Source organism: Humulus lupulus, chromosome 5 (assembly GCF_963169125.1).
Source record: "Humulus lupulus chromosome 5, drHumLupu1.1, whole genome shotgun sequence".
Classification (NCBI taxonomy): domain Eukaryota; kingdom Viridiplantae; phylum Streptophyta; class Magnoliopsida; order Rosales; family Cannabaceae; genus Humulus; species Humulus lupulus.
In genome coordinates, this window is record NC_084797.1 from 220,186,223 (window position 1) to 220,258,311 (window position 72,089).

A 72,089-nucleotide genomic window follows, 5' to 3' on the forward strand; every position below is an offset into this window, starting at 1 on the left:
ATAAAATGTATAGATTTGTAAGACTCATCTTGTTTAACTAGTTTTGAAAATGAGTAGGAAATAAGGGATTTGTGAGTATATCAGCTAAGTTATTGTAACGACCCAAATTTCCTAATAAGGCTTAGGGCCTTGATTAGGAAGCTAGGATTTCAAATTTTGAAATTATTTGATATTTATATGTATCATTATGTGAATATGTGAGTTATATCATAATATGACTTGAAATGCATGTTTAGGTGTATTAAATATGCATGTGGGCCCATTTCTATTAAATTTGGCAATTTTCATATTTTTCCCATTTTGGGTATATTTGGCATATATGTGGTATATGCGTGGTGCTTCATTATTATTTGATTATGCTAGGGTTACTCAGCATGAGACGATCCTAGGTAGTGGGAAAGTCATAACATGATTTATACTTGGCTTGGAGTGAGTCAATGAGTATTTAGCACATCATTGAGATATTGGGTAATGGGAATAAATATTTGATGATAAATTGGGAGTTAGTGAGATCAGGGGGAAATTCTTGGAGTTTTGACTATTTTACCCCCGGGGGCATTTTTGGGACCCCGAGCATTAGGATTTGCTTGAGGTTACTTAAGCTTGAAGTAACCTGTCAGAGTTATAAAAGAACATTTAGAACGTTTTCTCTCCCTCCCGTTCCCTTTTCGTCACCTATTCGCATTTTCGAAGGAAACTTGAGTTTTAGGACTCGGATTCAGCGAAGGATTGAGGCATAGCGATTCTAGGGAAGATTAGAATCTTTTTAGCCGGAGGATTTAGTTGGGAAATAACTCAATCAGAGGTAATTCAAGTTTTAAGTTCTAATTTTTTTAAAGTTTTTAAGCTTGGATTGGATTTTGTGTCTTGGTGAGTTTTTGAATGAATTGAAGCTTGGGTTTTATTGGTATTGGATAATTAGGATGTTTGAGAACTTTGATTTTTGGATTTGGAGATGTTTGGATAGGTTTTTGGAAGGTTTTTAAATGGAGAAAACGGAGGTTTCAGCTGGGTTCGTGGTTGGGCCGCGACCTTATTCTTGGGTGCCGCGGCCCAGACTTGATGAAGAAGGTGAAGGTTGCTGATGGGCAGGCTGGCCGCGACACAGGGTTTGAGGGTCGCGGCGCTTAAGGGCAGTTTTGTCCAGATGTGGTTTTTAGTCGTGGGAACTTAACTCTAAGGGCTTGGGATCGATCCTACTACCTAGTTGAGTAGGATTCGATGTCCCAGGGACTTGGGTTGGGTTTGGAAGTATTTATTTCACTACAACAAAAAATGTCATTTGCGTCAGTTTCTAACTGCCACAATTGAGTTTTTGCGTCATTTTTATATGTGACGCGGAATCCCATGACGCAAACCAGGCTGGCATTTGCGTCAATGGGGCACTGCCACAAACTTGGCATTTGTGGCAGTGCCCCAAAAATGCCAGGTTTGTGGCAGTGCCCCATTGACGCAAATGCCAGCCTGGTTTGCGTCAGTGTGGCACTGCCACAAATGCTATATGAAAAAAATGCTATGAACCGTGACCCTGTGTACCCAACCACCTTATGCGACCCCAGCCCCCCTATACCCAGTCCCTAGCCAGCCACATCTCAATCCCCACGACCCCAGCCACCCCCCATGACCCCCGCGACCCCAACCACCCCCATGACCCCTGCGAACCGAGTCAGAGAAAAAAATCAAGACGAGAGTTTTTGGTTTTGGGTTTTGGTTTTTCAAACAATAATCTTCAAAATAAAAAATCTATACAAAAAATTTTAAAAAAACTATGTATAAGTTTCATAAACATATTATATTCATCAATTTAAAATTAAAATTAAAAAAAATGAAGAAAAAAACTCACCAAAATGGGTTGAGAAATTCGGAGGCGCCGCTGGTTGGGAGAAAACCTAAGTTTTCGAATTTGGGAGAATAGGGGGCTTGGGGACGATGGCTGGGATTTATAATTGGGCGCACCGTTTGCGTCAGTGGGGCACTGACGCAAACAATTAAGAAAAATGCGTGTTATGCTTAACCGTTTGCATTAGTGCCCCACTAACACAAACACGCCGTTAGCGTCAGTGGGCAACTGATGCAAACGGTGCGTTAACGGCGTCAGTTGGCCACTGACGCAAACTTCGCCAATTAATAGCGTCAGTATTATCATTGACGCAAATGCCCCTTCATTTGTGACAGTGCTCAATTGCCATAAATGCTGATTCTCGGTCAACTGCATCAGTCAACTGCGTTGACTGACGCGTTTGACTGACACAAAAGGGGTATTTTTGTGTAGTGTTTACTCATTTTGATGATGTTTTATATTATGGCTGTGACTAGGTTATCACTAGGGGCATGGAAGTAGGATCGTGCTTGTGGCTCATTTATTGGTAACTTGCGCTTGAACCAAAGGTAAGAAAACTGCACCCAGTTTGTGATGCATGTGATGCATAAGATACATGTGATTAGGGCATAACATAAATCCTGAATATAGAATTGATCAGAGCTTGAGTCTTTGTAATTGTGAATAATCATAATTATGCTAGTGATTGCTGAGTAAGCATGCCGAATGCCCTACATTTGGATATTTGACATATGATATATGTCTGGTTTCTTTGCTTACTTGTGAGTGGAACTGACCTATGAGTCAGGAATCGACAAGGGTGTTAGTAATGACTATGAAGTTGTGACTCATTAGTCAAGTTCGGTAGTAGTACTAAGCACTAGTTGTATGGAATTGACATATGAGTCAAGAGCGGCATAAGCGGAATGAACGCAAAGCCGAAAATATTAGATCTAATCGACATAATCATTATCAACATAAGCATGAAATGCTTGACCGACCTTAAGTTCGATGAAATCAATAAGCGCTTGTCTAGTCTAAGGGCTAGTTACTTAGAGCTAGAGCCAAAAGGCTAAGGTGACCTACATGTCACATGGCTTAGGGAGTGGATCCCCAGAGATAGACTCATTAGTCATCTACACAAAGTGTGACTCATTAGTCACCTATACAGTGTATGACTCATTAGTCACCCACACAGAGATAGACTCATTAGTCATCTATACAGAGTGTGACTCATTAGTCACCTATACAGGGTGTGACTCATTAGTCATCCACACAGAGATAGACTCATTAGTCATCTATTTAGGCACGGATCCCCAGATGGACTCATTAGCCATCTATTCAGGGAGCAGATCCCCATAGATGGACTCATTAGCCATCTATTCTCAATATGACTTGATAGTCATCTATACAAAGGGCAGGGCCCATAAGTCATCTATACAAAGGGTAGGGCCCATGAGCCATTATTTGGACTTGCTTGCATGCATGAGTAAGATTATTACTGCTAGACAGACCTATTATGATTCAGTGACATGTTATTACCTGTTCATGAGCATATTGAGTTTTCTTGCTGAGCTTCGGCTCATAGGTGCTATGTGGTGCAGGTAAAGGCAAAAGAAAGATGGACCATCCTTGAGTTGGAGAGCTTAGGTGATGATGTGTACATATGCGGTTGCTTGACCACCACGGTCGAGTGTTTAAAGAGGAACTAGGGTTAAACCCTATTTTTCTGCTTAGGTCGGCTGGTTGTAAATATTTTATTGTAATTAACCTTTAAATTATATTTTGGGATCCCAATGTATACAATAAACGTTTTAATGAAACGTTGTATCTTAACAAAAAACTTTAACCCTAAACCGTAATCATACTTAGTTACACGATTATGGCCAAATGTCTCGGTTAGTGAGTGTAGCACTGTTTAAAATGCACAACGTAACGGTCCCTCAGTAGTAGGGCGTTACAATTATCTTGTCCTGTGACATGAAGGAGCTTCAATTGGCCATTTTGAACGTGTTGTCAAAAAATGTGACAATCTATTTCAACATGCTTGGTGCGTTGATGAAAGACGAGGTTCTCTGAGATATGCAAGGCGACAGTTGTCACAGTACATGACGACTAGTTGTGTATGTTGAATCTCGATATCCTTTAACAAAGCAAGTAACCATAGTAGTTCACAAGTTGTGTTGGCCATAGCACGGTATTCAGCCTCCGCAGAAGACCTTGAAATTGTGGTTTGCTTGTTAGATTTCCAAGATACAAGAGATTTTCCCAAATAAATGCAGTAGCTGGTGATAGAACGTCTTGTATCCGAAAAATTGGCCCAATCGGCATCTGAAAAACTTTGAGCTGAAAGTTTGATGTTGAAAGATGTGGGGTAGCAACATTGTTGGATTGCGAACATGTAGATGAGTGAAAAAAATAAGCCTTGAGTAGGATTGTCTTTGAGGTATTGGAGGAGTTTTTTAGCAGCCTTATAATGAGGTTGTCTAGGCTCTTGTAAAAATTTGCTTAACCTGTTCACAGCAAAAGAAATATCTGGTCTTGTAATGGTTAGATAAATCAATTTACTAATCAAATTCCTGTATGAAGTAGAATCAGTTAACAACTCTCCATCATCTTTGCTCAATTAAAAAAATATTGGATTGTTGGCATCTTCTTGAGCAGGTTGATCACGCAGAGGTGGATCAGAAGTAGTTAGATTGGTCCTCTGTCCAGTAGTGGCTGGCGTCTGAGAAGGAGGCAGCGCATCGAAATCTATGGAGGAGGAAGGTTGCTCCCGTTGTAGTCTGTTTCTTATTCATGCCATGGAAGAATAAGCGAAGGAGAAGAATGGGTTTAGGGTTTCAAGAATCGTGTTCTGTCTGATACCATATTAGGAAAGCATGTACAGAGAAAACTAAAGACATTTATATTATTTTCTTTATGAAAAAACCAATGAGGTACACATGAAGATGGGTACAAATACACTCAGGAAGTAGAGTTAGTTAGATTAACTAACCATAGTTACAGACAAATTATGTTAACTATATACAAGACTAAACTAATATCCTAATAAAGAGTGAAAAGCAATAAATAATTCCTTAATTATTATTAAGATTAATATTTTGTAAGTTTTTGTAAGCACGTACGGACACATAGTTGATCCCACGTACGTAAATTTTATTATACGAGATATATACATATCGTGATATAGAAGGAATATATGTAATTGTATAACTAAATATTAATTTTATATATGACCCGTGCATAATTATTACTTTGTTTTATATATTTTATAGTAATTTTTTATCGCCTCAATTATTTATTATCTTATAAATTAGGAGTAGTACTTTGGTTTTTATACGACTATAATTGGTTGAAAGCCATCTTGTTTCTCTATTGGTTTTTATACGACTATAATTGGTTGAAGACCATCTTGAAAGCCATCTTATACGACAATATAGGAGTAGAACATGCTTATTTATTTATTTATTGCTTTGTCGTTTTGAGTTGGATTGTTGGTTTTTTATTGGCATCAGAACTAAATTAGCTGTAGCTAGCTTAGTTAATTATGAATATTACTATATACTTTTGATTTCATGAGAGTTCCTAATGAGTTTTTTCTTTTCTTTTTTCTTTTTTGAGAGGTCCTACTGAATTTAGTTTAGTGTAAAATCCTCGTCATTAATTCTATACAATTTTTTTTAAAGAATTTACTATATATAAAAATAGTTTAGATATTGTGTTCACAGGTCAGTGTGGGTCCATAGTCTAGCTATATAGCTACTAATTCATCGTATGTAAACCTAACTGCCAAAGATTTCTTTCAGTTTTATTCCAACTAATTACTCATTTTTTTCCTGGATAAATACTCATGTTTCTCATCATCTATTTGTAAACACATACCATATATTTATAATACTAATTATTTGGTACACTTTGTTTGTAATTCATACTTATTCAGTACCTTATGCAAAAATATGCTCAACATAAATTTAAAATATGACTTTATTACCCCCTCATTTTGATTTTAATGATTTATTTGATTTGATTTGATTTTTGTTATTTTAAAATGATTCAAAAATATTTTCTGAATTAATAAAACAAAAATAAAAAAAATGTTTTTATAAATTAATCAATTAAAAAATTAAATCTAACCCCTAAACTTAGCCAAAAAATTAAAATCAATACCCTAAACTTAAAAGCCAAAATTTAAATATAATTCAAACAAAATAATTTAATTGAAACTTAAAAAAAATAGGTTTTTAGTTTACTTTAATTAATTTTAAAATATTGCTTTAGTTTTCTTTTTTAAAAAAACTTACATTTGGAATTTAAAATATTTATGTTTATTTAACCAATTAAAATTGTTTTATCAAATACTTTTATTTTAAAATTAATTTATTTATTTTTATTTAAAATTTATTTTCAATTACTTTTTCATTGATAAATTTTTATTTTTTGTTTTGTTTTGATTTGTTAATTCTATTAATAATTTTAAATCATTTTAAAGGAAAAAAAACAAAAAAAATCAAATAAATCATTAAAAGGGGCCAATATGATCATATTTGAAATTTACTTTGACTAGATTTTAGCAAAATAAAAAGTACCGAATGATCATTATTATAAATATAAGGTATCAATTGTATATTTCGATCAAATATAAGATGCCAAATGAGTATTTACCCTTTATTCTTTTAATATATAACATTATTGATAACATCAATTAAAGACACATATCATCACAAAATACAACAGCATTAGAAAGCAACAAATGAATTCACATATATAGATTAAAAAATGAAATTGTGATAATCACTACAAGAAAGTTTGAAATTAGAGGTGGACATAGTCCGCCGGTAATGTACGGGTTATTAGCGGCGGACTACTGGGTCCGCCGCTAATAATGTGGAAATTAATAAAAAATAATTAATTTTTTATTAGCGGCGGGTAGTCCGCCGCTAATACAATGCTCGGGAAACGAAAGGGTGTTCAGTTTCAAAATTATTAGCGGCGGGTATTTTCCCTTAGTAGAGGTGGACTATCCGCCGCTAATACTATTAGCGGCGGGTAAATATCCACTAGTAATAAAACTATTATCGCTGGGATATATTAATAGCGGCGGGTCCCGCTGCTAATAGTTTATTACCGGCGGGACAATATTAATAGTGGCAGGTCCCCGCCTCTAATAATATTACATATTGAAAATTTTGCACATCGTTTCGTCCGTCCCTCTCATTTCTCTTCTCTCCCTCTCTCAGACGCACTCTTCTCTCAATATGCCCCTCTGTCCGAGCACCACCACCACCCATCTGTCCGAGCACCACCACCACCCCTCTGTCCGAGATCTCCATGTTCGAGCACCATCACCACCCCTCTATCCGAGCACCACCACCGCCCCCATGCTGGAGAGTATTAATTTTGTATGTATTAAAATTTTAATTTTAATGCTTTGTATGTAGTTTTTTTTAATTATAATTGTTTGTATTTATTTTCAGAACCCCCCACGCCACATCGGAGTTTCGGACCCCACGCCGGATTTTTGGACCACCACGAGTGTATGTATTTTTTTTAATGATATTTCATAATATTTATTAAAAAAATTGTTTTGGTCTTATTAAAAAAATAGATTTCTGTGTTGTATTATATTGTATTTAATTTATTGTTAAAAGAATGGGATTTGATTTTTTAAAAAAATTATAATTAAAAAACATATTAGTATGTTGCTTTATTTTTTTAGCAGAGCATCAAACTTTTGAAAGAAAAAAAAAATCAGATTATTAATATATGTTTTTATTGTTTTTTTTTTTGTATTAATCATATTATGGTTTATGTTGATTTGTGTTGTAATATTATTTTAATAAATATTTTGTTGTTCTAGTTATTCTAAGTTTGTTGTTTGGAGATTTTAAATTTTGGGATATGACAAATTTAAGTTGTTATGTTGTCAAAATTAAAAAAAAAACTATATATCTTATAATAAATGTTCTGGGATTTTCTGAATGCAGGATTTTAAATTTTTTTAAATGATCGTATTAAGCAGTTATGCTGTCAAATTTTTTGTGAAATTTTATTAAGTAAAGTAGTTTTAATTTTTTTTTGTTATATGTTATGTCAACATAATGAGAATTGTAATGAATATTATTTAATTTAGTTAATTAGTATTATTATAATTAATTGAAAATTATTAAAAAAATTAATTAGTATTTAATTAGAAGTTAATTTATTTTTTCTATTCCGGTATGCTTATGATTGATGGTTGTTGACTACAACCATCAATTATAGGGATATCGGCACAGAAATGATAAGTTTTAAATATTAATTATAAAATAATGAAAGAAAAAGATTATTAAAATTTATCCAATTATTTAAAAAAATAAATTAGTCTAAAAGTTAAATAATAATTAATTTGTAAAATTATTATTATTATTACAAATTAAAAAATTATGAATAAAGAATTAAATAAATAATAATTTATTTTTTAATTATTTACTTATTTTAATTTAATTAATTAAATAATAAAAGTTTGATATAACATTATCTAATTAAATAATTTAATTTAATTTTTTTATTAAATAATTTAATTTAATTTTTTTATTAAATAACATTATCAAATATTAAATAGCATTAAATTATTTGAATATAGTACTTGATAATTTTATTTAATAAAAGTTTTAATTATTTGGATAATCTTCGCAGCAGCAGCCTCCACAAGCTTATTACCCTTCACCACCAGCACCATACTTTGCTTCACCACCATTGTTGTGCCCTAACATTGGTGATCAAGATATTGACCTGAATGATAATAAATATTTCTCGCCTGGTTGGCCCGATCCAAACAATAATAATTAATTTACGTTTTTTTAATTAAATTAAGACAATTGATATTTTATTATGTTTATTTTATGATTAGTTTATATATAATTAAATTAAGACAATTGATATTTTTATTATGTTAATTTTATGATTAGTTTATAAGTAATTTTGTTTGATGAATATTAATTGTGTTATTAATAATTAATTTTAATTTATGTTAAATTTTATTATCTTTAAATAAGTATTATATGTATATTTATTATTAAATAAAATCAAACGAATTATTATATTTTAATATTATTAATTTATTACTGACGGATTAATAGGGGCAGGACCCGCTGGTATTAAATGAGTCAAACTAGGTTGACTATTTTTTTACACCGACGGAGTCTTGCCCCTATTAATCCGCCGGTATTAATAGAATATCGGCGGGGTGTCAGTCCATCGGTAATACCCCTAATCATCGACCGAGTATTACCAACGGACCCCCGCCCCTAATATGCATTACCGGTGGAATGCCTTATTATTACCGGCAGAAGCCTCCGCCTCTAATACTCTCTTTTGTTGTGGTGAATGGATTACTTTATTCTCATCACTATATAAGATAATAAAATAATAATAATAATGACCATCATTAGCTAGAAATTAAAAACAATTAAATAAAACAGAATCTCCCAGGCTCTTCGACTTGTTATCAATCTCCAAAGAAAAGTTTGGAAACGCTTGGCTCATTCAATTATGCTTTCAAGGTTCGATATGTATGCAATTATTATTGATATTACATATTGCATACTATTTTTAAAGCTCAATCTAACCAAAATGTTTGAATATTCATAGTACTAGCTAGCTAGGCAAGCTACTAGTATAGCACTGTCCATGCCAAACCATTTTATATAATATATCTAAGCTTCATCGATCTAACTTTTAGTTTGGCAACACTAAAAACGAAACCCAAGATTGTGTTGTAGAAATAACTGATTCATTTTTAAGCTTTTGTGATTAGTCTATTAATTTTCTCATCAGCTCTATGAGCCTTCATGAGTTTGTATAGGTAAAAGATTGAGACTAGCTAGCTATATCTATTATATTTATAAATATGATGAAATGTTGACCAAAAAGTATTGCATTATTGTCCTTAAGAATGATTTGGTGCCACTGTTATTTCATCGCCAGATCAGCTCTAATTGTTGTAAATTTACGCAGAGTGGTTTAATAATTTTGATTAGATTTGGATTTTAAAAAAACAACAACAACAACAAAAAAGCACCATTGATTGGGTTTTATTGTATATATTTTTGGGTGGATCTGAATCAGATCAAGCACTACTGCTGCCTCAGTTAGTCCTAGTTGGATTGTAAATAAATTATATTTTTTGAAATAATTATTAGTGATAATAAAGTGACGAAATTGATTGTGTATGGAGGGAGGATCATGACCATTAAGCTAGCTGTTACAGGAATAATTGTTAAAAACTATTGATTGCATCTTTGCCCTGGTACAGTGAACCAGGCAACATTGGATTTTGGTTCACAAGTAAATTCACTCATTTGTGGACAAAATTAAAACATAAAATGAAAAAAAAAAAAAAAAAATCTACACTTAATGGGTCCGTTTGGTAAAAGTTTTGTTTTTGAATTTTTTAAACACAAAAATAGAAATCTTATTTTTTTTATTTTTTTATTTTTAAAAAATAAAAATATGTTTGGTAAATATTTTTGTTTTTTGTTTTTAAAAACAAAAAATAATAAACGTGTTTGATAACTTTTATTTTTATTTTTTGTTTAACAACATGAGGTGTTGATTTGAAGAAGATAAAAAAAAAATGAAAATTGTTTAAAAAAATTTTGAAAGTGAAAATTTTTTATTTTGAAAATTTAAAAAAAATTAATTAAAATTAAAAAAAATAATAAATAAAAATAGAGTTATCAAATACATTTTATATTTAATTTTCAAATTTCTAATTAATTAAATAAAAAACTATTTTTTTAAATGTTACCAAACAGCCCAAATATGTAGGTTTGTAATTATTTTTTTTTAAGTTCGAGTTTGAGAATTTAGAATTAGACAATAACATTTTCATCTATTTTATTTTGTTATTTTAGTTTTGCTTGTGAATTGATCTCATTTATAAATTAAATAATAAAAAGACTTCACGGCTAACTTAGTGAGAGAGAGAGAGAGTATTCGTGATAATGTGCAAAATGGTTTGGTTAAGAGAAGAGCAAAATGTATATTATTAATCTATTAGTTTAGCAACTTGTTACACTTACATTATGTTCCACTAGTGACTACTGTAGAAGTCAAGAGTATTTTCTAAAGAAACGAACTACGACAGATCAATATGTCTCTCACCCCATTGAAGAATCTAGTTTCATCACTACCCAGTATATTTTCTTACCTGCGAAATGAAATGTGTACTAATCTCTATGTTCATACAAAAAGAAAGCAATCCTAGAAGAAAGAAACGATTTTAAAAGCACAATAGATATTCTATATATTTTAATTAAAGACAAAAACTGGACAAACGACAAGAATCAATAAACACGACAATTATCGAGAGAAATGACAACAATATAAGAACCGACAATCTTTTGGGATAACGATAATATACGACAATAATTGATAGAGCGACAACAATCAAGATAAACGATGATATTTAATATAAACGACAATAATTGACATAACGACAACAATCAAGATAAACGACGATATTTTATATAAACGACAATAATCGAGAAAACTGACAATATTCGATATAGAGGACAATAATCGATAAAAACGACAATAATCAATACAAAGGACAAGAACCGAGAAAAACGACAATATTTGATATGAACAACAATAATCTACATAACGATGATCATTTTGTCTAAGCGACAATAATGTAAATAAACGATAAAATTCGACGGAAAACTACAATAGTATCTATTGCAAAACGACGATAACCTAGTAAAACGACAATAATTTGAAATGATTACTAAAATGACAATAATAAAATTAGTTGTCATTGGCAGTTGTTCTAAGACACGACAACATGATAGATACTAAAACATCCTTTCCTACCCATGAAATAAAACGACGACATTCCAGAATTTGGTGCTGTAATATAATACATGACTTCTCAAATGAGGGTACAACCTGCACGCCCTCGTTGTCAGATCTGTCTCAAGCCTGGGCATACTGCCAATAGGTGCTATCACCGTGCTAATCTTCAGTATCAGCCCTCTTCCTCTGCCCCTCGTAATTTCAACACCTACATGCCCTTTTCTATCCTCTGATTTCTTCACCTCCAACTACTGCAGCTTTGGTGTTGATCCTTCTTGGTATATGGATAGTGGTGTCTCTCACCATTTTACTCCCAATCTTAATATGCTGGACTCTGCTATTCCATACACTGGTCATGAGCAAGTTACAGTCGGCAATGGCAAACAGGCACCTATTACTCATGTTGGTAAGTCCTCCCTTCTCACTCCTTATTCCATTCTTCAATTGTGTCATGTCTATCACTCTCCTTCTCTCACTAAAAATCTTCTGAGTGTTTCTCGTTTATGTGCTGATAATCGTGCCTTTATTGAGTTTAATCCCCATTTTTCTTGGTCAAGAACCAGGTAACCCACCAGGTTCTTCTGCGGGGACAACTTGATAATGGTCTATATCGTGTCTCTCCTTCCTTCTCTAGCCGCTATGTGTCTCCTCCTCAGCTTCATGTTGCCTCTAGCTCTCCCTTTCTTCTTTGGCACTTTCATTTGGGGCACCCCAGCAAAGGCATCGTCACTTCTGTTTTATCTTTATGTAATTTGTCTTCTATTTCAGCTTCTACTTATGAATTTTGTAATGCTTGTCAGTTGGCAAAATCACATAGATTGCCGTTTCCTTTGTCGAATCCTCGTGCTTCTTCCATGTTTGAGTTGGTTCATACGGATTTGTGGGGACCTTCCCCTCTAAACTCTATTACTGGTGCTAAATATTTTGTTATGTTTGTCGATGATTACTTTCGGTTTTGTTCGTTTTATCTTTTACATTCTAAGGATCAAACTTTCAATGCTTTTGTCACTTTTCGTACCATGGTTAAAAGTCAATTTAATTGTTCTATTACATTTTATATTACAAATACAAGCATATCACCCACAATTCACAAACAAAAATAACTTAAAACTGACAGCATTACTTGGAAAGTAATAATTAATTAATAACTTCATAAACATGAACAGATCTCTTTCAAGTCATCAATTTTCATGATTGGTGGCAAAGATTTTGATATTGGTTGAGATAAACAAAGTTTTATAAGTTCTGAAAGAGAAAAGGTGCAGAACAAAAGAAAAATAGAAAAGACTGCTCTCTTATTTGAACAAAAGGCAACAGACTAAATACCAGTCTACACGTTTGGTGGTGGCCAAATCTTCCCAAATAATTCCTCAACTCGCCTCGCCTGATTAACATAACCATCCAGCCCCCTTGCTAGAAGCTCCACAGCTGCAGGCCCCATAGCTGAAGCAAGGCTCAACTGGTCCCACTTTGTGAGCTGAATTAATATTTATTTAAAGGAAATAAAGTCCATTAACTAAAAAAAAAAATTAGAGCCTAACTTAAAGGAGACATACACATTTGAGAATTTCGGAAGAAAACAGACCTCTTCTTTACTAAAACTGTAGAGGGCAGCATTCTCTGGAGATAGCCTCCTCACGAAGGAGTACTTGTCACCAGGAGTAGTGGCGGATTCTTTTAGAGATTGCAATACCTTCAGTGGTGCAATGATATAGTCAACCCTGGGAAACAAGTACAAATTAACATGAGTAGTCAAGAATTTCTAGTTACAGATGATATGAGGTCAGGTGTATGTATTTACCCTACGAGACTAAATAAATCCTGCTTATTTCGAACTGCTGCAGCCATCAACTTTGATTTATGCCCATATTTGTGGATGTAATTATAAGCCTTTGTCACCTGAAAGACAGAATAATAAGAATAATAATAATTAAAAAATGTCCACTAGCTCAATTGATCAAACAAGAAATATCATGTTTGCTGCTGACAAAACTTCTTTCATCACTCATGAGAAACTAATGATAATATGAGCTGAGATCTGGAATTTTACTGCAACAGTCTCTTAAAAGTTTTTTATTACCAAGAAGCACTTGGCATCGATAATGAATAATATCTAAGTCAAATGTACTCAAACAACAAGACCAAAGTGAAAGGCTGTATATAGCCTGGTTTAGATATTGTTAAACCATGATTATCCTCAGTAATTACAATTAGTTAATAGTAATGTTTTTCATGTTTCACTGTACACGTGTTAGGTCATATATCTCTAATGTAAATGACCCACTATATATACCTCTGTATTACCTTGTGCCCCCTTCTGAGGAATACAAACATTTATCAATTTCCTTCAACAATTTACTTTCTCTGTCATGGTATCAGAGTATTAAAAGTACTCATGGAGTCTGCCACTAGCATCAACAGCACGCCTGAGCCCACGTCGGGTCCACCTGCTTCTCAGTCCTCCCCTCCTTCTGCTCCGCCTGTCCCGATGGTCTCCCATAACCCCAACATCAACCCATTACCGTCTCTTACTTCTGTCTCAGCTTCTCTCCCCACGTTACCTTCAGCAACCCACTCCATTGCAGTCAAGCTAGATGAAAACAATTTCATTATCTGGCACACTCAAATGTTGAATATCATCATTGCAAATGGGCTAGAAGGCTTCATCAATGGGTCTCGTTCTTGCCCTGTTCTCCCCACAGCCAGCCCGTCTGAGCAACACACTCTTGAGTTCCAAGCTTGGCATCGCTACAACCGCCTCGTCATGAGTTGGCTCTACGCATCTATTAACGAGTCCTTACTGGGCCAAATCGTTGGGTATCAAACTGCCTTTGAGATCTGGGAAGCTCTTACCCAGATATATTCTGCTGCCTCCCTCTCCTGCCTCTCTGAAATCCGCACTCAGCTTCAGACCTTGCGGAAAGATGGACTCTCGGCCTTCGCCTATATCCAGAAATTTCGTGGTCTATGCAACTCTTTAGCTTCCGCTGGGGATCCTGTCTCTCTGAAAGATCAGCTCATCTACTTTCTCAACGGTCTTGGATGAGACTACAATGCCTATGTCACTCCTCTTCAGGCTCGTTCTGTTCAGCCAAATATGGAAGAAGTCTACAGTCTCTTGCTCTCCTATGACGCTCGTCTTCAACGCCAGACTTCTGTAGATACCATTAGCTCCCTTCAAGCCAACCTCGCCAATTTGACTCTCCATAAACCGAAACCCACACAACCTCCTACTTCCTCATATCCTCGTGCTTCTCCAACTAAATCTCCATATCGCCCACACACCTTCTCATCTTCTTTTCGCCCTCCACCACCACGCCCTGCTTCCTCTACCAGGCCTCGTTGCCAAATTTGCTTAAAGGTTGGCCACACTGCCAATGTTTGTTACCATCGCCAGAACTTGCAATACCATCCTCCACCTCCTTCTTCTAGACCCTTCAATGCCTTCATTACCCAGCACTCCCCTGGCCTTCTTCCCTCTCCTCCTGTCCATAACTCCACTTCCTATTCTGACCAAGGTTGGTACATGGACTCCGGTGCTTCCCATCATTTTACTCCGGATCTAAACATGCTTGAGGGTGCCCACCAATTCACTGGTACTGAACAGGTCACTGTTGGTAATGGTAAGGGTGTCTCTATCTCTCACACTGGAACTGCTCACTTACCCGGTTACCATTCCATTCTAAAGCTTTCCAAAGTTTATCATTCTCCTTCCATCTCTAAAAATCTACTCAGTGTCTCCCAATTGTGTACTGATAATAATGCATTTGTTGAATTTCACCCCCATTGTTTCTTTGTGAAGCATCAGGTCACCAAACAGCTTCTCCTCACTGGTCTTCTGCATAATGGCCTTTACAAAGTGACCTGCCCGCCTTCATCTTGTCCTCCTACTTCTTTTCAGCTGTGTCTCTCTTCTGCATCTGATCCCAACTTATGGCACACACGTCTTGGTCACCCTGCTCGTGATGTTCTTAGTTGTGTTCTGTCTCGTTGTAATGTTTCAGTGTCTAAGAAAAGTCAGTTTCATTTCTGTACCGCCTGTCAATTAGCAAAGTCTCATAGACTTCCTTTTGATGTATCTGTATCTCGGGCTGCACAGCCTTTTGAATTAATACATACTGACTTATGGGGTCCTTCTCCTGTCTCTTCAATTACTGGTGTCAAGTTTTTTATACTGTTTATCGATGATTTTTCCAGATTCACTTGGTTATATTTACTTCGATCAAAAGATGAGGTCTATAATGCCTTCCTCACTTTTCACACTATGATCAAAACTCAATTTGCTGCCAACATAAAGAAAGTTCGATCTGATTGGGGTGGTGAATTTCGTACCCTTCCCTCTTTCTTTGCCAAGTATGGCATTCTACATGAACTCTCCTGTCCATACACTCCCCAACAAAATGGGCGGGTGGAACGTAAAAATCGTCATGTCGTAGAAATGGGGCTTGCCATGCTTGCCCATGCCTCCGTTCCTCATGCGTATTGGCCCTATGCTTTTTCTACAGCGACTTACCTTATCAATCGTCTACCTACTCGTGTCCTCCAGTTGGCTAGTCCCTATTCCGTTCTTTATGGCAAGAACCCTCCTATAGTCATCTTAAGGTGTTTGGTTCTGAATGCTTTCCCTTCTTGCGCCCTTACAATGCGCACAAACTTGAATTTTGGTCACTGTCCTGTATTTTTCTTAGCTATAGCAGTCATCACAAGGGATATCTTTGTTTACACCCCATCACTGGTCGCATATATGTTACACGCCATGTGATATTTAATGAAACCCGGTTCCCTTTTGCTCACACATCTGCTTCACCACCTCCTAGTACCCCTTCTGTTGTCATTAATTCATTACCTTTCATACCACCACCTTCTTCTCCCACCACTACAGCCCATGTCTCTCCCTCTACTCCTTCTTCCTCTCACTCTTCTCCTTCCACTATCTCTCCACCATCTCCTACCCCTTCCCCATCCGCCAGCCCCTCTATCCCTTCTTCCAGTGAACAGCCCAGTGCACCTAAAAACATTCACCCCATGCTTACTAGAGCCAAACTGGGTATATTTAAACCAAAGCTCTTTGCTAGCACCCTCACTGAGATACCCATTGAACCTTCTTCCTTCACTGAGGCCTCCAAACTTCAAGTGTGGCGTGATGCTATGCAAACAGAATTTTCTGCCTTAACCTCTCAAGGCACATGGCAACTGGTTCCCAAACCACCTGGTGCTACAATAGTGGGCTGTAAATGGGTTTTTAGAGTGAAATTACATGCTGATGGCACTGTCGAGCGGTATAAGGCTCGCCTTGTAGCGAAAGGATTTCACCAAACACCGGGCTTAGATTTCCACGAAACTTTTAGCCCTGTTATCAAGCCGTCAACAATCATATTAGTGCTCAGTATTGCTGCTTCTTGCCACTGGGAGATAAAGCAACTTGATGTTCATAATGCATTTTTGCATGGGGACCTCCTTGAAACTGTTTATATGAGTCAACCACAGGGGTTTATCGACTCTGTCCATCCTGATCATGTGTGTTTACTTTCAAAGTCCTTGTACGGGTTGCGCCAATCGCCTAGGGCCTGGTTTACAAAGTTAAGTTCTGTATTAACTCAGTGGGGTTTTTGGGCTTCTCAAGCCGACACATCTATGTTTCTGTACAACACTAATGGTGTATCCATCATTGCTCTCATCTACGTTGACGATATCTTAATAACTGGCTCTTGCTCGAAGTCTATTGCCGCTCTCACTGCCTACCTCAATTCTCAGTTCGCTGTGAAAGATCTTGGCCCCTTACACTTCTTCCTTGGCATTGAGGTCCATCGTTCTACCGCGGGATTACATCTCAGCCAAACAAAGTACTTCCGTGACTTGCTTTCCAAAACTGGTATGCTGGATTCCAAACCGTTGCCTAACCCCATCGCTTTGGGCACCATTTCCATCCATGATGGTATTCCACTCCCCTCGGCTACTGATTATAGAAGTCTGGTTGGTGCATTACAGTACTGCACTATTACCCGCCCTGATCTAGCTTTCTCAGTCAACAAGCTCTGCCAGTTTATGCATGCTCCTACCGATGTGCACATGAAGGCAGCCAAATGTGTCCTTCGCTATATTAAGGGAACTGGTCACCTCGGACTTCTTATTCAACCAAACTCCGATCACACACTTCATGCTTACACAGATGCGGACTGGGCCTCTTGCCCCGATGATCGCCGAAGCACAAGCGCTTACTGCATTTTTCTAGGCCACAATCTCATCTCTTGGTCTTCCTCAAAACAGAAAGTAGTCTCTCGCTCCAGCACCGAATCCGAGTACCGTGCTATGGAAAATGGCGCTGCTGAAGCATCCTGGCTTGAATCATTACTCTCTGAACTTGGGCTTCCATTGCATCAACCTCCAACACTTTACTGTGACAACCTGAGCTCGCTGCACCTTGCTTCTAACCCTGTTCTTCATGCCCGTTCAAAACATGTTGAACTTGACTATCATTTTTGTTCGCGAACGTGTCACAAGGAAACCTTTACGCCTCTGTTTTACACCCTCTGCTGATCAAATTGCTGATTGTCTCACCAAACCTTTGGTCACAACTCGATTTCAAGAATTGCGAAACAAACTCACTGTGCTTCCTCGTCCCATGAGTTTGCGGGGGATGTTAAACCATGATTATCCTCAGTAATTACAATTAGTTAATAGTAATGTTTTTCATGTTTCACTGTACACGTGTTAGGTCATATATCTCTAATGTAAATGACCCACTATATATACCTCTGTATTACCTTGTGCCCCCTTTTGAGGAATACAAACATTTATCAATTTCCTTCAACAATTTACTTTCTCTGTCAGATATTAGGAAGAAGAATTAAAAGGGTTTTGAAAAAAATTTCCAGGACAGGTGTCCTTCCTCATGCAATGCAAGCTGTACAAAGAATAATAAGAGAGGAATATACATTAACTAATTACAATAGAAAAGAATTAATTACAACAGAAAGTATTAATGTGTATTAGCGTGCTTAACACAAAGAAAGGCATAGAACAGTAGGTATTTAGAAGAGTTGTTAATTTGCCTATCATAGATTTTTTTTTTAAAAAAAAAAACTGCATTAGTAAATAAATACCCATTATTAAAATATATCGAGATAAGACTATGCCATAATCAAGCTTACTAAGAATTTAAACAGAATTCCATGCAACTATGGAATTAAGATATTAAAACTGTTATAACTAACCAAAGCTATCCCAGGGTCTTCTCCTCTTTTGAGTGCAGCTTCTACCTCAGGGTCGCCAGAATGATTTCGTGCCCAATCCTGAATAATAAATAGGAACATCAATGACATGAAACTGAGAAGAACAAGATCATTATGGAACCAAAGGTAGAAGATTACCCTGATTCGACCAACAAATATCTGAATAACAGATGCACCAGCTTGAGCTGCAGCTGCAGCTTGAGCGAAGCTAAGGAAACAAAAGGAAACTATCACCATAAATAAGAAGGTAATAAAATGGAACTAATAAGAAGTAATGGCAGAAGACAAGCAAAGATAATTTATTCAAAATGATGAGTACCCACGACAAAGCTATGCAAGAGAAAGTAATGTACTTAACCATTAATTAGAACATATATAAAACCTGTATACAAAAGTCAAATGAGTTTGTATGCCCTCAGATTCCAGTAATCTTGCAGCCTCTATTCCCTAAGTGGAGATGCAATCAATTAGAAAAAATAGTTAGATGACAAAAACTATGAGCATTCATGAATATATTCCCTTGAAGAAAAATCTAAAGATAAGGTATAGAGATGTTTTGTCATGAAACTTACTTGCCAAGTTGAAGGAATTTTGAACAACAAACGCTCAGAAGGGACATCAATTTCATTGTAAAGCTTCAACAGATCATGAACCTGCATTGTTGATAAAGTACTTGTGCAAACCACAACAAAATTAATAGCAAGTAAAGCACTAGCATCAGAGGGATAAGATAGACTACAAGTACAGCTTCAGATACATGAAGCAGATTCGGAATACATTCCATTTCTCATTTTGTGCCCTATGTACAGTTTACAATTCCAATGAGATTTCAAAGTTTGAAAATCATAGTGCACAGTGATGGTTTCATCTCCAAAATACAAATTTGATAGCTAACACAATAAATAATCATCAATACAACAGCAAGAAACAAAAATGGGAATTACAAATGACACATCAATACCTTTCTAATGATGCCATGTGTGTCATATGCAAGTCGTGCATCCACTTCTGTTGAAACTCGACCAGGGACAAGTTTTGCCAAATCACCACCAACATTCACAAGAGCCTACACCACCAAAAAAAATTGTGAAACTTTCTTGTCAATTCAAGCAATATGCTTTCCTAATCATTGGAGCAGAATACCAATATGATTTTGTATGTACTTTACACTGATATGGTTGACAGCAGCCAAGCATATGCTTAACAAAGAACCAATTTTACAGAAAATTGACAGCTGCAAGATGCTATTTCCGTATGAGCAACCTTTTCATTGGTTATAACTAGCCATTAGTTTTCTCTACCCAGACAATCCAAGTGATTTCTTGCACTTGTATTCTTAGTTTTAGTTCTTATTATCTTTGTTCCTTGAGAGAGAAGAGTAGCTAGAAGCTTTAGGAGTGTAACAAGGACTCTGGTGTTTCTTTTGATTTAAGAAGATCGGTGAATTTTGAAACAAAAGTTCCACATTGGTTAAGCAAGTAAATGAGAATGAATTTACAAAAGGTTAGGCTACTCCCCTCAAAAGCTCTAATCTTTTGAGATTGTATACATGTCCCAATACTAACATTATAAAAATTTGATTAAACCAACTCTGATAGTGAAACAGGCAGCAATAAAGGATATGATTAAACCAACCTTGTTAGAGAAACAAGACAGCCTCAGCTCAGAATTTTCCAGTTTACAGCACTCAAAATCTGCCAAAGCCATATCCACAGCATTCTATATACAAAACAATAACAAAAATCAGCTCACTTTGATCCATTTTTCATATTCACTGAGATTGAATAGTTACCCTAAATATGGTGTCAGGAAGACCGCAAATTCCCAAGAGGAGGGAAGAGCTGACTGTAGCAGCAGTTGGAGGAAACCTGTATTCCACAAAAATTCAGCAAACAAAAATCACTGAAAAGGCTCATCTTCATCCATTACTAAAGACTTAATTAGAAAAGAAAAATTACTAAAGGAGATTTTGTATAATTAAAATAATAATAAAAAAAAGATTTTATACTTCTCGAAATCATCGAAAATGACAGTGTCCGGAACAATCTCACTGAAAGTAGAGATGGCTTCTAACTCAGTACCCGAGCCTAACAAAGCATATGATTCAGAAGACCAAAAATAAGAACTTGGCCATGTAAACAGAACAAGAAATTCAAAAATTCACCGCAAATGATAAAATATAAGTAAACGATGGCAAACCAGTGTCGAGCGAGGAAGAAGAGCCAGACGAAGCTCGAATCACAGGGAAGTGTTTGGGAAGCTTGGAACAGATCACCAAATGAGAAGGTCTGGATCCATCTGAGAAGCTCAATCTTCTTCCCTGTCCATGAATCGATCAGTTCAAACCACTCAAATTAACTGAACTACAATACACATGCATATATATATATATACAGAGAGAGAGAGAGAGAGAGTGTACCTGGATAGAAGAAGATGAGAGCGCAGAAGAAGGCGGAGATTGCAAGGAAAGTGACATTTGAGAGAGAAATTCAGTTGAATTTGATGGGATTAAGTCTGTACTAATACTCGCTACTCAGCTCAAATTGGATCACTAATTTCTTTATATTTATAAATAAAATTAATTATATATATAAATAATATTCATGTTAAACTCATCCAATTTGCGATAAATATGATATACATTTTTTTCCTTCTTTTTTCTGTTTGTTAGTTGTGTCACTATATTTTTAATAGCCAAATTGTATTATAATTTATTAATTACTCATAAACAATCTTTATTTCGCTTAGAAATTGCACTTAATTTAGGATTTTCAGTCCCGCCAAAAAAAAGAAACGCTTAATTTTGCAAAATTGTCTAATAAATAAAACTTTTTCCCTTTTAAAAAAAACACACTTTGTGCAAGAAATGGAAATACAATTTTTCCGTGAAAATTAGACCACGTACCCATTTTAAATGATCTACTTTAATTTTTACCCACTTTTTTTAACTCTTATTTTAATACCCAAATTTTCAATTAATGTATCTATTATACCCCTTTAATTACATATTTTTTTTTCTCCTTAAACACACTACAATTAGAATGCATTTCTAATTTAACTATAATATGACACATATAATACACATTACAATAACACTTAGAACCATGTGCTCAAATAAGGGTAATTTGGGAAGTCTCATGATAATAATGGGTAAAGTTCAACTAAATATATTTAATGTCTAATTTTAGTTAACTACTCCTAAAAGTGGGTAGTTCTCAACTTTTCCCAATTTTTTCGGCATGGCCTATGCGACTGTTTTTGGGCTACTACTCATTGGGCTTTGCTACCATATTCTTCATTCAACATACTTCTTTGTAAGTTTATGTTATTTTTAACAATAATTTTTGCTATAGATTATTTTCTGGCCACTCTAAGATCGGGGGTGGTAACATTAGAACGACTATTTTTAGAAGAACCAAACCCATGGTTTAAACTTAACTTACTTTTTGAGGAGGTCATTTTGGTATATAACAAATGTTATCGTCGCTCAAAAAGATGACTTGAAAAATTGATTTTATACTATGATTCAAAAGTAACTTTTTTCTATTTTGTTAACAAAAAGTTAATTACAATTCAAAATTTAACGAGTTATCAAAAGGTATACTTTTATTTTACATTTTAAAAATTAACATGTAGTATCCTAAACAACCTTTAAAAATAATTTAAAAACCTCTTATTTAGAATACTATATGATAAATTTTAAATAGAAAATAACAAAATTAGTTGGTTGTTTTAAAATTATGTTAAATTAAGTCATATTTTAAAGGGTAAACAAAAAAAGTATGTTTAATCATTTTTAAGACAACCAAAAGGAAACCAATTTTTTTTGTGATTATTTTGTTACCTAGAATAAAATGTAACTTTGGTATTTTTATATGTATTTATTTTAGTTTTATCTATATTTTTTAACAATTATTTTTAATATTGGTATTTTTTAAATTATTTCTTATTTTTATACTTTTAAAAACTTCCCTACAAGGTACGAATTCGATACTTACATAGCCACATGTATTGATATTTGTCATTCTTGAAGTTTCTATCAAATATTTGTCATTCTTGTAGTTTCTATCAACTAAGACATTTCTCAAAGTAACACCATACAACGTAAGATTCAAATGTTGAACTTATTTATATAGCCATCACCATGCATAACATACATTAATCTGAATGAAAATCATAAAATATAATTAGAAAAGGGAGTCATTGCTCTTTATATATTAGTCAAAATGGCAATTAAATGAAAGTAGCATAATTAATTAGATTACAAGTAGAAAAAGAAAAAGAACAAACTTTAATTACAATGGTAAAATCCATCATTGATTTAGATCTAATAGCTGAGAACAATGAAGACAATTGGCAGATTATGAAGCTGCTTGCTTATTATTGATATTATAATGAAAAGTAGAAAAATTCAAAGCTAAACAAATTGCCTACATTTATAGATATAAATATTGTCAGAATAATCAAAATCACATTAGGCCTCTTCTTTCTCTTTCCATCTCACAAGGGACTTGAGGAACTGCATGACCTACACATAATAATTTAATAAAAAGATTAATTCATTTAAGCCCAAAAATTATATAAAAATAAAATCAGATCAATAGAGGATTATTATTGGTTAAAAACCTCAGATGGGTCTTTGAGGGAGTAAAATGCCTTGGTCTCTTTGGGTACTGGGGACACCAGAATTCCATAACCTCTATTTTCCTCCCTTAAAAACTGAAAGAGAATAATAATAATAATAATAATAAGAAAAGTTACAAAAGAAAAAAAAAATCAAAGAAAGAAACAAAAGTGGTCAAATTCAAACAAAATGGAAAACCTATCAAGACTAATTAGTTTACCTTAAATGCATCTTCATCGGTCCTATCATCACCTAGAAAGATTGGTAGCACATCATCTCTATTATTTATGCCTGCACCAATTAATTGATATTTTTGTCAAAAATCATAAAAAAATAGCAATAAAAAAACTATATAAATATATATATCCAGAATCGTCTCTTTCAAAGATTATCATTCCAATAGCCGTCGAATCAATTATTGAGAATGTGAACTGATCAATAACCATCAAATCGATTATTGAGAATATGAAGTTATTAATTATTAAAAAAAAATTGGGACAGGCAAATTACAAACATTAATTACACATTGTATAATTAATCATAATTATACAATTAAAAGTGATACGGATCCCACTTTAAAATATTTCTGACTTAGATTAAATATAGCAACATAATCACAAAAATTTAAAACACATAATATGTAGGGATGTGTATTCATACCAAGAGATTCAAGCAAAAATTCCACAGCCTTTCCCTTGTTCCAGTCAATCACAGGGCGAATTTCTAAAACCTATCATAAATAAAACAATAATTGCCACCATAGTTTAGTAAATTAAAATTAAAAATCAGAAATTATAATATTAACATATAAAAAAAAGTGAAAAAAGTTATAATAGAATATATATATTATTATTACCCTTCGCCCATGAGTCAATCGTAAACGAGGGTAGTCCTTTAGTATATCATGGACACATTGTGCAATGAAAGGCCAATTCTGATAACAAACCACCAAAAATTGAACTCAACATAATTAGTATTATTAATTTTTTTTTTTTAAATTAAGCTTGTTTGTTTTGCTTGACCAATAATATTTAAGAGAATTATGTGATTAATTACCGTTTCATCTACATTGCGATAATGTACAGAAGCACAAAACTTGTGATTTTCAACTTTTGCACCTTCGATTCCTTTAGTATTTTCGACCAGGGTTCTAAAAACCTGAATTTAAATTTAATAAAATAAAACTCCAGTATGAATTTTCAATCAATAAATGAATCAAGATCATAAGCACAAGTGTTTGTCAAAACTTACCTCATCGATCATAGATAAAAACTCTTTAGCAGGCTGGAAGAGCTTTACCTCCTTACCCTATTATAAAGAAAATATTTAGTTGAATATCATATATATATATATATATATATTATAAAAGAGCTGTTAAAGGTGAAAGGGCAATTAATTACCTGTTTATCATTGGATTTGACACAGTTAGGGCCCATAATGTCCATTCCATGGCTACCAGCATAATAGAGCTCTGTTAGTCCTATTAATTCAAAAACCTGAACACAATGAACTTTATATTAGTAAATTAATTAATTAAAGTGTAATTAACAACATCTTAGAATAAAAAATCTAGCTATATATATACATATAAATACCTTGTCACGGCTTCTTCCAGTTATGATTGCAGTGGGAAAATACTTTGCAACATTTTTCACAGCAGAACGCATCTGATGAGACAATGAATTTTGAATTAGTACATATATATATATATATATAATTAGATAGATACATATATGATAAGTACATATTTTCATACCGAATTAGACATAACTGCACGGTCAGGGTCGTCTACTATGGGAGAGAGAGTCCCATCATAGTCAAGAAAAATTGCTATTCTCTTGTTCTCTGCTTGCTTCACAATTTGACTAAAACATTTCAGTGCAGATGGATACTTAAGCTGCAAGCACACACACAAGAGTAACACATCAAAAACATATTAGAAACATTAATTCATGAATATTCCACTCATAATGAGTTGTAAACCATCTAGATTAGAGATTTAGTTTAAGAGTTGTCATTTTTAAAAGACTAGAGATTTGGTTCAAAATGAGCATCCAATTTAGAATTTGAAGCAATTATTAGTTCAAAAAAGAAAAAAGAAAAAAGAAAAGAAATTGTATTATACCATCCATGAGAATTCAGCACTATCAAAGTCATCTTGAGGAAGATGATGATCAAGTGATGAAGAGAAATCCTTCATGAACTTCTTCCTCGGAGGAGAAGAGGATTTCATGGCATCAAGCCAGCCATTGGAGCTAACATCGTCGAGCTTAGCGGGCATCCTCCTCGGAATCAAAATGCATTTTGGAGGGGAAAATGAGGCTCCTTGCTGATGGTGGTGGTGCTGGTGATGATGATGATGGTACAAGCTTGAATGGATGCCTAGTCTTGACTTGTTGCTCACAGAAGATGGTGCAGGGTCAGTCAGCACAGGAGAAGAATGGCTTGATTTCATCTCCATATTACCAAATGTTGTTAATTAATTCCAATTAGCTATATATTATAACTAGTTTGTTCTGGATTCGATCAGTACTAGAATAAGTTCGATCACCCAACTCTTTTGTCTATGAAAAACCACCTCTTCAATGTTTTCTTATCACTGCTGCTAGGTGAGCAGTGGGCCATTAAAAACGAGCTCCCTGAAAACTATTCACAAACCCAGTCTCATCAACAATGGACTTGGAAATTTTAAATCCAATCAATAATATTATAATACATATATATAATATGTACCTTCTCATCCCAAGAACTGCAATGCATTTATAGCAGGTGAATCATGATGATGATGATGATGATATAAAGCTTCTGGGACCAAGTAAAACAGCACCTACATATGCATATGGATAATATAGTTAATAATAAAGACTTAAAGTTTTAAAATATATATGTTGCCAAAAATGGTTTTTTTTTTCCTAACTAGAAAATGGCTTCGCATTTAGGAGAAAAGTAGAAATAGCTTACAACCCCATACGACATTAATTCCCAATAAGTCCAAACAAAGCATACATATATATAAATATTTTAAGTCCAAACAAAGCACATATATATACGACATTAACAGCATGTATATAAATATACATATATAAATATTTGTGCTATTTCTCATTATCTCCACGTATACTTTACATCACCCACGATTACACACAAAGATGAAATAATAATATAAGTTTCGATTTCATCTTCTCTGGTAGATTTGCACTTAAAATATGCGTACTATAATTACACATAGAACATAGACAAACAAAAGTACTAAATGTTAGAAATATATATAAATAACTAATGCAACTTATATTGTGGGCCAGGAAATGCATACATTGATTCATGTAGATCTAAACATGAGCAGCAGTACTCTCAAAATTGCATTATTTCAAAAACTAAAAAAAAATTAAAATGAATATTTCTATGGTGACAAGACATTACAACCACCACCGAATTAAACAAACATGCCCCTCAATAGTTTTTTTTTTTCTTTAATGAAGAAAAATAAAGAAAAAAAGATATAAACTCCAATCAAAAGGACAAGGTGTGGTTGCCTGGTTGGATCAGATCACTCGAACCTTATATATAAAAGTAGTTCATTTACAAACTTATAAGAGGTGATTATTAAGACTAGTGGCTGCAAAGGAAGAAAAATGTTAACTTTACCCAAACAAACAAAGAGCAAAGTTATATTGATTTTAAATTCATATATATATGGTAAGGTAGCTGACACCTTTGAAGAATAATATTAATAATAAATGAAAGACTAAATCTTTAACCAGAGAGAGACAACCCCATCAGAGAGATCACATATACATATATATGAACAATGTAATTGATAATGTAAACCAGACAAACATGACAACCTCCACGTTTCCGACGTTATATATATAATATACAAAGCCATAAATGTTCAGTTCTAAAAAAAGAAAGCTGAGAAACTTTTCATCTACAAAGAAAAAGCTAAGAAAAGAATAATATTGAAAAAATATTGGTAGTAATTACCTGTTAAAATAAAACGTAGAAGTGAAGAAAAAGCGGCGGGGGTTTGAGACTAACTTTACGAATGAATGAAGAAAACTACCCAAACTGAAACACCAGAAAATGATGGCCAAATTTTTATAATACTAATAATAAGAGAGAGAGGGAGAGAGAGAGAGAAGCGAAAATATTGATAAGAGAAAGAGATCAGGAATAGGAGAAGAGGAAGGATCTAAAACCGAAATGCTTAGCCTATTTATAGACTCTTCTTACCACAGAGACGTGTTTCGCAAGGAAACTCCTTTCTTTTTGGTTCTTATTCATTCTCACAAACAAAACACTCCAATCACTTTTAATTTTATTTTTTATAATAATTTTACAAAATTACTAAATCGAATTTCTGAATTTTATTATTTTTATTAAAAAAAAGTAATTTAACTTTTTCTCTTGCAAAATTGATATTTATATTATACTTTTTTAATTATTAATGATAGATTTTTTTTAAAAAATCACATAAAAATTAAAAAATTGTAAAACAAAAAATTAATGATTTTTTTTTTGTCCATAAGCATTAAATGGTGTAGAATATTTATGCTGAAACTTTTTTTTTTTACTATACGAAAATTCAAAGCTAAAGAGATAAGAATTTTTTTTTTTTTAAATGAGGTGGAAAGGACACGTGTAAAGAGCATAACAGTGGTGAGCAGGGGTGAGACACCTGCGGATGAGTCAAAATCTACGTGGCCACGTGTCAAAATGGGGCCCGCAATTGAAGGAACGGCCTGATTTCGTGCTCCAGTCACTTTCTTGCACAACTGGCACTCGTCGGTGGCGGTAATATAAATCTCCTTATTTCTTTTTATTTTTAATTAAAAAAAAAAAGCAAAATGGGGAGGTGCACGTGACAATGGAAGAAAGAGAAGGAGTGTCACGTGCGAAAAGGTCCCGAGTCTGAGCCGCTCGTATCTCGTGTAAATGTAAAAGGCCTCAAAGTATCCAGCTGGCAACTCGGCCTTTCTCTCTACTTTCTTTTATTTTATTTATTTTTTTAAAAATATTTATTTAAAGATTATGGCTCAATAAATAAATTGTTTTTATATTTGAAAAACAGCTAAAAATTAAAAAATAATAAAAATAAAAATAAAAAACAACGGGCGGGGGGGGTTAGGTCAAGAGTCAAGACAACATGTGTAGGTATATATGAAGAAATTTGTGCACTCATTTTCTCCTCATTTTTTAGTTTTTAACATTAATAAATATTTCGTTTCTTTCGATATTTTCTATATAAAAATGAGTGATGATATATTTTTTGGGGGTCAATCAAATTAGGTAATATGGTACTAGGAAAATAATTGAATTAAATTTGGAAGCTTTCTAGCTTAGGTCGAACACAAGATTAATAATTCAATACGTACAATAAAACTTTCGTTAAAAAAATATCATAAAAAACTACTAACATTTGAATTTTTTACATTTGCTTTGAGATGTATACAATAATGGAATAATGATATCATAACAATATATACAATAGGGGAATTCTTCTATAGGAGCTTCACTTTAAGCCCTACCAATAGGGCTCTTAGTGCTTACAACCCGTGAATAGTTTTCAGCGCGATTTTTTTTTATGACCGTGTATATTGTAGCTATTTAGAATATCCTGCAAATTTTCATAAAATTCCGAATAGTTTACAGTACCGAAAACTAGGTTCAAACATGTTCTTGCACGCGTGACTAATTTTTTTTTATGCGCGTGGAAAACAACATGTTTGAACCTAGTTTTCGGTAATGTAAATTATTCGGAATTTTCTGAAAATTTGCAGATGCTCTAAATAGCTACAATATACACGGTCATAAAAAAAAAGTCGCGCCGAAAACTATTTACAGGTCGAGAAACACTGAAAACCCTACCGGTATGGCTTAAAGTGAAGCCCCTATAGAAGAATTGTCCTACAAATATATATACATCAATATTAATTTTTGTAGCATTATTCATTCTTATTTACAGATACTATATACAAGCAACTTGCAATATGCATGTTAGGTTAGTTTTATTTATAGAATTTATTAATTATTTTTATTAAATTTATATTAATGTCATATAAATTTTGAAATAAATATCATATTTCAATTAAATAATTTATTTATTTTTGTTTAAATTTATATTTGTTCTAGTTTTTGAATTTGGGAGTGACAAGAAGAGATTATATATTATATGTTTAATGTAATATTAAATGTTATACGTGGATTTTAAATTTAAGTTTCTTGCTAGTTTTTTTTTTAAAAAGTAATTTATTGCTGATTCACATTATATTATATGTTTGATATGATATTATTCTAATAAATCAGTTTAAGTTTAATTAAATTTTATTTAAGTTATAAAACGTACACTTCAAAAAACAAGGCCTATACCGAGAACAAATGTCGTCGGCATAAGCCTGAATGTTCTCGGTATAGCCTCTACCGAGAACATGTTCTCGGCAGTAAGTCCTCGGTACAGCCACATCGGTAGAGGCAAACTTCTACCGACGACATTCAATATGTTCTCGGTATAAGTTTTACCGAGACATGTCGTCGACAGAGAGTGGACAATGTCCTCGGCACACCCAACCCAAATTTTTCATATTGACGGGCTATACCGAGGACAATGTCCTCGGTATAGACTCGGCCGATATTTTTTTTATATTTGTAATGTTTATTCACTTATTTATTTATTTAATTTGAATTAAATATAAAACAATAGAATCAAATTAAAACACTTATATTAAACATATAAATCAAAACATAAGAGTACATTTGCTGAATCAAAATAAAGAGTTGTCCTAAACATGAAAATGTAATAGTCCATAGTAATAAAATTCACACATAAGTCCTACTGACTCGGTGCTCCAACATCGGGATCATCAGGTGGTGGTGGGGCACATTGAGATCCTGGGGTGATACAATGAGTCTGGATGTGCTCCTCTAATTGTCGAACACGCTTTCTCATCTCAGACATTTCTTCATCTCTAGTTTGTGGAGGATCAATAGTAAATGGAGTTCGATCCCTTATGTTAAGGATACGTCCATATCCTTTCTGGTGCCCACGTCGTTTTCCGAAGATAGTTTGTACCAAAAATAAGTCGTCATCTTCGGGCGCACTTGAAATTGGTGTGGAACTCTCAGTATCAGTTGTCTGTGTCTACTGTGTGTCGCGATATGCACGCAATTCCTTCTATGATACAATATATAATGTAATTATGTATTATAAACAAACAACTAAATTTTTTTAAAATGTTTAAAAAACGTACCCAAGTTTTTTTGGCTGTCTCTGCCACCCACCCTGTGCCTGATTTATGGTGAGTATCCATCCAGCTATCCGGAATATGCTCAAGTTGCCCAGTCTCTAAATTGCACTGTCACGTACATATATTTTTATAAAATTAATAATTAAATGTAAATAAGAAAAACAAACATAAAAATAATTAATTAACTAACTTTATTATAGCGCAGCGCTGGGATTGACTGAGAGCCTCCATAGCTAAGTTCTTTCAGTTTCTTCCTATTTTCCTTGTTGACCCCAGAACATTTCTGCAAAAAGTTGTCGTTAGTAATATATTTAATTAAGATAGTTAAGTTTAGCAAGAAATTAATACCTTAATTTCTGGGCGTCGAAAAAATTCAATGGATTTTTTCCACTGCGTATCTGTGCAACCACCATAACAATTTTGTGGCCCATTAATCGTTAAATGTTCTTTAATATCGTACTTCCAGTCATAATACTTTTAGCACATGATGTATCAATGCCTCTCAAGATCCCAGGCATGTGCCTTGTCCATATCTAGTATGCCCGATATCAAACAAATCATCCTAATTTACAAACATTTATTAGTAAATATGATATATAACCTAAAATTAGAATTAACATAAAAATACATAAACTACTTACCTCCAGATGTGCAAGTATTCTTTGTTTCGAGGCATTTGGTACTTTTGACCATTGAGGACAGTCTGGATATGTGTACTGTTGAACAAGTAATCCGAGCTCTCTTGAGAAATTTGAGCTGTAATCTCCGATCTCTTTATATGTTCTCCCTCGCACATCCCACTCGAGTGGGAGAGGACGCCCCAACTGTTCCCTTTTTTCCCGCGTGTTCAATCCTTTGTGGCATCCACGTTTGTTTGGAGGCGCTATTGTATGCAAATTTAATATTTTAAAATTAATGTGGATTAATTGTTAAAAATTAAGGAGTATATCAATGTGTAAAGTATTACCTCGTTCACAATCAGCTGGGATATCTGACGATCCACGTGAAGGATCGCATCCTCCACCATCACCCCCGTGAGATCGAGCAATAACATTAGCCATATCTGTCAAATTAATCGATATTAAAATTACATTTATGTTGATCATAATAACTATAATAATCAATTATTATTAAAAATAATTACTTCAATATATTATAAAATTACCACTTAATAATCACTATAATAATCTTCACTATCATCATCGGTTTCTATGTGTTCATCTTCCTCTTCATCATCTTCATATTCAACTTCCTCCTCCTCCTCTTCCTCTTCCTCTTCCTCTTCCTCCTCCCTCTCCTCCTCAATTGCAACATTATCTATCTCAACAAATTGTAATGGAGTCCCCGTACGTTCAAAGTTGATTTGTGCCAACGGTCCAAGATCAACGAATAATTGGAAATTAGAGGAACTAGTGTCGTGCATACCATATACTTCTACATCCTATGCTTGTTCTTCAACTAGTGGGATGTCCCACACATTTCTGTGATGCACTTCTTGGACGACTTTCCAATGAGATTTATTTTTAAGGTCATCAATGTAGAAAACTTGGTTAGCCTTAGTTGCTAAGATAAATTTATCATCTTTGAAGGCCTCCGAACTGGTTTTGATACTCGTTATGTTTTGCTCAAACTTTAATCCTGAAGACCGATTAGTGTCAAACCATTTGCACTTAAATAATACAACAGAACAACCAGAAAGATATGACATCACTAAAACTTCTTCCAACTGGCCGTAATAAGTATTATTTTCGACTCCTGCTACAGAGACTCCACTATTTTGAGTTTTGCAATTCTTGTCCCTGTCATAACACAAAATTCTTACTCCATTTACATCACACCTAGGGTACGACGCAACGCAAGTTGAAGAACCGTTTGCTAAAGAGATTAATTTTTCATGTACTTCCAAGGAACCTATTTGTCGAAGATGATAAATCTTATTATAAAACCAATTAGGAAATTCCTCTCTATGTAATTGGTCTAGGTTTTCAACACCTCTAGTCTGTAGAATTTCCATATGCTCTCTCCAACAAACAAAAACAACCAATTTAAGAGTTACTAATAAATGTTATACTAAACATGCAATGAAAGGATGAACTACTTTAATTACAAACTGAAGATATGGCAAGATCTCGTTGCAGTTATTTAGAATATACCAATCTGCTATTTTCTTCACTTCATCTTCCAAAATTGTCAAGGATTTCTTACCAATTGGATGGCCCTGAGTAGGGGTGTTCGTGGTGCGGTTGGTGCAGTTTTTCTCTAATTTTTTGGACCGCACCGCATATGCGGTTTGAACAATTTTCTAAACCGCAACCCGCACCGCATAGACCTCAAACCGCATAAACCGTACCGCAAAAATGCGGTGTGGTGCGGTGCGGTGCGGTTTTGGCGGTTTATACCTATCTCCAAATAATTTAACAATTAAATATTATAATTAAGAAAGATTCATAATAAATCTTATAACCATAGAGTGTTTAACAAAATAATTAAATGTACAACAAGCTAATAAACTTTAAGCAAAACAACAAAAATATAACAAACTAATAACAAATAAAAAATGTAATATAAAAGTAAATATTCTTTTAATTAAGGAGGAATATCTTTATATTGAAATAGAATATGTGTTAGCATCCTATGAAACATTATATTTCTTTCTAGATATTGTGTATATTATATTATACTATATAAATATTTATGCATTAACTTTAAATGTAGTAAAATTGAAAAAAAAAATTGGAAAAAAGTTAATATATATAATGATTCGGTGCGGTGTGATTTGAACCGCATTTATGAAATTTAAAACCGCAAACGGTGCCGCACTACGCAGTTTGGCAAAAATACAAACCGCAACTGCACCGCGAAGAGTGTTTAAAAACAAAAAATAAAACTAAGAAATGACATTTTGATTATATATCAAAGGAATCAAAACAGTCTTTCTTATGATTGTTTTAATATTTAATATAATAATAAGCATTTGTGTTTTCTAATTTAATTTTTAATAAATAATTAAAATTTGATTTGTTTTTGTTGGAATAAAAGAGGTCTGGCCCAGCTAGGTATTGACCAGGCCAAGCCGTGGAAAGAATAAGGTTTCTTTGGAAAAAATCAAAGAAAAGAGGTATTTTTTTGTATTTTATTTCTTAATTCTTTCTAAACCGCAAATTGCGGTGCGGTGTGGGCGGTTTTATGAACACCCCTAGCCCTGAGATCGAAAGATCGACATCTTTTTAAGTGATTGTAACACCCCAATTTGCTAATAAGGTTTAGGACCTTGATTAGCGTGCCTGGAGGGCAATAAGTGAATTAACATGTCAATATATGAGTTTAAATGAATATGTGATTAGAATGCATGTTTAGGTGGAATAAATATGCATGTGGGCCCCGTTTGCTTGTTAGGGGTAAATTGGTAATTTTAGCCCGTTGAGGGCATAAATGTGATAATTGTATTATATGATTATCACCATGTGTGAGTGGTGACATTACTGTGATACACGTGCCGAGACGGTCCTAGGGAGCTAATTAGTTTAAAAGTCATAACGGGATTAAATACCCGGCCCGGGAGGAGCCTAGGGGTATATTGGGAATTGTGTAAATTTGAGTTTGTGAGTTAATGGTTAGTGGTAATTGAGTAACTTGAGTCACCAATGGTGACCATTAAGGGTAACAAGTTTAGATGAGATAATGGTGGAATTGTAAGAAAGATGAAATGTCAAAAATGCCCTTGAGGTTTAGTTAGGAAAGGATTTTGAAGGAGGGGTAAAATGGTCTTTTGGCAGAGGTTTAGATAAACTTCAGCTGAGGGAAAAGGGGTCATTCATGTTCAACACTTAGTCATATATTGGTTTATGCTGGAATTCGAAAGAGAAACTAGAAGGAAAGGGAAATAAGAAGGAAGCTGAAATTTGGAACCAAGGAGGAGAATGAAAAGGCTTGAGGCAACTAAAATCAAGTATAGGCTAAAATTGTTCAGAGGTAAGAGTCTATCCTCTGTTTTTGTTTAGGTTTAAGCTTGGTTTCTTTAGAGAGTAAGTGTGGAAATTTAAAGATTGTATGGCTGGTTTTGCATGGAAACTCAGTTTGGTAATCAAGGGGAAAGTGGCTTGAAGCTGGGATTGGAGAGAGTTCAAGCTTAATTCTTGATTGAGGTAAGAGTTTTTAACATCTTTGAATTTTTCGTATCTGATGTGGTTTAATAATTTAGAAGCTTGGTTTACATTTTTTCAAGCTTTGGTTTAAGTTTTAAAAGCTATGGTTTAAGTTTCTGAAATCTGAAATCAAAGTGTGGATTATGGGTGTGATAGTGTGTTTGACCTTGTTGTTGGTGTTTATAGGTTGTTAAATGGTTTATTTGGGGTTTTAAATTGGTTTTGGGGTTTAGGTATGTGTTTGGGTTGGATTGGAGGTGTTTTTGGCTCGGGGAAAATGCAGGAGAAAACCCAGAATTCTGGGTTCGCGAAGGGGCGCCGCGGCCCTGTTCTTTGGTGCCGCGGCGCGAGGCTGTATCAGGGTTGGGAAACTTTCTGGGCACCGTGGCCCTCAAAGGGTAGTGCCGTGGTGCTAGGCTATTTTCAGGACAGTGGAATTTTGCATTTTTGGGTTGTTTCCCTGGGGGCTCGGGGGATGTCTCCGTTACATTGTTTTGGGAAATTGGAGGTCTCTAGAGTACGGGATTGGTCCCGAGAAGTGGTTTTGGATTGGTTAGTATTAAAGGGTGTTTTATATGTGTTGTGACTAGGTTTTTGGAGAGGCTCGGGTTAGAGGACTGTGCTCGTGACTTTGGTGCATTGAGAAGCTCGGGATATAGGTAAGAAAATTGCAGTACTCGTAGAGCAGGGCATATGCCCATAGTGTTGTTGCAGGGCACGACCCTAGATTGAATTGCTTGTTAGGTTGTAGCCTTGATTGAACTGTTATGTTATTGGATGTTATTTAAGTTATACGATATGTGATTATAGTTGAATGAATGGCAAAGAAGGCGAGAACGGCAAGGAGTCGAGAACGGCAAAGGGCCGAGAACGGCAAAGGCTGAGAACGGCGATGGGGTCGAGAGTAACACTTAGCACGCGGAGTACATAATATTAGGTTGAGACCCCAATGGATACATGGGATATCCTGACGGTGAGGATCGAGATCCCAGACTTTGGTAATGCTTCTGGGATGGCATGGCCGTATTTGTTTAATCTGGTGGACTATCTGTTTATCTGTGGATTATCTGATATGTTAATTGTCTGATATGCATACGTTATGGGCTGTATGAGTTTTCTTGTTGGGCTTTGGCTCACGGGTGCTATGTTTTGCAGGTAAGGGCAAAGAAAAAGTCAACTAGCCATGGGTACGGAGAGCATTGAGGTGGCGGGTACATGTTTGGCCTGGCCGACTGCTTTGATTGGGGGCATTTTGAGAAATGGTTGTATTAAACTGTGATTTTGATGGTTAATTATCTGTAAACCATATTTTGGGATCCCAAATGTTAGCCACTTGAAATTTTCAATGAAATAGAGCATTTTCAAAGATTACAGCCTCGACTTTTGTTTATATCACACTTTTGTTCTAAAAACCTTGTTTAGCGAGTTAATTGCACATTTTAAACTCACTTAGTAACGGCTCTAAGGTAGTAGGGCGTTACAGTGATGGACCAACATTTACATTTCGGTCTGGACGATTGAACTTTGTTTCAACTCCATTCAAGTACATGGAGCAAAATGTTAATGCCTCATCAACCACATATCCTTCTTCTATTGACCCCTCTGGACGTGCTTTATTACAGACATAATTCTTCAATTTTTTCATATACATTTCAAAAGGATACATCCACTTCATGTGAACCAGTCCTCCAAGTATTGCTTCTTTCGGTAAATGTATTAGTAGATGGACCATGATATCGAAAAAAGCAGGTGTGAAAATATTTTCTAACTTGCAAACAATCTCAACAATTGAAGTTTTGACTTTTTCTAAATCTGAGACTTTTAAAATTCTCGCACAAATGAGCTTGAAGAAAGTGCATAACTCAATAATAGTTGTACTTATCGATTTCTCTAGGAATGCATGTACACCAACTGGAAAAAGGCGTTGCATAATGATGTGACAATCATGCGATTTCAAACCAGTGATCTTATTGTCATTATCAATCACATTTTTCATTAGGTTAGATCCAAAACCATCTGGAAACTTCACTGATTTAAGAAATCGACAAAACTTTTGGCGATCTTCAACAGTGAAAGTGAATTTGGCCGTAGGCTTTTGTATCTGACCATTCAACTTCCTCAGCTATAACTCTGGTTGCATCTTCATCTTCTCCAAGTCTACTCTAACACTAACTGTGTCTTTTGTCTTATTCTCCAGCCCAACTATTGTGCCTACTAAACTGTCGCACACATTTTTCTCAACATGCATAACATCTAGATTGTGTCGCAGCATTATGTTGGCCCAATATGGGAGCTCAAAAAATATACTTTTTTTCCGCCAACCTACTTGCTCTTTTGTACGCTTTCTTTTTTGGTCGCCATAACTCACATGCTTACCAGGAAGAGAATCGGGTATAAAACCCATTTGTGTGAACATTTCTTGCATGGTTAATGGCTTTGGTGGTAGTCTTTTTTCAACGACATCATATGTCTTCTTGTCCCTTCTAATGGCATGTTTGATTGGTAAAAAATGTCTATGGCCATAAAAAGCAACCTTCTTTTGTAAACGAATAGATGGTGTTGCCACATTGCAAGTAGAGCAAGCAAGAAAACCTTGGCCAGTCCATCCAGAAAGGCTACTCCTTGCTGGGTAATCGTTTATAGTCCACATCAAAGCTGCTCGAAGAGTGAAGAAACTACCATTGACTGCATCTCGAGTCTGTACACTGGTCACCCATAATTCTTTTAACTCATCAATCAATGGTCTTAAGAAAACATCAAAATCTTTTCCTAGCGAATGAGGTCCCGGAATTAATAAGCTCAACATGAAATTAGTTTCTCTCATGCACAACCATGGTGGCAAGTTATATGTCGTCAACACAACCTGCCACATACTATAAGAAAGACTCATATTACCAAAGGGATTGAATCCATCTGCAACCAATCCAAGCCGCACATTCCTGGGTTCCATTGCAAATGTTGGATTATTTCGGTCAAAGTCCTTCCAAGCTTTCCCATCAGCAGGATGACGCAATACACCATCTTCTTTATACGTTGCTCGTGATGCCATCTCATATGTTGAGAAATATGTCTCGATGCATATTTTCGCATTAACTTAGGGGTTAAAGGAAAATAACGCATCACTTTATGAGGCACTTTCTTGCCCTTGGTGTTCTTTTCCACCCACCGATCCTCCCCACAAACAGGGCATTTGCTTTTTCCAGCATGTTCTTTCCAAAACAGTGCGCAATCATGCTTGCAGACATGGATTGACTCGTAGCCCAATCCAAATTTTCGTAACAACCTTTTCGCGACATAATGTGATTTTGGAAGCTTATTTGGGGCCGGAAATGCATCATGCAACAACTCTAGCATTCCATCCAATATTTTGTTGGGAATTTTGCCCAACATTTTGAAATGCATTAACTTCACTAGGAAATTTAATGATGTGTAATTTTGACACCCGGGAAATAATGGAGCCTCGATCTCAGCAAACAAATCGTTATAATGTTGTCCACCCCTGTAGTCTGTTGTAGGTATCTCTTAATCACGCTCATTCTCTTCATATTCATCATTGTCATTTTGCATAACATTATTGAGAACATCCATCATTTCATCTACATCATTTTGGTCTATCATTTTCCTCATTGGTATTATTTCATCCTCTCCATGCCAATGCCAATTGGTATATTTCTGTAGAAAACCATTTACAAAGAAATGATTTTCTAATACATCAATCGTCTGAAATTCAATGTTGACACACCTCCTACACGGACATTTCACCAATCCCCTTGAGTCAACGCACTGCCGAGCTCTCTGGAGAAAATCCATCACACCAGCCTCATACTCATCAGATAATCGATCTGTCAAATTAATTCAGCTCTTGTCGATCGACATTGTATGAGTGTAGCACTGCACGGAATACTAATCATCAAACTTACAATCAATTTGTGTGTGTCCTAATTCAGAGAAAGGCAAATTTAAGAGTCTTCAATGACTCACCCTCTCCGAACGGGTCTAAGATATCTAATTATGTTGTTTTATGATATCTAATTGTAATATATATTTGAGTGTAAATATTATTAAAATTATTTAATTTTGACATATTTTTTTCTAACTTAAAATATTAATTTTAATTTTAATTACAAAAAATAGTGAAAATTATAAATGTTAATTAATGATTTATTAAATTAAATTTGATGCTTTTACTTTATTGAATAATTTAATTAATTTTCACACAGTTTTTAGGATTTGGTTAAAAGTTATTTAATTACTTTATGATTTTTTTTACTAAACCTATTAAAATTTTTATTCAATGCTTTTATTAATATTCACAAAATCTCTAAAATTTATAATTCTATATAAAATTCAGCAGCATAACGACTGTATTGTCATCTATCCTAAAATTTAAAAACCTGCAAATAACACATAAAAAATATCCAGTCCCAGATCATGCATAGAGCAATATAAATATATTTTAAACGACTATATAATTTATAATTATTAGTCTAAATTTTATTAATTATTCAATTTTCTAATCAAAATATCAAAATTCTACTAAAAATTAACAACAACAAATCATCAATATTCATAAAATCTGATTTTTTACTACTAACATTACCAAAAAAATTAAAATTAACAACAACAACATACTAACATTAGCACCAAAAATTCCAAATTAACACTCAAATATTTAATATGTTTACTAATATGTTTAATACACGTAATTTTCACCAAAACAACATAAAATCTATTTTAATAAAAAAAAATACTAATTAATCATCTAACAATTTTCTAATTCCTAATCTCATTTTTACTAATAAATATTTTTAAAACCTAAAAATAAATACATTCACTCTAATATAATTTCAGATTTTTATTAAAACTAATATTATTTTATTTATATAAAAAACATAAATTAAAAAAAAAATTTAAAAAAAAAACAGAAAAATTAAAAACAACTTACCAACACCTTCAATTCCTTGCAATCTTTCTTTGTAGTTCAACAAAAACCGCACCCACACCTTCAAACAAAAATTACAAAAATACATTACCATTTCATAAATATATATATATAAATGGAGAAATAAACCTTACCTTTAACAAATAGAGAGAAACCCCTTCACTTTTAGAGATTTTTGGACTTAAAAACGAAATTGTTGGGAAGAAAATGAGGGATTTCGGCGGAGAGAGGCGAAGGGAACGAGGTCTAAATCAGAGGGAAAGAGAGGAAGAAGAAGGAGGTTCGCGCAGCTGGGTATATTTATAAACCCTATACCAAGAACATGTTCTTGGTATATGAACTTACCTTATTCCAGAACCGCAAAAAGGTTTCGCGCATCTGAAATGTCTATACCGAGAACATGTTCTCGGTAAAGTGTTCTCGATATAGCACCTTTTTTTTGTAGTGGTGTGATTTTATTATTTTAAATAATTATCACTATAAATATTTCAAAAATATCATATTTTAATTTGTTTAATTATTTATTATTTCAAAATAATTATTATTTTAAAATATCTAAAAAATATCATATTTTAATTTGTTTAATCATTGATTATTTTTAAATAATTTATATTATAAAATATCTCAAAAATATCCTATTTTAATTTTTTTAATTATTTATTTTATTTTATTTAAGTTTATGTATTTACAAACAACCATTAAATATAAAAATATTCTATTAAATAAAAGAATATTTCGTTAAAGTTAATATTAAAATAATAAAAAATTGATAAAATAAATTTTTTTTGTTATTTACACTCTTATTATTTAATAAAAGAAATATAATGTTATATACAAATATATATATATATATATATAAATGTACCATTATTCACTCTGATTGATTTTAAAAGCTACTTTTTTTCTTTGAAAATAATAATAATAATAAAAAGCTACTTTTTAAAATTAAAAGGTGAAATATTTTAGGGTTCTCGTACCTTTTAGAAGAAAATAATCTCTTACTTAATTGTGTTTAATTTTACAATAACTTTATTGCCTATTTAAGATGGAATTGATTTGTACCTTTGAGAATTGAGTGAGAATTGGACCTATATATGTGGGAAAATTATACATATTTATATTAATATATATGTTTTTAATTAATTATCATGCAAATATGCTATTAATGTTAATGCAAGCTAGTAGAATGAGAAGTTAGCCTTTGGAGGGGCTGAGAAGTCAAGAGCCAAAATAGAATATTTGTATGCAGCGGTCCCAAGCTAGTTCATTGCTGCCTATTATTTATATTAAGTATATAATTAACCATATAATAAGATGATCATATACTTAATAAATAAATTCTTGATATGTTTTTATATTGTATATATATAAAAAAAAGTAGCTCTAGATTCACATATATTGAAAAAGTTTTTTTATATTGAAAAAAAATTAAGTTTTTAGTCCTTTTCAAGACGTTAAATTTTGTGTTACAATAATAATATAGTTCTCTTTTTTTTTTTGGTGCTTTATAATATAATATAGTTATCTTAATATAGTGCTATAGACGTATATATAAGTTAAGAAGTTAAAGACATTCAACCACAATTATTTGTTTTCTATTTTTCTTATAGAGATTGTGACAGTTATATAACTATAAATTAATAAGATAAATTTCCAATATAAGTACCAATGTCAATGATGAAATTTGGCACAGAAAATATAGCTAGATATTTTACTAATAGCATTATTTAATATTATGTTACAATATATATATATATGTTATTTTGCAATGAAATGTATTTAAAATTATAAATAATAAAAATTAATACTATTGAATAAATGCATAATACGTATTATCAAAAATAAATTTCAAATAGAAATAACTAATATCATTATAAAGTAAATATTTATTATATATTGTTCCAAATTCAACATATATTATTTGTTGATATCAAAATTGACATAATTTTTAATACATGATAAATTTAGTAAAACTTTCTATATTGTAGTGGCCTGGAGGAGATTTTTTTTTTATTATGCTAAAATATTTGTGTTTGTTTGGTAACACTTTAAAAAATAATTTTTATTTAATAAATTAAAAATTTGACAATTATACATAAAATAGTATTTGGTAACTCTATTTTTATTTATTATTTTTAAAAATTTTAATTAAAATTCATTAAATTTTGAAAATAAAATTTTTTCACTTTCAAAATTTTTTTAAACCGTTTTCATCTTTTAGTTTCTTTTTTTTTTTATTCTCTTCTTCAAATCAATATCTCATTTTATATTATTAAACAAAAAAAAATTATAAAACATATTTATTATTTTTCATTTTTAAAAACAAAATACAAAAAATAGTTACCAAACATATTTTTATTTTTTAAAAATAAAAAAAAACAACTCAAACACAAAAATAATTTTGAGTTTAAAAAATTAAAAAACAAAAACTTTACCATACACAACCATAAAATTTCCATAAAAATCTGAAGTAACCCTTATGATAAGTTAAAATTTTACAAATATATTATTTTTGCACTTGTATTAATCTAAATTATCTTCATTGTAAACTAGAAAACTTGGTTTACTCTTAAAGTATAATTAACTAATATATATGTTTAATTATATTAGGATGTGAATGTTTGCATTAGTATATGAAACTGTCCTTAAATAATATAATATTAATATTAAGTTGAGATTAATATCTTGTGGCCCCATTAATTTATTTATTTAAAACCAACCAGTAAAAGGCAGATGTTATATGAACAAGTTAACAAACAAAAAGATATAAAAGACACTGCATAATAGTACTTGAAACCTTATAATTTTGTTGCTTTTTACCTAATTTATTTGTGTATGAAATTAAAAAAAAAAAAATCCTAAAGAAAAAAGGAATGCACGAGAGAACTAGAAAACGACTACAAACAAGTACCATTGAATCTGGCTTACACTAATGGTACAACTTTGTATGGATTAGTTTATTATTTATATATATATATATATAAATAAGTATCAGTCGCCCACTGACGCAAACAGTGCGCCCAGTATTAAGTCACAACCATCATCCTCGAGCCCCTTATTTTCTTAAATTCGAAAACTTTGATTTTCTCCCAACAACCAGCGGCGCCTCTGACTTTCTAAACTCATTTTGGTGAGTTTTTTTCTTCATTTTTTTTAATTTTAAAGTTAAATTGATAAATAAAATATATTTATGAACCTTATACATATCTTTCTTTTTTTAATTTTTTGTATAGATTTTTTAATTTTGAAAATTATTATTTGAAAAACCAAAACCCAAAAACCCTCCTGTTGATTTTTTCTCTGACTGGGTTCACAAGGGTCATGTAGGTGGCTGGGATCATGGGGGTCGTGGGGGGTGGCTGGGGTCGCGGGGGTTGAGAGGTGGCTGACTGGGGACTAGGTACAGGGGGGCTGGAGTCGCATAGGGTGGCTGGGGGTTGGGTATACGGGGTCGGGGTTCATAACATTTTATTTTTATTTTTTTAATATATCATTTGCGTCAGTGCCCAACTGTCACAAATGTGATAATGCCTAACTGACGCAAAATGCCACATTTGTGACAGTTGGGCACTGACGCAAATGTTAGGTTGGTTTGCGTTATGGGATTCCGCGTCAGTTCTAAAACTGATAAAAAAAATCAATTGTAGCAGTTAGGAACTGTCACAAAGGACTTTTTTGTAGTAGTGCAATTTCCTATGAAGCTTGATGATCATTACACCTAATTTTCTTGAAAAGTAATTACAAGTGGGTGATGAACCAAAAACTTCCTTTCACTTTTTGTGTATAACATTTATTTTTAAAAAAAAATTAGTTTATATATATATATATAAGTGTCAGTTGCCCACTGACACAAACAGTGCGCCCAATATTAAGTCGCAGTCATCATCCCCGAGCCCCTTATTCTCCTAAATTCGAAAACTTTGATTTTCTCTCAACAACCAGCGGCGCCTTTGACTTTCTAAACTCATTTTGGTGAGTTTTTTTCTTCATTTTTTTAATTTTAAAGTTAAATTGATGAATATAATATGTTTATGAACCTTATACATAGCTTTCTTTTTTTAATTTTTTGTATAGATTTTTTAATTTTGAAGATTATTGTTTGAAAAACCAAAACCCAAAAACCCTCCTCTTGATTTTTTTTTCTATGACTGGGTTCGCAAGGGTCATGTAGGTGGCTGAGATCATGGGGGTCGTGGGGGGTGGCTGGGGTCGCACGGGTTGAGAGGTGGCTGGCTGGGGACTAGGTACAGGGGGGTTGGAGTCGCATAGGGTGGCTGGGGGTTGGGTACACGGGGTCGGGGTTCGTAACATTTTATTTTTTAATATATCATTTGCGTCAGTGCCCAACTGTCACAAATGTGACAGTGCCTAACTGACGCAAAATGCCACATTTGTGACAGTTGGGCACTGATGCAAATGTCAAGTTGGTTTGCGTTATGGGATTCCGCGTCAGTTCTAAAACTGACACAAAAAAATCAATTGTAGCAGTTAGGAATTGTCACAAATGACTTTTTTGTAGTAGTGCAATTTCCTATGAAGCTTGATGATCATTACACCTAATTTTCTTGAAAAGTAATTACAAGTGGGTGATGAACCAAAAACTTCCTTTCACTTTTTGTGTATAACATTTATTTTTTTTTAAAAAATTGGTTGATATGCTTTTTTTTTAACTTGTTTATGCTAAACAATGTGCTACTATATATAACAATTAAAAAGTTGAGGTAGTGGTATAATGATTGGAACGAAATCCATGGCTTTTATCGATTTAATCATTTCATATATGAATTATAAGGATATCCACTTTGATCTTAGATTCTTAATGTTTAAAAAGTACGATTGGAGTATATATAATTGGATTAATCATTTTTATCATATAATTTTGTTGTAAATTTGAAAAGTATATGTTAAAAAAAATAATCCAACAATCCTAATAGTGAATCCATTAAATACTTTTTTTAAATGAATCCATCAAATACTTTAAATCAGTAATTTAATCTTATTGAAAAATTTAGAATAATTTTATATATCATGTGTAATTCTCATCTTGTATGGAAAAAAACTGTATATCCAATTTCATTTCTTAATTTATTTATGAGAAATAATCAACTCATTTATTATCGACTGTTTAATAATGAGTTCTCTAAAAATATAATATATATATATATTTATATTAGGTAGAAGCAACATGCAACACACGTTTGCTTAGTTTTAAAGTTATAAACATTGTCTATAATTTTAATAAAAATTGATTTACTGTTTTTTAAATATATATAATATAATGAATTATAGTTCTATAGTATATATAAATATTTATATCAATAATTTCTACATATATGACATCTAAACATAACGTTGACATAAATATATATTTACATGGTTACATGACATATATATAAAATACAATAATATTTAAAAAGAAATTAATAATAGAAATAAATAAGAATAGAAAAAGTCATAGTATAGATAGTAGTATACATGCATCAACTATTTTTAGTTTCCAATATATCTCGCAACGTCCTTTGGTGAATTTGATGGAGAAAAAAAAGCTCCTGATAAAAAAAACTATCACACTAATTTATAAAATAAAAAAAGGATATGTATGCATTTATTATTTTTAAATAAATATGATTTAATTATTTAAAATATCTTAAAATATCATATTTTATTTAATTAATTTATTTTTGCTTAAGTTTATGTTTGTTCTAGTTTTTGAATTTGGCAATGACAACAAGAGATTATATATTATATGTTTAATATAATATTAATATTATACATGGGTTTTAAATTTAAGTTTGTTGCTAGTTGATAGTAGATTATATTATATTTATTATATTATATGTTGTTGCAATAATTTTGCTATGCAAGTGCACACAGTCGCAGTTCGTAATAAAAGGGTAAAAACCAAGTATCGTCCTCAAGGACTGATTTATCAATTACCAATCAATTAATCCTTTAATTCTATTTGATTAAACAATTATCAGAGAGTTTAAACTAAGAAAAATACTAACGAAGCGCAATGAAGAATTAAACAAATTAACAAAGAAAATACAATTAGGACAATTATGATTCTCTATTTTTCCACCATGTTATTTCCTAATGCAAGCATCTATATCTCCTTCTCTCTATTCAAGAATAAGTTGCAACAACAATTCATAATCTGGTCAAGACTTATGAAATTCAATCTAAATGACAACTTCCTATATTTCTATGGTAAGTTGAATCATGTAGAGGGCATTAGCCACACAACTCAGAAAATAAGCAAATAACCTAGATACTTTCGTTCTAAATTAAATTTGCATCCAAACAATCAAAGCATATCAAATTTCACTTTTCAGATTTTAATTTGATTCATAAAATAGCAATTAGAGGTGATCAATCAATAATCGCACAAATAACACAGATTGCAAGGAATTGAAAGAGATGAAGAAGAATATCAATTTTGCATTAAACCATAACAAGGGTTTCCAAAAGATTCACATAAAAGCCCTAAAAGAAAATTTAGCCTATGATATTCATTCTAGCCATATAATTGTTTAATTACAAACATGAAAATTGACAGAAAAAGATAAAGAAAACTCAGGGACGAATCCTCCAATACGGTGTTCTTACTCCAGCCGTCGTCGTCCCCTTTCAGCCTCTCTCAGTCGCCTATATGATTCCCAAAAACCCTACTGAAAGTTCCCTCCGGAAAAGACTGAATTGCCCATCCAAAATAACCAATTATGCCAGAATTCGCGAAACCAGCGCTGTAGCGCTACCATTGTAGCACTGTAGCGCTAAACTCAGAAACGATACGGGGGAAAAACTGGGCACCAGCGCTGTAGCGCTCTTTTGGTAGCGCTATAGCGCTAAAGTCAGGAACTATCTTCCTGAAAACTGCGTCCAAGCGCTGTAGCGCTGATGTTGTAGCGCTGTAGCGCTTAAGTCAGTGCCGAACCTCTTCAAGATTTCTTCCTAGCGCTACGGCGCTCCCAGGGTAGCGCTGTAGCGCTACTTACAGAACCACCCAAAAGTCACAAATCCGTCTCGATTTCATTCCATTTTCGCTCCTTTTCAATATTTGCATCACTTAACATCAATAACCCTGAAACAAGAACAAACAAGCATAAATCCGAAATAAAACAACCCTAACTAATGAAAAATAGCCTAAAAACTAGAACCATAAACGAGCCTAAAACTCGTTTATCATATGTTTAATATGATATTACTCTAGTACGAGAAGTTTAAGTTTAATTAAATTTTATTTAAGTTATAAAACATTTGATTTTGTTATTTTTAAATAATTATCATTGTAAAATATCTCAAAAATATTTTATTTTAATTTGTTTAATTATTTATTTATTTAATTTTATCTAAGTTTAAGTTATGTTTACAATCTACCGTTAAATATAAGAATATTCTGTTATCTACACGCTTTTTATATAGAAGAGATATATACTAAATACAAACATCGTACAATTCATGTTTGCTTAGTTTTTATTATAGAATTTATTAATTATTTTTATTGAATTTATATCATTGTCATATAAATTTCAAATAAATAAACAATATTATATATATAAAAAAATGACATAAACATATTAAATGAAAAATTAAACTAAATATTTTTTATGATTTTTTAATATATATATATATATAATATGATAACTTTTTAAACATGATAATTTTTTTAATAAAAAATAAGAATGTGTATTATATATTATTATAATGATATTTTATAATATTTAAATTTATATTAATATAAGTATTAAATATATATTAATACAAGTATTAAATATCTAGTCTTGTATTGAATATTATTGTTGTTCATATTTTCCACCAATTCTAGGGCCCGTTGCCCTGAATAGATGACCATAGAGTCATCCCGGGGTCCTAAGCCCTAGCTAAGTGGCCATAGAGTCACCTGGGGCCCTTTGTCCTTAGCTCTGAGTAACTAGCCATAGAGCTAGCCAAGCGCTTTGTTCTTTCCAAATGACCATAGGGTCGGCCACGTAATAGTATGTCCCTAATTAAGCCTAAGCCTCTCGACCAGTGCACAATGGTATTGCCGCCCTTGACTAATAAGTCAATGCCTTAACTAGATATTTAGACAACCAAATAACAAAATACAGATGAGCATACTTCATATAATACAAGTATGCATTCATAATAATCATATATCTCAATCAATTAAATGCAAACACAGTAATAACTATGTTCCTTAATGGGGTCGAGCCCTAATTACACAGATAATGCAAACAATCATATATCATTGAACAATTATCCAGATACGGAGCATTCAAGCCTGCTTAATCAACGAGCACAATCATAATCTTAATATTGTTCATTGTCAGGGGCCTGAGCTTTATTCATAATTATATTTAACAACCGGGTCAAGACCTAATCACATATATCATGTATTGGGTGAGCTTTATTCATAATTATATTTAACAACCAGGCCAAGCCCTAATCACATATATCACATATTGGGTGCAATTTTCTTACCTCGGCTCTGAGTGCAATGTATAATAAGAACGACCCTCGAGCACGATCCCGGTTCTGAGACCCTAGCGGTAACCTAGTCACAACCATGATATAGAATCCCATCAATAACGAGCGAATAAAGGCTTCTAGACCGAGTCCTAGCCTCCTAGACGTCAAATTCTACTAAACTGGGTAGTAGAATCAATCTCGAGCCCTTAGGTTTGAGTTCCCGCACTCAAGACCTTCCTAGGGCTCAAAAACCCTTCAAAAATCGCGGCCCAAGGAAAAAGAGTCACGGCCTGTCCCAAGTCAGAGAGTCCAAGGGCTCTCCTCTGGACACACGCGCCGCGACGCGCCCCTACAAGCGCAGCAGCTCAAAATGGAGATTCAACACCTCCTTCTCCCAATGTTCATGAGAACCGCGGTGCCCCAAGAATAGGGCTGCAACTCGACATGAATACCCAGTTTTCTCCCTTGTTTCTTCAAGCCAAATCTCACCAAAAACCCAACCAAACATAACCAAAACCCAAAAGCAAAGTTCCCAATCAACTCATCACTTCAACACAAACAAAACCCAAGCTTAAACTTGACCAAAAACCCTACCAAATCTCCAAATTTAGATTTTAGTTTTCAAAATTCTAAAACTCAGCTAAAACCAGAGAAAACATATAGTATTAAGGCTAGAAATTGATACCTTTGTTGCCCAAAATGATCCTAAGCCTTTCCCCCAAGCAATCCAAAGCCTAAGCTAACTTCAATTCCCCTTAGATCGCAAGAAATTCCAAGGAATTGAGAGAAAGAGAGTGTACACGAGTGAGAGAGAGTTTGGGAGAGATGAGAGTGTTTATCTGTATTGTGTGGCTTACTTAGGGTTCAAGTAACCTTAAGCAAATCCCGAGGCTCAGGGTACCAAAAACATCCCCGAGAGTAAAATGGTCAAATTTCCTGACATTCCTTCCTAATCTCACTAATTCCGAATATATACTCAAATATTTATTCCCATTGCCCGATATTCTGATGATATACTAAATACCCCAAACACTCATTTACTCACCCTGAGTCGGGTATTTGGTCCCATTGTGACTTTCTCGCTAACTTGCTCCCTAGGATCGCCTCGTGCCGAGTAACCCAAATATATCCACATAATAATGTGGTCTCACACATATAAGACATATATGCACATATATTCCAAATATACCTGTAATAGGCCAAATTGCGAAAATTGCTCTTCTAATAAGAAACGAGCACACATGCATATTTAATACACCTAAACATGCATATCTAGTCATATTATAATATAACTCACCTAATCATGAAACTTATATATATATCACATAAACACATATTTCATAATTAAATCACATATATTCAAATAATTCTCCATAATTTGCCATCCTGGCCCTCTAATCAAGGCCTTAAGCCTTATTAGGTAATTTGGGGCATTACAAACACCCCTAGAAGATCCACATTTGACAGTTTTGGATATCAAAGGCACATTAATTAGCCCAATCAAGTGCTAAAACGTCGATTCGTCAATCTGCAATCCACGCCTCTCTCATCCAACGACTCATATTGAATATCCCAAGAAAATCCACTTCCGACAGTTCTAGCCAGTACAGGTTCATTAAATAGCCCACTCGATTGCTAAAAGCGTTGTTTCACCTAGACAAGACGCTTCGGAAAACATGCTGACATCCATCAGTCACCCAGGTCAACTAAGGAATTTCCACACTTCTTTTGGGCGCGAGTGGCACCAATGTGCCATTTACCTGGAGACACGTGCCTAGGTCATTGGGAATTCGAAAGGTAGGGGTTAATTAGTTGGCCCCCAAAGAAATTGAACCAGGACTTAGGTAATTGAATAAGGACGTAGGTAATTGATCCGGAACTCAGGTGATTAAACTAGGACGAAGAGGCAAGTCTCCACCGCGCGAACATGGATGAAGACTTGGGGGTAAATGTTGTCCATATTTTCCACCAAGAACATGTGACATTGTTAAGTGGGCTTCATGAACCCTCAGGAGAGGCCAGGGCCCATCGAACATTGAGAAACCAGAGGTCTAAAGGCCCAAACCCATCGTAGGTTCGATAAATGGCCAATAGTCCAAGTATTAAGAGAACCCGGACCTGAAAAGAAGGCCTAGACCAACTTCATGAGTGTACACAACCTCCATCCTCCGGGATGAAGGTCGTTATGGTGGACATCCCAATCCGAGGGTCGAATCCCACCATGTGGGATCCGGATGAAGTTTTCGGGTCCATCCTCACCCTTCAACTCGCTACTAGGATATACCCTTCGCTCCATCTTCTCTAACTAATGCCCACCTTGGTAAATGAACCCGGAACATATGTCTTGGTTGAACAAGACCAACTCTTCACCCAACTGACGTGTTCCTAAGAAATCTGGCAGTTGGTCTCCTCAACTAACCTGGAAAAGGGATACGCATGGAACGTACTGCCACTAGTCTGGAAAATCTTGTCCCCAGAATCCCCCTGACGGTTCATGCGCATTAGTCTGTATTAGTGTACAAGAGGCAGCTGTAATGCTCAACCACGCTTAAGTCGGCCCAGTGGGCCTAGATTAAACACTCTGTAATCACATTCTCTATTTGTGCTATAGCTCCATTAGAGGGTAATTGTGCTTATATCTTTATTGGGTTCGGATTAGTCCGACCCAAACTACATGCCACCTATGTGAATGTCCCAGAAATGCTAATAATGTTTAATGCTTTAATTAGCGTGCCAGGAGGGCATAATTGGATATATATGTGATTAATTAATTAAATGTGTGACTATGTGGCATGCATGATTTATATGATAATATGAATATATTTATATGCATGTGTTATAAGTATTAAATATGCATGTGGGCCCATTCTTGTTTATAGTGGCATGTTTGTAATTTTGACTCGTTAAGGGCATAAATGTGATTATATGTGTTAAAGGGTTGGGACCACATTATTATGTGGATATATTTGCATTATATGGCTCGAGGAGATCCTAGTGAGCGGATTAGCGGAATAGTCACAGCGTGGTTTGATACTCGGCTTGGGGTGAGCCTAGGGGTATTTTGGGAAACTTAATATATACTTGGGATTTATCGAGTAACGGGTAAGTATTTGGTAATTAGTGGGGCATGACAGGATTAATTGGAAATTTTTAGGATGACTCGAGTAATTAACAGGAAACGGGGAAAATGACCATTTTGCCCTTATGGACAATAAAAGAGGTTGAGTTAATTTAAGGGGTATTTTGGTATTTTGGTTAAGGATGTACTCAGATGACTTTAGGAAATACCCAGAACCATTAGGATCATTCTCAAATATTCTCTCTCTATTTTACACGTTCTCTCTCTCTCCATCTCTCGTGCTTTGAAGTTGAAGGAATTTTGAAGGAAAAGCTTGGGGATTTAGCAAGGAAGTCTGAGAAATTAAGCTAGGATCAGCCAAGGAATTGCTAAGGATTGAGGCTATTAACAGAGGTAAGAATTCTGTCTTGATTCTTCTAGAAATTAAGATTGTTAGGATGAGTTTTGATTGGGATTTTGAATGTTGATTGATTGCTGATTTGGGATGGTAATTGCGGTAGGATTTTGGGTAATTTTTATGCCTAGGTTGTGTGGTTAAGTGTCCTAGACTCAATTCTGGATTTGGTTCTAGGGTTCAAGGGGTTTTTGTTGAGTTGAGTTGGGAGAAAATGTAGAGAAACCCAGGGATTTTTGGGTTCAAGGGGGCGCGCTGCGACCCAGTTCATGGGCGTCGCAACCTGCGTGATCCAAAAGGCCCGGGGGGCTTGCTGACTTGTGGGCACGCCGCAGCCCTATTGGGGTGGGGGGGAAGTTGCGGCCTGCCTCTCCCTGGGACAAGAGGCTAGTGCCTCTGACGTGGGGCGCACACGCGCTGCGACCCTTAGGGCCAGGTCCCGGCCCGCCTAGGCAGCCGTAGCCAACATTGGTTTTTCAGTTTGGGGAGGCTCGGGGACTTTAACCTAAGCATTCAGGACGAATTCTACTACTCGGTTTAGTATAATTAGAGGTCCTGAAGGCTAGTATTTGATTCTAAAGTATTTAATTGGATTGTATTTTGATAGTTATCCATTGTCACTTGTGACTAGGGTTAGCGTTAAGGCTCGGGATTAAGGATCGTGCACGGGACCTCTCCACATCCTCCGCTCAGGACTCGAGGTAAGAAAACTGCACCCGAGTTGTGAATGGGACTGAGATCCCCTATAAGTGAACATATGTGTTATGCAACTTGTATATCTGTTATGTGGTATGTGAAAGTACGACCTAAGAGAGTCGGGGCTGATGTTAAGCGTATTGAACGCAACTCGACCTAAGCAAGCCGGGATCAACTAAATAACCAGAGGGCTCGGCCTAAGGGCGCTGCACCTAAATATTTGTATTAAGATTAAATTATGTTTGGAAGTATATGTTTACTGTTGCCTAATTTATTGCTCGTACTCTGTTGTTGATTGAACTTGTTGATCTAAAGTTAACTATGCACATTCTGTTGTTATCTATGCTTGTTGAATTTGGTTTTCTTGCTGGGCCTTGGCTCACGAGTGCTACGTGGTGCAGGTAAAAGAAAAGGAAAGATGGACCAGCCATGAGTTGGAGAGCTTTGGGAGCGGTGTGAACATTGGCAGCTACTCGACCGCCACGACCGAGGGATTTACAGGGTTTAGAGCCAAAAATTGTGTTTTTCCATTTAGGTTGGCTACTGTTGTATTTATTTTGAGGGTTGTAACCGTCATGTAAACATTACTTTTGAGATCTCATGTATCAAACTCTTATTTTAATAAAGTCAATCGTTTTATTATCATAAGATTTTAACCCTAACTTGTCAGCTGACTCTAGAAACACATTTATGTTCAAACGACTTGATTAGCAAGTTTTGCACTATCTTAAACACACAGTGTAACAGTCTTGGTTATTCAGGGCGTTACAACCTATAAATAGGGTCATTAGTACACTATACCAAGGATTCGACCCAACCTTTTCATGCATGCAAAATCGCTGCTGAACTTGCTGAAAACCTCTATTGTTATACTGTTTAAAGCTCAATACAACTGACTCGTGCACTAAGGCTCATTAACGCCCCAACCACGTAAAAACTTTGGTCTTGTTTATTTAATTCCTTTCTTACTAGCTCTGATTTATGAATATATTTATAGTTTCCGAAAAACTCGGTAAGCAATTATTATAATAATAATATTTTATAATATGTAAATTCATATTGGTATAATAAGTAAAAAAAACAGGATATATATTATTATCATAATAATATTTTATATATTTAAATTTATACTAATATAGTTATTAAATATCTACTTTTGTATTATATATTATTATAATAATGATATTTTATAACATTTGAATTTGAATTTATATTAATATTAATATAATTATTATATATGTAGTCGTATATTAAATATAATTATAATAATGATATTTTATAAAATTTGAATTTATATTAATATAATTAATAAATATTTATTTTTCATTAATTTTAAAAATATATTTCGTTAAATATTTAAAATATTATTTTAAATATGCAAAAATAAACTGTTAAAATTAAAAAAATTTGTTATCTACACATTTTTTATATACAAGAGATATATTTCAGTGGACTGATCTAAAGGTAGGGAATCAAGAAAGATCTAATCTATTTTAGATGATATCTCTTTGTGGACTAATGTATGATATGAAATCAAGAAATATCTAATTAATTAATCTATTGTCGATGATACTTGAAAATAAGATAAAATTATAGCACCACGTGATATATATCTTTATTAGGTGAGAAAAAAAGTTAATGTTGGCAAATTTCCACTCTAAAAAGGTAACAGTAATTAGTTTCTTAAGTCTTTTTCTCAAACTACTTTCTGCCATCAATCAAATTAACTTGTCTAGACTATTATTGGTTAAACAAATGTGATCAATTAAAACGTGTGGAGATTATTTAATTATGCTATATATATACACTAATCTTATGTTTAGCCAATTGGAATATACATAATTTGTTTTGTCTTTGGGACTAAGTATACAAACAACTATAAGTCAAGGGACATCAAACCTTAAAAGTCAGCTATAGCTTATAACCTTTTAAATAACAAATTAGAGGTGGAATAAACAGGCTCAAATTCCTAACAAATCAAGCAGTTGAACTGTCAAAGTGATGAGTGAATTTTAAGAAACATTATAAAAATATGCACGCACTTTGCTTTCTTCTTTATGTTTGTTTTTTCATATAGAGTGACATATATTTTATGTCATATTATATATATCTATTCTATATATAAAAAATGTCAATTTAACTGTTTTTATTAGTTTTAATTATTTTTTTTAACTTTAACAAAATATTCTAAATATTTAATTAGATATATCTTTAAAAATAATTAAAAATAAATATTTATTAATTATATTAATATAAATTTAAATGTTATAAAATATTATTATAATAATATATAATATTATTTATTTATATAACAATCATAATAATATTTAATATAGGATTACATATTTAATCATTATATTAATATAAATTCAAATTCAAGTATTATAAAATATCATTATTATATAATATATAATGCGTAATCATAATTTTATAAAAAAATATCATTTATATTAAAAAAAAACATGTTATTTTTTATTATTTAATCTAAGTTATATCTACATATATTCACATTAAATAACAACAAACATTGATTATAAATACACTATATATATGTGTCATGAGTGTACAAATAGTATAACCCCATAATTATAAGAAATTAGAATAACATTTATCTTCTATAAAGAATAAACAAGATTCTCCAATCATTGATGTGTGTTTTGAATAATATTATGAATGTTTTGTACATTGAATAAGACAGTTTGTAATATAAAATATTATCATATTATTTAAAAAAAAATATAGACAATGTTTTAGTTCAATTGTTCTTTTAATATGCTTATGTTATTTTTTTTATATATACAATATTATTTATTTATTTAAAATTTATATGGTAATCATATAAACTTAATAATAATAATTAGTAAATTTATATGTTTATTTATTTAAAAAGATTGCAAGTTGCTTGTGTCTAATATATATGTGTGTGGTGGTGGAAATTTTAAAGAGAAAAGCGAGCTCTATAATATTATTCAATTAATCAATATATATCTCTTTCCATATTTTGATTATTATATATATATATATTTATATATATGGAATCTTTATGGTAGGTGTTAGAAAAAGAGCTTTATTATTGGGGTCATTTTGTGTTCTTGATTCGTGAACAGTTTTTAGTGCGATTTTTTTCATGACCATGTATATTGTAGTTATTTAGAGCATTCTGGAAATTTTCGAAAAATAATTTGCAGTGCCTAAAACTAGTTTAAAACATATTGTTGCAAGTGTGACTTATTTTTTATGAACCTAGTTTTCAGCACTGTAAATTATTTATAATTTTTTAAAAATTTACAGAATTCTCTAAATAACTATAATATACACAATTATAAAAATATCACACCAAAAACTATTCACAGGTCGAGACACAAAATAGCATCACATTGGGGCTCTTTTTCTAGCCCCTAGAAACACCCATAGATTTATAAGGTTTAATTTTTGTTAACTATATATTAATGAGATTATATTATATATATATATATATATTTATTGAACATTGGGAAAGCCCACTGTATTCCAGTTTCTTCTGACCATTTGAATTGTTCTCATTCTGAGTATTAGGGTTTAGAAGTCATGGACTGATCATGTGTTGCTTGACTTTTGTTACTTACAAAAGTGGTATATTAAATAAATAACTTATACCAACCTCGCAATTTGGTAATAATTAAAAGCTCATTATTATTAGCGTTATATAACACTTCAAAAGTTGTGAATGAGTATAACGTATCTTCCAAAAAAATAAAAATTAGTCGTATATATTTGGCATCTCAAGTTTCAGTACTTGCTATTTTGGCTTTTGCACTTTTAAATCTAGATATTTTTCTATCCCAAAAATAATCATAATAATAGGCAGTAAAAAACAAAAAAACATCGCAAATGTGGATAAAAAAAATGCTCATTGCAAATATTGATACAGTAGCATTATCGGAAGGGTAAAAAAAATATACAGGAAAAACAAGTTGTTTAATTTGTTGAATTTTATTTGTCGTTTTATTTATTTATATAGTAAAAATAAACTTGGGGTTTTATGATCAATGCGAAGACCTGACAAAGGCAGCACCACATTAGCCAATTACCAAACATAACATAACATAACATGGTACAACGTGACAAATGATTTGTTGATTAGATGTTGTGATGTGAAGCAACATTGGGACCCATTTCATTGGGGAATTCAATTTATTTATTTATTTATTTTCTTGTTAGTGTCAACACAAAAAAACAAGTAATTAACCTTAAAATATTTACAATTATTATGACAGCATTGTCACACACATATATGTACAAACTAAAAGGGAACTACAATTTTATCTTAATTATTTTACATTTGGTAACTTGGTAATGTGTTGTTATCTATAAATATATATATATATATATGTGTCCCCTTTACATAAGAGAATGAATTATTGATGTGGCTGTCTTTTCAAAAGGGGTGGAATCTTTCACCAATTATTGAGTCGTCCATGTTAATTGTCAAGATATTAGATTTTAATTCATTTTTAATTAATTCTTAAAGCAAGATTTTGTAGTTCGGAATATATGTTCACATTGGCATTTTATTAAGTATGCAATGTAAATATCTGTTCCCATTAATGTATATATACAAAATTATAAATTAAAAATCTCATTAATTCACTAAAACAAAAACTTCAATACATAACTAATTAAAAATTCATACAATTTGTATTAAAAAGGTACCAAATATGAAGATTAAAGCTTTTGTGATATGAAAAAAAAGGATAACGTTTGACCTTAAAGAAAGAAAGAAAGAAAAGATACCAAATATGAAGTTTAAAGCTAATTTGTGATCTATGCTTTTATCTTTTTCCTCTCCATGGTTAATTAGTATGATTCCTATACTATTGGCTTTGCCATTTTCATTAATGTGATAATCAAAAGTTGAACGATGGAAGCTAATTACCAATAATATTATTGGTTTTAAAAATGTGGCCTTAAATCTTTACAATGATGTGAAATGTGACCATGACAAATAATTTCTAGCAAATAAAAATAGGGGAAAAAAATAGTAAGAGGATTTCAACTTTGCAAGTGTCTCTTGCATTATATAAATATAAAGAAGACTATAATTATTGGTTTGAAATTTGTCCACTTTGTGAAATACTCTTAAAAGGAAAACGACAATGTTCTTTCTCTTTGGCAAGTGCTTGTACAGTCAGAATAGTACACTGTGAATTGTAATCATCATTATTTTAGTCATTCCATGGTCAATTCCAATATGGGACACTTTTGGACTCGGGCTTTTTTTAGTTGCGAAAGATTTTTATTTCTTTCTCTCTTTTTTAAAAGTAAAAAAAAGGAAGAAAACCAAGGGAAAACAATAATGGTACATACTAGGGCTAAGCATAAAATCCGAAAAATCGAAAAAATCGTGTACATCGACTTATCGAACACTGAAAAAATCAAAACCGTTTAAACCGAAAACCGAAAAAACCACCGACGGTGCAAACCGCCACTGTTCGATCGGTTTGGAAATTTTGGGTGAACCGACCAATAAAACCGAAACCGACCGAACACAATAAAATAACAATATAATATTATATAATTATTAATTATTAAAATTTTTAATAAAAATTAAAAAAAAAACTTAGAGCACTTGTAAATATAATTATGTTATATATATTTATGTTTTTAAAACACAAAAAAATGGATTCTAACAATCCAAAATTTTTAATTTTTTAACTAAAACTTAAAAAAAAAAAAAAAATCAATTCGGTTTGGTCGGTTTAACCGACCAAACCGCGGTCCAAAACGGTCGGTTTTTTTTTAAACTGGTTTGGTTCGGTCGGTTTTTGGATTGCACCAATCCGAACCGAAAACCGAAAACCGAATTCTGGATTTTTTTTTGTGAAAAAATCGCCCAAACCGACCGATGCTCACCCCTAATACATACTGCAAATTTTTTATATAAAGATGTCATTTTGTTCGGATGTACGTATTTGATTTCGTCACCAAATTATAACTTAATTATATTTATATATATAAATAGGGTAATTCTTTGGTAGGGCTCTCAAAAAGAGCCCTACCGTAGGGCTCTTTTGTGTTTCTCAACCTTTGAACAGTTTTCGGCGCGATATTTTTTTATGACCGTGTATATTGTAGTTATTTAGAGCATCCTGCAAATTTTCAGAAAATTCCGAATAATTTACAGTGCCGAAAACAGATTATTGCATACATGGCTAATTTTTGAGCCCTACCAAAAAAACCCCTATATATATTATGTAGTTATATTTCATAAGTTTTTAATTTCTTTTAATAATTTATGATGTCGATAATAGGTTCAACAATCAATTGTACATGTTTATATTTTTTTATATTAGTATAAAATTAACTAATTGAACTCTAATTTCAGACACCATAAATTATTTGAAATTTCTAAAAAATTTATGAGATATTTGCTATAACTAAAATGCACACTGTCATATAAAAAATTGGGATTATAATTAATTTACGTGAAAATAGAGACAACTTCACTGGCAAGGGGCAAAAGTGATATTAAATAAATATTAATATATGTAATTACATAAAATTATTATATATATTTTGTATACAAAATAATATCCAAATATATAAAATGACTTAAATAGGACTTATCTCCGATGATACTATATCCAAAGATTTATGATGATAATTACAAATATAATATAGGATTAAGTATTTTTATTTTGTTTTGTTATAGTATGTTCAAATACCTTCTCCAATCTCTTTTTTTCTTTGGTTATCTCTGGTGGGCTTCTCTCTCTCCTAACCCTAAGTTGGTGGTCGACAGTACGTGTCTACTAGTTTGGGGTGTGGCGTTTGGCGAATCCGATGTTAGATTGACGACCCTGGGTTTGCGGGGGTCTTCGGAGGAGGGTCCTTGGCCTTGGTCCAAGGGTTCAAATGGGTCACAAGGAAGCTTTTAATTGTGATCAGGCGACTGATGATGGGGGCTGGGTTTAGTTTTAATGGTTTTGTTTTGTTATTAATTTCTGATTTTAGTTTTGCTAACCTTGTTTCTTTTGAAGGGAATTTAGTGACCCATTTCATTGACAAAATTTATACTTTAAGATGCCTTGGCAGTACTCCAAATGTGTCTGCTTCTATGTCTCTTTAATATATTGGTTTTCTTTTCTAAAAAAAAAAGTTCAAATGCAATATATTTAGTGAATATGTTATATATTCATCTCGTGCTTATCCATGCATATACATATACTCATATTAAACAAAAATTCAATAATTTTGTACAAGTTTCTAGTCGTGATAATCTATTGTGATCTCTAATTAATAATTCATAAGTAATACAACTTGTACCGTAGCCTAATAATTGGGCTAATCATTGAGCATAAAATAAGTGTTTGTGTAAATTGTTATTATTTAATCTTGCATGTTGATTGGCTCTAATATTAATTACCTATGTTCTTAAATGAACAATGATTAATAAATGAGCATATAAAAGTATAACAAGTGTTTCTGTCAAATGTAGTTTTTAGCTCAATTAAATACGCATTAAAATTATATTTAGCAGGAGTTGATCAATAATTGTATCTTAGCCAATGTATAAGAGTAAAGAGCCATGTGATCAATTAATTCACATAATATAAAACAGCATAATAATATTTTAGTTTTATATATAATGTACTCACACAATACATGATTAATGTTTTATATAAGATATCATATCATGTCTAACATCACTTCAATTTATATATTATGAACGATTAAATTTAAAATTAAATTCGATGAATTACAAGATCAAAATATTATAATAATTGAATAATTTAACCACTTATAAAATCATCCATATAATAACTTAGAGCAATGTCCAAAATATTAGAGAATTCTTGGGTACATCATGCCTTGAAAATACCACTACCTTAGTGTCATTTTTTTGTTTTTGTTTTAGTCACTTGGAAAGATTATTATAAGTCATTTTTTTTATATAATAGTGTATATTAATTATAGTTATAGTAGAATCCTACTAATTTTTGAGAAATTCTGAATAATTTATGATGCTGAAATCAGAGTTCAACACAGTTTGTTTTTCACACGTATAAAAAAATAGCACGAGACCAACTGAATGTTTGAACCCTAATTTTGATATTTTTTCAGTATTACTAATTTTATAACTATTTTATTTTATATTTAGAAATTCATTGTTAATTATAAAATTAAAATTTTTAAAATATAATTTTATATATTGATTGTTGACGCCGTTTTTCGTCAACTTAAATTTGAAGAACACTAAACAATATTCCAGAAAAGAAGAAAAAAACAGTAGAATTTTTACGTTGTCCAGCAATTAAAATCTACCTAGTCCACGAGTTAATATTATTGATCATAACACTCTCTCAAAGTTTTCTTAGAACAATTTGATAGAGTATTCTCAATATCAACTTCTGCGTGTCTACAAATGAAAATTACCAGGCTATTCATAAGCCTAGTTGGGAGAATATCTTCCTCTGATTCAGGAAAGTTACAACCAATTATTTAAATATGAAATAAATGTAAATAAACACATTAAATACATAATATCCCAAGATAATTGTGATTTAATATCACATAATAACAAATCCCTAAGGAATAGGGATCTCCTATCAACTTTTATGTGCAAGATGCGTTGCTAACCTCGAATGCAAGGTTAACGCGCTTTTGAGATCGAAGTATTGGACGATCTCGTTATTCCAATCTGCCTCCTCCCCAGGTAGTGGTTTAATTGAACTCAATCTTCGGAGACCAATGCCCTCGAGCCTGCGACAAAGGCTCGAACAACACTAATATGCGTCAGAGAACAACAAGTCATGAATCATGCATATTATACAAGTGTTCAACCACTGCTTGCTATTTTCGAGCTTACTCTTTACGAGCCTACATTTGAGACTCATTTATTTATCCTCAAAATTTGGGTGTAACATTTTTCCCCTTCAAAAGTGTTGATTCGAATCATCTGAGAAGGAAACTTTTGAACTCCACTTTTTGAAAAACGTGCCACCTACCACACTCAAGTGCGGACACACGTCACTTGGGGATTGCTCGCCGAGAGTACTCAAGTACTCTCTTTTTCAGCACACGTCATTTCATATGGCTCTTTTGCCGCAAATTTTTGGAATTAAACTCAGTCCATCAGATCATTTTTCAACTCAAACCAAGGGCCCAGATTCACTTTGACCCTTTCCATTCCTCTTTGACATATATATACATCTCCTCTTCCCCATTCTCCTTCACTTTTGCTTTCAGAAAATTACACACCAGAGAAAACCAGAGCCAATTTTTTTCTTTGTCTTCATATGTTCTCAAAACCCAAAAAAACAAAGTAATCTTTCAACCTTCAGTTCTGTGGGATCGTTTATGCTGCCTCTTCTACAATCGACGATATCATCGTATCCTCGATCCAATTTGCGTTAGTGCTCTGATATTTCATTGTTGTATACACATTTTTTCTTTTCTACGTGTTTCTTCTATCCGTGAGGATGCCTTTCTGGTTTTTAACAAATTTTATAGCTCATTTCTTGCATTAAGCAATTTTTTTCTTAATTTGAGTGGATTTGGCATGATTAAGATCATGGTTTAGACCGAAAAATTTATGGTAGAGACATGTAAAAATGGAGCTTTTCTGGTAATGGGGTATTTTGGTCATAAGTTTCATGTAGCTTAAGAAATAGGGTTTTAATGCACGAATCCCAAAAATATCACCTTTTTGGGTAACTGCCAACTTTTTCCCTTGAAATCTGGGATTCTAATAAACTGGCAATAACTATCCCACTTTCGCGTGGGTGCACTCTCGATTCCCGAACTTTACATTAGTTCGAGATAGACATACGAATCAATCTCACCTTTTCCAGCCTTCAGGCTCGGTTAGGGTAATCTCGTTATCTCGAGCTTTTGAGCTCTAGTTATCAAAATTTTAACCCCCTTTTTTGTTATTTTTTATATAATGGGCCCTCACATTTTTCTTCCTTGCTAGATGTCGCAGTACTTTGAGAATCAGTGGGGACCCAGGTTTGCTATCCCTTACCACCCATCAACTCCCAATCCCAAATCGCCTTTCGCCTAAAACCAACAATTGATCTGCGAGCACAAAGAACGGTGCGAGCAAGAGGATATATGTGACCACTTTCGACGCCAGATCAACGAGGTTGAAGAGAGAAAAAGGAAGAGACTCCGAGTTGCAGCCTACCCCAACCCAGATCCCGAGATCAGGTCTATTCCATTAGACCCCAAACTCAAAGTTACCGTAGCTTTTTCACCTGGTGAACTCATTTTTAGTCTTATGGAGGTTCCTTCTGACCAACTGCCCAAAGCCCCCAAATCCCTCTCTATCCCAGTCTTGGAGAATTCTTTCTTCGAGGCCGAACAATATCAAAGTTCCATAACCTCGACTCGAAAAATTTCCGAGCTCTTCTCTTGCCACGAGTTGAAGCTCTATGGAAAGTTAGTGTGTCGCCCTACCAGCTTCGATGAGAGGAGCTGCTTTGCACTTGGAGAAAACAATCCAGATAGAAAAATCAAGCTCTCGGCCTGAAGCCGTGAGCACTTACGAGCTGGGGCCTTATTGCCCCTAAAGGATTACTTCCAAAGCTTTCTGGACTATTTGGCATAGCTCCGTTCCAACTCCAGATGAACTCGTATAGGGTTCTACTTGCGTTGAAGTCATTGTTTAAAGAGATGAAGTGGGAAAAGCCCACATCGCACGAGTTCTTGTACTTTTTTTTGCCTAAAAAACAAACCTTCCCAAGCTCATGGTGGGGATGGGTTCTACTATCTGTCCACCTACCCGAAGGAGAAGTGATTGTTCGAGGATATTCTGAACCATCCTTCAAACTTCAAGACCGCCTTCTTCTGGCCAAACGGTCTCGCTCCCTCCCGATTCTACTACTTTCGGAGAATTCGTAAGTTCATTACTTGTGTTTTCTGATTAAATTTTCCCGTAATATGCTAGCCCCAACTGGCTTGTTCAAACCTTTTATATAGCCAACTATCATCGTCCCCAGCCTACAGATGCCATGAGGGAACATAGGGAAGCCATCCTCAAGCTCCCCTATGGTCACTGATCCCTCTCTTATCTTCTTCACGAGGACAAGCTTTGGCTTTGCAACCTTCTAGAAGAAGGCGAGACCACTGATCACTCCGGCAACCGAAAATATACGAGATGGGAGGATGTACCCGTGCCTACCACAAGCTCCCCGTGAGAGGTAAACACGTGAGTCAAAGCTCTCGAGCCTAAAGACCTCGCCCCTTCAAACCCTCAAGCTCGGGAAATGAGGCACAGGATGAGGCCTCAACGAACTTGTCAAGAGGTAAAGTCGTGCTCGACTCATCCATGTGGTCTCTGTCATTACTTAAGCATGAATCTGACGTAATAATCCTATTCGAGGATCCCAGGGATAACTTCTTGGCATGGTTGAGGGTAGACCTTAGAGTCCGTAGGTTTGATAGTTGGCTAGGTGAATACCAAACCATGTATAGCTTAAACGAGGTTTGGGAGGGGGTAGCAATATAATACGACACAAGTGATTATAGAGACCTCTTGAGGATGTCCCCCACCTTTAGGGAGGGGACTCCCATAGCCTCGTCAGAAGATAGGGGAATTTCTTGGTCCTTTAGTTCAAGCTCTAGTGAGTCTTCCTGTTAGGTTCTTGACACTTGGTCTTCTTACTTATAAAAATGTTTATGACTTTTTTTTTTCTTTTTGGCTTGACTAATATACCTCGTGCCTTTTAGGTGACATGGAGTCAGATTTGGACAGCCTCCTGGGACAGCCCCCCAAGCCCTGTGGAACCAAACGAGGTCACGTAACCTCAAAGAAAGGGGCTGCCTCGAAGTCAGCCAAGATCACCGAAGGCACCTCTCCCTTGATGCCCGCCTCTTTCGAGCCCAAAGCCTAGGCTCCGAAATCCACGAACGTGGTTTATAACATAGCCCTCAGGACCTCAACTGTCGTCACCATCGAACCTTTAGAGATCATGCCACCTCCCCAACCTACTAGAGACAAAGGAAAACAAGTCATGCCTTATTCGGCTCCCAGGCCTATGGGTGCCCCAACTGTGGTTCGCAAGTTTGTGGCGTCGTCCCACGTGCGAGAGTACCCTCTGGAGAACGTGGCGAGGACCCCAGGAGCCGATCTATGCTCGTACATGCTGTCTCGGGCAGGCTAGGTTTGTAGCAACCTCGACGCTAATGTGTGGCAATTTTTTAAGGGAGAAAATCCCACACGCCTCACTGACCAAACGATGGAGCTCGAGGTTTCGGTAAGTCTATTTCTCTTGACTTCTACTTTCTTGGTCATTTGTTTATTTTCTAACCCTCTTAAACATTTTTTTTGTTCCAGGCCCTCCTTGGCATTCTTAACCAGGGTCGGTGTTCTCCTCGAAGATGGCGGCGGCGGAAACCCTGGTTTACGAATCAAACTAGGCTCGCATCCGAGCTGAAGATGGTCTGAATGAGGCCAAGGGTGCCCAAGTCAAAGCTGAGGAGGCCCAAGCCAAGGCTGAGGAAGCCCTCAAGCTTCTTTAAGCTAAACTTGATTCCTCCGAGGCTACTGCCAACAGTCTGAAGGCAGAACTCGACACCAAGACAACGAATTTTGACACTGCCAGGGCCGAGATCGACCGCCTGAAGGCAGAGACAAGTGCTGCCAAGGCCGAGGCTGAATGCCTGAAGGAGGAGAAGGATTCCACCTTCGGAATTCTTGAAGACAAGAAGAAGCACCAAACTGAGGAGTTCAAGACCAAGAAGGATTGGGCTACAGACCGAACTATGTACATGATATGGTCTCTAAACCCCGACATAGACACTTCATTCCTTTAGGATAAATAAGAGGAGTTCATCTTCAAATGGAAGGCTCGGTTGGCCGAGGAGGAGGTCACAGCCACTACCAAGGATGGCGGGAACGGGGATGACAAAGGCGAGGAGGCTGAGTTTAGTTCAGTTGACCAACACTGAGTTGTTTCGAACAGGGCTGCGTCCCTTATAATTTTTGTAACTATATTTTTTGTGCCCTTGGGGTAAAGACAATTTACAACTTGAGTCTGAGCTATTTTGATTATCTTATGAATGTTTATATTTTAATGGTAGTTTTTATGATTTCAACTTTCTAGCTTGAAAATATTTTTACACATTATCTACCTTTAGAACACGGGCCTTAATATTGTACATCATATTTCTAGATCGAAATATTTCGAGCATGTTATTATTAAGGACCTGCTTTTATACTTGTTTATTTGTACAAATATACGTTGGATTTATGTTCGAATTTCAATACATTCATGCATTGTTTATTCGAAATGTCCATGTTCGACTTTGATATTGTGAAGGTCGAACTTCACTTTTACTATGTATTAAAAAAAAATACTTAAATGGTACGTAACCTCATCGGTCTAGTTATATTTTGTTTTTTCAGTCACTTTTCCTCATCCTCGAGTATATCATCGAGGTTGTGAGGTTGAAACTATTTTGCAAAAAATTTCCAACCCCCTAGTCTCAACTTATGCTTTTTTGTTGGTTTATCTAGAATTCCAACTTTTGATTGCGTCGATTAGGTCTTGCTGGTTTGTTCCAGACTTGTTTATTTCGTGTTTGGTTAATGATCCATACATTTATTATTCCCTTTATGTTAGATTAACAATCCATACATTGCTGTTAGAGTTTATTTTTATTGATGTTATTCGCAATATGGGGAATCGACCTCATAGGGTCCTTGCCAACAAGAAAGGGTGGAGTAAAATACGCAGTGGTCGTTGTTGACTATTTTACAAAGTGGACCGAAGCCGAACATCATCTGTAGTCACCTTAGCCTTTTGGCCCTGACTCTAAGTAACTAGCCTTTAGACTAGACAAGCGCTTTTAGTTTTCATCGAACTTAGGGTCGGTCAGGCATTTAATGCTTATGTTATTTAGATCTAATCATTTTGACTCTTCGTTCAGTACGCTTATGCCACTCTTGACTCATAGGTTAATTCCATACGATTTGTGTCATTTCTGACTAATGAGTCAGTACCACTCACAAGTAAGCAATGCACCCAGGCATATATCATATGTCAAATATCCAAATATAAGGCATTCAGCATGCTACTCAACATTCACTAGCATAATTATGATCATGCACATTTACAGAGTCTCAAGATCTAATCAATCTCATATTCAACATTCATGTCATGCCCTAATCACATGTATCTTATGCATCACATATTGGGTGCAAGTTTCTTACCTTTGTTCCAAGCACAGGTTACCAATAAACGATCCTTAAGCACGATCCTGTTTCCAAGCCCTTAGCGATAACCTAGTCACAACCATAATATAAAACCTCATAAAAAATAAGTAAATAAATACTTCCAGACCCAAACCTAGCCTTCTAGACGTCGAATCCTACTCAATTGGGCAGTAGGATCGATCCCAGGCCCTTGGAATTAAGTTCACACGACTAAAAACAAAATCTAGGCAAAAATGCACAAGCCAGTCGCGACTTGGCCCTTAGGGTCGCGACTTGCCCCAAGTCAGAGAGCCCCTTGTTTGGGCTCTGGGTGCGGGCCGCGACTTGAACCCTCTTGGGTCGCGGTGCGCCCCCCAAGCTTCCTCCTCCTAGCTTCTGGCTTCATCCAAGTCATGACTTGCTAGAACAAGGTCGTGATTTGACCACAAAATCAGCCATTTCCTACGATTTTTCCCACTTAAAATTCTTTGAAATCCTACCCAAACATATCCAAATCCCAAAATCTAAGTTCCCAAACATCCTAATCATCCAAAACCAATAAAACCCAAGCTTCATTTCATTCAAAAGCTCATCAAAACATAAAATCCAATTAAAACTTTAAAACTTTAAAAACTTAGAACTTAAAACTTGGATTACCTCCGATTAAGTCATTTCCCAACTAAATCTTTCGACTAATAAGCTTCTAATCTTTCCTTGAATCATTATGTCTCGATCCTTGCTTGAATCCGAGCTCTAAAACTCAAGTTTCCTTCGAAAATGCGAACGGCTGTCGAAAAGGGAACGAGAGGAAGAGAGAGAATGTTCTTTTTATTTTATGATAGGTTACTTCAAGCTTAAGTAACCTCAAGCAAATTCTAATGCTCGGGGTCCCAAAAACGCCCCCTGGGGTAAAATAGTCAAAATTCCCAGAATTTCCCCATGATCTCACTAATTCCCAATATATCATCAAATAATCATTCCCATTACCCAATATCCCGGTAATGTGCCAAATACCCTTGACTCACTCCGAGTCAAGTATGGATCCCGTTGTGACTTTCCCACTGGCTTGCCTCCTAGGATCATCTTGTGCTGAGTAATCCTACCATAACCAAATAATAATGAAGTATCACACACATCCCATATATATGCCAAATGTACCCAAAACGGGCCAAATTATGAAAATTACTCAATTAAATAGAAATGGGCCTGTTGACGCGGTTCTTCGGCAACAGGTAATTAAGAGAAGAAGAGAAAGAGATTAGTACTAAAAATAGAACCGTCGCAGATATGAAATCTTCGTGCCAGAACTAGGTGACTCAAGACACGTTTTTAAGTGGTTCGAAGGTTAAAATCCTTCTACTCCACTAGTCAATATTATTGATATTCTCTGGGTATTTGGTTTACAAAGTATATAGTTCTTCAAAGACTATTTTTTCCAACCCCTATCAACTCCCAGGGTCTCCTTATTTATAGGAGAAGGCACCTGGAAGTTGGTAGGGAGGTCATCCCGTGACCTTACCATTTGTCATATCAAATCTGTGACATTCATGATTAATTCCCAAACCTGACACACAAGTGTGGTCTAATCAGTATGGAAGGAGATAATGGGCCGCACGGCCCAACCCGTCCGTGGGTGTCTGAATACGCACGTTCCTGCTGCGTGTCCGAGAAGTCAGGGGGATATCGGACACGTGATGGCAGGAATATGCACGTTTATCTTGCGTGTTGACTTCCCATAGGGTCGGAGCTTCCTGAGAAGCTCGCGACCGGAGTAGTTCATAACCCGAGCTGCTCCGTCCGTGGCCTTCGGATGTCATTCTCAGCTCCTGGGGCAACAAATGCGAGCTGGAAACAGGACCCCCTCGAGCTGACAAGGGCCCGTCCTGGAAATAAAGCCTCCGGCCTGCGGGAGCCTCGGACTAAATCAGGTTTAGTCCGAGGCTCGCCCTGCTAAACAGCCCGTGGGAAAACCAGGGCGTACATCTGCCCCCCAAGCTCCTGCTCGTGGTTTATGACGTCAGATACAGGAGACCACAGTAGGGGCTTCTAGACTTCCCCCACAACCCTTCGCATTCCATTCTTTTCGCAGGCGTCTGATACGTGGAACGCCGTGTGTGGCGACGGTACACTCTACGAGAACCGCATTAAATGGCCTAGCCTACTGTCCAGCCGTCGTTTCACGTTTCGAGTGGAGGGTCTCCCAAGAGCCTTTTACACGTGATCCTTCCCTTGTATAAAAGGGGGTGGTCATCCCACGCACGGGCCACCTTATCATTAAAAAAAAATTCCCAAATTTCCTTCTTCTTTCTCTGACCTTCCAAAGAACGAAACCCTCATCTCTGCTGTTCTGATCTTCTCCGTTCACGAAGCTTAAGCGTACGAGTTCCTTCAAAGCCTTGGAGGCCACTGTACCAATGAAGCTCCTATCAGCGCAGCAACCTCGCTCACCATCCAACCATATACTGTAAGTTCTTCTGACCCTGTTCACTTTGAAAGCATGCCACTGTAGCTTAGGTAAAAAATATTACTGTAGCCACATGCAGGGGTTTTCTGAGCTGCGTGAACACAGAGGGTGACAGCCCTTCTTAGGTTAGGGCACGCCTGCCATGAGACACCGTCTTAGAGTATGGGTTCATGGTGCTCCTTCAGGGACAATTTCTGGGTAAGACCTTTAGGAATTTTGGGTGCAAAATCGGGTAGCTTAGGGAATACGCCTCAAAAGCGGTTTTGCACGTTTTGCCTGTTGACACTTTCCCCCCAAGGAAAATTTTTACTCTGAGCCCCCTGACACACGAATTCTGAGTAATCTGGGATCTGTTGGGGGCCTAGGCGCGTGTTCATTGAACCGCGTGGTTCTACTCTCCACGGGCTGGGCTTACCCCAGCTCGTGTAATTAACATTTGTTTCATCCTTCTGCTTGGGTCGCCTTTTCTAAAGTGTTTTCTTTTGTTCGATAGGCGACCAGATGGCCCCAAAGAAGAACCTGCCCCAGAAGAACGTGGGAAGCTCGGCCTCCCAACAAGATAAAGGAAAGGCGGTGATGCCTAGCTCGCCGATTCCCCACTTTGGCCCGGCCGTGGAGAAACAGGCCGAGGTGGCCCCTGACGCGTTTTTCGAGGCGGAGAGAATCGTCTCGAAGTTAACCGAGCAGGCCAAGATCACCAAACTCTTCATCACCCACAACATTCCCTTGGGGAAAGCCTCAGTGATTGCCCGACCTGCTGCGGAGGGTGAGCGGAGCTGCACGCCGCTCGACGAGTCGTTCGCGGCCTGGAGCGGCGAACACTTCAAGGCAGGGGCCTTCCTCCCCCTGGACCAGTATTTTGCTGACTTCCTGAATTATGTGGGGTTGGCCCCATTTCAGCTCCCCCCCAACTCGTACCGTCTGTTGGCGGGGTTGAGGTATTTGTTTCAAAAGCATGAGTGGGAGGTCCCCACTCCTGCTGACATTCTATACTTCTTTTGCCTCAAAGCCAGCCCGGACCAGCGGGGGCGAGGTGACGGGTTCTATTTCTTAACCCGCTTCCCTAATACAGCAGCGATCATCGAGCTGCCGAGCCATCCGAACGACTTCAAGGACCAGTTTTTTATGTCAACTGGGTTCCGTAACTGCGATCATCACTACTTCAACCATCCTCGTAAGTGATCCTTGATCTAGCCCACCTTCTAAAGCTTATCTTATTTTAGCTCTTCCCTTATTCCACCTCTGACTTCAACCATCCTTGCAGCCATCTACGCGAGGACCGAAAAGTCTGTGACCCTCGGGGGTCAATACGACACACTGGCGAACTTGCCCCCCAGTGAGAAAGACTACCGCGCGCTCGTGACGGACGAGACGATGGTATTCTGCAAGCTGATTTTCCCAAATCAGACTTTGAATTTGAAGAGGCCTCGGGGGCCTCCCCCAGCCCGCGACAACAGACCGATCATCGCAAAGGGGATTGCCGACGACGAAGGCGAAGAGGAGGAGGGTGACGAAGTCCCTCTCGTGATGAACAGGAAGAGGACCTTGGAGGTCGCCCAGGGTATGGGCGAGGAGAGGGTCCGATCTGGAGCAGCCGCGGGTCCCTCCGGCCAAGGTAATCCTTACTTATTTAAGAATGTAGATAGGGCCACTGCAGACCCCCGGCTGGTTAGGTTCAACCCTAGGCAGCTCGTCCATCGTCACCCGAGGAATTCGGACCTGGACACTCTCTTGCTCCATTGCGTTGACCAGCTCGTGCTGGACAACCAAGAGAGTCGGCCTAGGGGTACCGTAGTAGTAGATAACACCCTAGCTTTTAGGTCGATCCTTTTTTAGGAGTATGGGACCAACTTACGCACGTGGTCGGCGCTCCAGAGGGGCATCTATGCCCCGGGGACCAGGCAGTATGTAGAAGAGTCCAGCCCCGAGTCGGAACCGGACCTAGAACCTGCACCAGTTCGTGAGACAATCGTCTTAGACTCTTCCAGCTCGGGGGGTAGGGCTCCCTTAGTATTCGCTTACTCATTGCCTTTAAACCTTTTCTCTATTTCTGCATGATTGCTACCTTGTAATAACCATGTTTTTTGTTCTTAGCAGAAGAGATGTCTCAGCCCGGAGGTAGTCTGCGGGGCGTGGTCTTCGGTGGGAACCCCCCAGCAGGGCCGAGGTTAAAAAGGCTCCGCGAGTCCAAGAGCTCGGCAGGGACCTCCACCAAATCCCCGGCTAAGGAGAAAGAGAAAGCCCCGCCATCCCAGGTCGCGGGGGCGATCCTTCCTGCTGCCAGGACAGGGCCCATGCCACCGCCACCCCAACGATCTCCATTAGCCACCCAGGACGGGTTAATAGAGGTCGGGAATCTGGTCGCGGCAGCCCCGGATGTGCGTATCCCGGTCGACCCCCGGGCTCTGGAGAAGAAGCCCGAAGCATTCCGGGGTATGGTGTATGAGTCGGCTAGCTATGCCGTCAGCCATTTCTACAATCTCAAGGAGAGGGAGCTCCGGGCCATCGAAACAACGAGCCCGGTCCGAGTTATGGAGTCTTCGATGGACATGACCCTAACGGTAAATTGCCCCATCTTTTAGAGCTTCAACATTCACACGTCGGCCCCCCTTTTTTTTTCTTTCAGTTAGTTAATTTATCCTTCCTTTCTTGCAGGGCATTGCTGCCGCATACAGAGGCATTGCTAGGACCAAGGTCCAGCTCGAGGGTTTGGAAGCTGAGCGCCAGACCGCCCTCCAGGAGGCTCAGGAAGCGAGAGACGCGCTGGCGGCCTCTAAAGCCGAGCTAGAGAAGATCCGCTCCGAGAACCGAGAGCTTAAAAACTCCCTGGCCGCATCGCGGACAGACCTCGAGGTGGCCAAAACCGAGGCCCAGGCCGCCTTGGAAGCCGAGCGGGCCGTCTCGGAGCAGTCCATGCAGGACCTGTTTTATCACTGCTGGGCCCATAATCTAGATGCGG

General features: G+C 35.0%; 2 protein-coding genes across 3 annotated transcripts; both read right to left on the reverse strand.

Moving 5' to 3' along the window:
- Positions 1-12,782: 12,782 nt before the first annotated feature.
- Positions 12,783-21,463, reverse strand: LOC133778202 (uncharacterized). Its single transcript, XM_062218068.1, has 13 exons — positions 21,311-21,463; positions 21,091-21,211; positions 20,900-20,978; positions 20,684-20,759; positions 20,527-20,610; positions 19,853-19,957; positions 19,464-19,544; positions 19,274-19,338; positions 19,030-19,099; positions 18,874-18,951; positions 13,461-13,558; positions 13,245-13,380; positions 12,783-13,136 (listed from the first exon to the last, which is right to left on the reverse strand). The coding sequence occupies exons 1-13, from the start codon at positions 21,365-21,367 to the stop codon at positions 12,990-12,992; spliced, it is 1,197 nt and encodes a 398-aa protein (XP_062074052.1). The 5' UTR covers positions 21,368-21,463; the 3' UTR covers positions 12,783-12,989.
- Positions 21,464-23,075: 1,612 nt separating this feature from the next.
- LOC133778203 (probable trehalose-phosphate phosphatase F) lies at positions 23,076-27,705 on the reverse strand. 2 transcript variants are annotated; one of them, XM_062218070.1, is made up of 13 exons: positions 27,500-27,705; positions 26,249-26,342; positions 25,641-26,154; positions 25,272-25,412; positions 25,111-25,182; positions 24,916-25,011; positions 24,767-24,823; positions 24,572-24,673; positions 24,372-24,449; positions 24,176-24,245; positions 23,736-23,806; positions 23,518-23,610; positions 23,076-23,419 (listed from the first exon to the last, which is right to left on the reverse strand). In XM_062218070.1, exons 3-13 carry the CDS (start codon positions 25,974-25,976, stop codon positions 23,366-23,368), a joined length of 1,170 nt encoding a protein of 389 aa, XP_062074054.1. In that variant the 5' UTR covers positions 25,977-26,154; positions 26,249-26,342; positions 27,500-27,705; the 3' UTR covers positions 23,076-23,365. The 2 variants fall into 2 exon arrangements, with proteins under 2 accessions (XP_062074054.1, XP_062074053.1); XM_062218069.1 differs by having other exon boundaries at positions 25,641-26,161.
- Between the last annotated feature and the right edge of the window lie 44,384 nt (positions 27,706-72,089).

Coding starts and splice junctions, on each gene's coding strand:
- LOC133778202 (XM_062218068.1), bottom strand. CDS start 21,367: ATGTCACTTTCCTTGCAATCTCCGCCTTCTTCTGCGCTCTCATCTTCT. Junction 19,339..19,463: donor AAATTCCTTCAACTTGGCAA/GTAAGTTTCATG, acceptor ATCTCCACTTAG/GGAATAGAGGCTGCAAGATT. Junction 13,137..13,244: donor ACAGTTTTAGTAAAGAAGAG/GTCTGTTTTCTT, acceptor ATATTAATTCAG/CTCACAAAGTGGGACCAGTT.
- LOC133778203 (XM_062218070.1), bottom strand. CDS start 25,976: ATGGAGATGAAATCAAGCCATTCTTCTCCTGTGCTGACTGACCCTGCA. Junction 25,413..25,640: donor GTGCTGAATTCTCATGGATG/GTATAATACAAT, acceptor GTGTGCTTGCAG/CTTAAGTATCCATCTGCACT. Junction 23,611..23,735: donor CCGATGAAGATGCATTTAAG/GTAAACTAATTA, acceptor ATTCTCTTTCAG/TTTTTAAGGGAGGAAAATAG.